At 64.3% G+C, this 67,508-nt stretch overlaps 2 protein-coding genes across 4 annotated transcripts; one reads left to right on the forward strand and one right to left on the reverse strand.

Annotated features, from left to right (window-relative positions):
• Nucleotides 1-8,916: 8,916 nt before the first annotated feature.
• SBNO2 (strawberry notch homolog 2) lies at nt 8,917-60,529 on the forward strand. Of its 2 annotated transcripts, XM_087425857.1 has the most exons (32): nt 8,917-9,020; nt 22,583-22,774; nt 28,016-28,089; nt 28,736-28,847; nt 43,238-43,399; nt 45,835-45,918; nt 46,157-46,253; nt 46,930-47,084; nt 47,198-47,331; nt 47,423-47,513; nt 47,587-47,730; nt 49,923-50,040; nt 50,690-50,795; nt 51,125-51,278; nt 52,199-52,375; nt 52,636-52,733; nt 53,672-53,754; nt 55,108-55,299; nt 55,809-55,978; nt 56,210-56,341; nt 56,737-56,872; nt 56,964-57,076; nt 57,167-57,238; nt 57,330-57,438; nt 57,614-57,688; nt 57,861-58,004; nt 58,179-58,273; nt 58,347-58,439; nt 58,547-58,678; nt 58,844-58,920; nt 59,115-59,305; nt 59,394-60,529. In XM_087425857.1, the coding sequence occupies exons 2-32, from the start codon at nt 22,655-22,657 to the stop codon at nt 59,879-59,881; spliced, it is 4,128 nt and encodes a 1,375-aa protein (XP_087281983.1). In that variant the 5' UTR covers nt 8,917-9,020; nt 22,583-22,654; the 3' UTR covers nt 59,882-60,529. The 2 variants fall into 2 exon arrangements, with proteins under 2 accessions (XP_087281983.1, XP_087281984.1); XM_087425858.1 differs by lacking the exons at nt 8,917-9,020; nt 22,583-22,774; nt 28,016-28,089; nt 28,736-28,847 and adding an exon at nt 37,921-38,311.
• A 1,485-nt stretch (nt 60,530-62,014) lies between these two features.
• Nucleotides 62,015-64,291, reverse strand: GPX4 (glutathione peroxidase 4). 2 transcript variants are annotated; one of them, XM_087425895.1, is made up of 7 exons: nt 64,167-64,291; nt 63,175-63,269; nt 62,947-63,091; nt 62,706-62,857; nt 62,583-62,607; nt 62,332-62,391; nt 62,015-62,259 (listed from the first exon to the last, which is right to left on the reverse strand). In XM_087425895.1, exons 1-7 carry the CDS (start codon nt 64,248-64,250, stop codon nt 62,227-62,229), a joined length of 594 nt encoding a protein of 197 aa, XP_087282021.1. In that variant the 5' UTR covers nt 64,251-64,291; the 3' UTR covers nt 62,015-62,226. The 2 variants fall into 2 exon arrangements, with proteins under 2 accessions (XP_087282021.1, XP_087282022.1); XM_087425896.1 differs by lacking the exon at nt 64,167-64,291 and adding an exon at nt 63,488-63,760 and having other exon boundaries at nt 62,083-62,259.
• Between the last annotated feature and the right edge of the window lie 3,217 nt (nt 64,292-67,508).

Genomic DNA, 67,508 nt, shown 5'->3' on the forward strand with positions numbered 1-67,508 from the left:
AGGTAGCTTCACTCTGTCGCATTCAAGGGCTGAGCGGCAAGTGGGTCCTGCTTCCTCTGCAGAGGCTGAGTGGAGACCAGACCCTAAAGTGGCCCCGTGATCCCACGTCCTGGTGGTCACACCTTTGTGTCATCCACTCCCCTTGAGGGTGGGCAGGATCAACAGACTGTCGCCAAGGTGACAGGTTGTCACTCCACGATCCGGTTACATCATAGACCACTCGTCTTAGCCAGCCAGACCTGCATACAGTCCTGGCGGGTTTGAGGAACTAAACAGCCGAGCTGGAGAAGCCCACGTGCAGTCAAAGGCAGCCTCGAGCCAACAGCCAGCAAGAAACAGGGCCCTTTGACCTCCGACCACACGGAAATAAATCCTGCAACAACCTGAGGGAGCCGAGAGCAGAGCCTTCCCCGGTGGAGCCTCCCAATGAGCCCCCAGCCCTGGCCAACGCTGTCAATGCAGCCTGAGCAGAGGACCTGTATTTGCAACCCTTGGAAGCTGTGAGTTAATAAATGTGTGTGTTGTTCGAAGCCACTGTGCTCTGGGGATTTTGCCATGCAGCAATAGCTAACTGATACAGGCTGGATGTGGTGACGGCCCCAGCCTCAGCCATTCACCCATTGTTCATTACGTTATGTCCAGTGTGTATTTATTGGGCACTACTGTATACCACTCATTCATCCATTGATGCTGCCCCAGAAGCCCGCAGTGGGATGACTGGCCAGCAGGGGTTTCTACTGCCCAGGGCTACTCCCTGCTTCCAACCCAGTCCAGAGGGTCCTCGCCCCATTGGCTGACTCCATACACCCCTGACTCCATACACCCCATTGGCTGACATCACAACGTCTCACCCCATTGGCTAATTCCATATAACCACATGATCCCAGCTTGGCCAATCAGGACTTTCTGTTACCTGGCCACAACCATTGGTTCAACAAGGACATGTGACTGAGGTTGGGCCAATCAAAACCTTCCCTGGGACTTTTGCTGCCTTTCTTGGGGAAAAGGTGCTGGCCTTCTGCTGGGGCTCTTAAGCTCATGGGGGAATTTGGTCTGGGGCCGCTGGCACCATCTTTGTCCCCACAAGAGTGGAGACTGCTGGGGCCGGCCCGGTGGCGCAAGCAGTTAAGTGCGCGCGCTCTGCTGCGGCGGCCTGGGGTTCACCGGTTCGGATCCCAGGTGTGCACTGACACACCGCTTGGCAAGCCATGCTGTGGTGGTGTCCCATATAAAGTGGAGGAGGATGGGCACGGATGTTAGCCCAGGGCCAGTCTTCCTCAACAAAAAAAGAGGAGCATTGGCAGATGTTAGCACAGGGCTGATCTCCTCACAAAAGAAAAAAAAAAAAAAAAGAGAGGGGAGACTGCTGAGGAAAAAAGCCAAGAGAGGATGGCAGAGCCAAAAGATAGAGAGGTGGATGAATCTTTGTGACATGGGGGATACTGGATCCAGCTGAACCCGAAACCAACTGGGCCAGTGGGTCTCAATCAGGGGTGATTCCCCACCCCCAGGGGACACTGGGCAGTGTCTGGGGACATTTGTGGTTGTCACGGCTGGGGGTGCTCCTGGCATCGAGTGGGTGGGGGCCAGGGATGCTGCTCAACCCCCCACAGTGCCGAGGATGGCTGCTCAACACAAATAAACATCTGGCCCCAAATGTCAGCATGCCGACGGGGGAGACCCCTTAGTTAGATGTATCCTTGGACTTTTCAGTTCCACGAGCAAGAAAATTCCCATTATGAAAAAAAAGCCAGTTTCAGTTGCGGTTTCTGTCACTCATAACCAAAAGATTCTAACCCATCCGGGAGATAAGACTCACGCAGGGGGTTTCGGAGATGGGAGCTGCAGGTGGCCGGCCTGGGTGGGCTGCATCCCAGGAGTGAAAGCCCTGCCCAAGAACAATAATGGGGAGGGGGGACGTTACTCCAATTCCTTTTTTTTTTTTTTAAAGATTTTATTTTATTTTATTTTCCCCCCAAAACCCCAGTGGATAGTTGTATGTCGTAGCTGCACATCCTTCTAGTTGCTGTATGTGGGACTCGGCCTCAGGATGAACGGAGAAGCGGTGCCTCGATGCGCACCCGGGATCCGAACTCGGGCCACCAGCATCGCAGCGCGCGCACTTAACCACCAAGCCACAGGGCCGGCCCACCAATTCCTTTTTTAAATAGGCTTAGTTTTAGATTTATGGAATAGTTGCAAAGACAGCCTGGAGACATCCTGCATGCCTGGCACCCATTTTCGCCTATTGTTAACATCTTGTATTCGTGGGGGAAATTTGTCATTGATCATTATTATGAACTCAAGTCCTCAGTTTTTTCCAGATTTCTTTAGTTTTTCCTAACATCCCTTTACTGCCCCAGGATCCCACGTGACATTCAGGCCTCACGTTTCCTGGGGCCGCTCTGGGCTCTGACGCTTCCTCAGACCCTCTTTGTTTTTGATGATCTGGACAAGTTTGAGAAAGGTGGGAGGGTAGTTTGTAGGCTGTCCCTCTTTTGCGGTTTGCCTGGTGTTTTTCTCAGGGTGAGACCAGAGTGATGGGTTTCAGGAGGATCATGGAGATGAGGGGCCCTTCTCACCCTGTCGTATCAAGGGTCCCTCTGTCCACACGGCTGATCACAGTCAGTGGCCACAGAACCTCTTGAGCACGGGGCCCGTGGATCAGAGCCGGAACCCCAACCTGATCATTGGCGTTTGCGACTTTGGTTTAGGGTGCGAGGACAAGCTGGCTGTGACATCTATCACCCTTTGATCACCAGGGTTGATTGTTTTTTCTTCTTTTTTTTGTGTGTGTAATTCACATAACATACAATTAACCGTTTTAAAGTGTACCGCTCAGTGGCGGTCAATGCCTTCACATTGTGGTTCAACCACCACCTCTCTCTAGTTTCAAAACATTTCATCTCTCCCTAAAAACATCAGGTCCTCGTTAGCTGTCACCTCCAACCCCCTCCTCAGCCGCTGACAACCCCGAACCCACTTTCTGTCTGTGGATCTGCCTGTTCTGGACATTTCACATCAATGGAATCACACACCATGTGTCCTTCTGTGTCTGGTTCTCACTGAGCATTGTGTGTTCAAGGTCCATCCACGGTGTGGCTGTGTCAGGGCTTCACTCCTTTTCATGGCTGCGTCATATTCCAGTGTGTGGATGGAGATGTGTTTATCTGCTCACCTGCTGAAGTACATCTGTGTTGTTTGCACTTCTTTGCTATTACAAATTGTGCTGCTATGAATGTATTTGTTTTTTTTTAAACTGTTTTACCCTAAAGTCCTCACCACTTCCTGAGCCCTGCTCCAAACGCTTAACATCTCCTGGTACTCAACAAATTCTCTCAAAAACCCTCCGAGAGAGGTACTATGATTATCCCCATTTTATAGGTGGGCAAACTGAGGCACAGAGAGGTTAAGTCACTTGCCTGGAGTCACACAGCCACTGGGTGGGAGAGCTGGAATTGAACCCAGGAAGTCTTAACCCTCATGCTCTGCAGCTGAAGCTCTGCTCTGTCGGTCATCCTTGCAGCCCTAGGGACATGAGATGACCAGCAGGGGAGGAAAAACGTCCCAAACCAGATCCAATACCCATCCCCAAATTCTCACCTGTTGGAACCCAGCTTCCCATCCGTGCCCTGCAGGTTGTGATGGGGACGCCCAACCTGGGGCTGGAGAGCCTGGCTCCTTGCTAAGCGCAGGGTCTGGAGGGTGGTGGGACCCACACAGTTCTCCAAATGCCCCTGATGCCCCGCGGGAGCCTGGCCCCCTCTCGAGCCGCTGGGACCTGGACGTGAGTCAACCCGGCCCCAGCAGCCCTGGAATTTCCCTTTGGGGCCAGGCAGAGCCAAGGTGGAGGTTCAGGAAGTCCCAGCACAGGTGACATCAGCTCTCGGGCCTGGGGCCGTCTACACCCAGAGGACAGCCGGGGGAAGGGGGGAGGGGCAGGGTCTCGTCCACCTGCTCGGACCCTCAGCTGGCACTCATGTTGCAGGGACCTGCCCGGGAAGGGCCAACGCGTTGGTGCCCTGAACGGCAGGGGCGTCCCACTCTTCGTGGTCTCTTGTGTCCCTGGCGACCCAGGAGGCACCCCAAGAATGCTTCTTACATGAGTGCACAGCCCCAAACAGGGGGGCGGCCTTGTCTCCCTCCGCCTCACCCACCTTGCAGCCCAGCCATCCTCCTCCTTGGGCCCTCTACCCTCCGACGCCCACCCCCGCCCCGTGCTGTGCTCGAAACCCTCCATGGCTCTCCATCGCCCTGGGGACTGGGTGAGGGGGCATCCTGAGGGTCCTCACCTCCACCCCAACTCTTCTCCAGCCACACCTGGCTCACTATGGGCCCTTGACAGAGAGAAATGCAAAGTCTGGCTCCTTCCTCTGGCTTCGGGGCAGCAGCTCAGTCTCCTCTGGCCTCCGTCTTGCCACCAGATGAGCCTTCAGAGATGTGGCCCCTCTGCCCCATCCGGTCCAGCACTGCGGGCAGATCCAGTCCCACCCCCACCGATCCAGCCCCACCCCCACCGTACCACTCCATTGCTCTATAACCATCAATGGCCCCCTACTGCCCCAGGATAAAGGCCTCGTCTTGGCTTTCTGGACCCCCCATTACCACCCCTCCCCCTTCCCAGCCTCACTGCCCTGCCCCTGCACACGCTCCCTGGATGCTTTCCCCGCTCTGGGCCGTTGCACGTGCTGTGCCCTCTCCCTGCCAGTCCTTCTCCTCTGGGGTGGACTGCTGATCTTCCTCCTCCTTCACGCCTGCTCCCCAACCTCAGGGCCCAGCCTGGGGGGTGCTGGCTCTGGTGTCGCCTTTAACTCCCACAGCCCTGGTGTCCCAGCCTCGGTGCAGAGGCTGGAAGACCTGTCTGGGGCGGATCTCAAACCCGTTGGACGGGTTTGCTGGTTGCTGAAGTCGTCCTGGCTCAGAGGCAGCCCTGGCGGGGCCTGGCAGGATCCTGCTCACGGGTCAGGCTGGGCAGGGAGGGAGCCGAGGGAGGCGCAGGGCCCTGGAACCCGCCAGCCAGCGCCGCCTGAGGACACCTCAGGGCAAGTGGCAGGTGGGCCGGGTACAGGGAGGGCGTGGTGGCTGGACAGGGCGGGTCGGCTCGGGGAGGGCAGCTGACGGGTGACAGAGACACAAGGTCAGACAGACTCAGAGACATGGGAACAGAGAGAGACGTGGAGAGAGAGAGACACTGAATCTGACAGACAGAGACACGGAGAGACAGAGAATCTGAGAGACACAGAGAGAGACCAAGAGAGACGGGGAGAAAGGCCAAGGAGGCACAGACATGGCTTGTGTGACCGGGCCAGGCCCTGGGGCTCCTGCCTCAGTTTCCCCTTCTGCACCACAAGGAGGGCCGGACTGGGGCTTGAGGGATAAAGAAGAGGAGGAGGAGAGGGAAGGGGTGGGCAGGCGGGAACCGAGCTGTGGGCCGGGGGCAGCAAGGGGAAGTGTGTGGAAAGGAGAAGTGGCAAGGGACCGGGCGGGAGGGAGGAGGTGCTCCCGAGGCTCGGGAACGCCGGGGCTTTCCAGAATGTGGAGAAACAGGAAGTTGCTCCGTCCCACCCCAGCTCTGTGGGGGCCCGCCAGCCCACCTGCCCCATCTCACCTGGCTCCTCCTCCCTGGGCGCGCCCTCTGCCTGCCTCGGTCTCCCCGACTGCACAGGAGTCCTTCCCAAAGGGGAAACTGAGGCTGGGGGCGGGGGGCCTCCAGGGGGTACTTCCCAGGTGGGGAAACTGAGGGGCAGCCGGAGAATCTCGCCATCGACTCACAGCGAAGCCCCCAGGGCCCCGACCTCAGGGTCTGCCAGCAGTTCTCTGCAGCCTGAAACAATTCAAACCGTGAGCGCTGACCTGGGCCTTCGGGAGCCACGATGGCGCCCACTTAGCAGACAGAACAGAGGCCCAGAGAGAGGCAGCCGCTCACCCAGGCCCCCAAGCCCAACTCTGGGACCCCATTTCTGTCTGCGGCCTCCCCACATCAGGTCGCCTGATGTCACCAATAAAAACACAGGACTTCCCCCGTTGGATGGGAATTTCAGATACATGGAGGCCGCCTCGTTAGCATAAGCATATCCCAAATACTGCCTGGGACATACGGACACTGAAAAATTATTCTTTGTGTCCTTGAAATTCAAACTTCAAAGCCTGTATTCTACCTGGCGACGCTACTCCCAGGAGCCTGGCCAGAGGGCCTGGGGGGACACTCCGGGGGGCACTGCACCAGATGGGGGAGCGGGAGGGCTTGGGGGTGGAAGGTCTTTGACCTCCAACAGAGCCTCACCAGAAAGACCTCTGGCCTTCCGTGAGGCCTGTCCCCACGTCTGACCAGCTGGGCATGCCCCCGGCCCCGGAGGGTTCCTTTTGCAGCCTGAGCCAGGAGAGCTGGGGCCGCCAGGGCCCAGCCGTGCATCAGCACAGCCCCAAACCCCTCCTCTCTGGACCTCCAACCTCAGGCCTCCTCATTATTATTATCACACTGAACTCTTTTTAGGTGACCCCGTGGACTTTTCCCAGGAAAGATTCGGAAGCTCCCTTGGAAACATGCATACTGGCCAGACACTAGGCGCTGTCTGAACAACCTAGGGGGTAGCAACTATTGTTATCACCATCCCCATTTTACAGGTGGTGAAACGGAGGCACAGAGAGGTTAAGTAACCTCCCGGGGGTCACACAGCATGTAACCAGAGCTGCACCGAGCGCCGGGCCTCGAGCTTCAGAACACTGTTCCTTCTGCTCTCCCAGGCTGTCTCTTTTGATTCCCTGGAAATCCCCACATCTGACTAATTCCCTAGACATCCCCAGAGTTGGCAGATTCCTCCACGCTGAGATGGCTGGACCCACCCCGGCCTGGGCAAACTGCCCCCATCTCAGGCAAAATTACCCATCAAGACCTCGTGGTTTCCCGAGGTGGACGTGGCAGAGGTTGAGTCCACGCCTCCCCGAGGCTCTCTCTGTGACCTCGGACTGGCTATTGAACAGGGCTGCGCCTCCGTGTCCCCACCAGCAAAATGCAGGTAATACCCGTCCCCACCTCCGAGGGCCTCGGTGGGAACAGGCCGGCTTCGTGGGTGTCCTACTCGGGACTACACCCTGGCCCCACGTGCTGGGGGCCCCATGCTCAGTTTAACGCTCCGCTGTCGCCGTCTCAAAATTCTTAATACATTTTGAACAAGGGGCCCCGAAAATCGTGTGGCTGGTTCCATGCGGGAGGAAATGGGAAAAGGCAATCGGATGCTCTCTCCTCCCCAGATCTGCTCACTCACCCTTTTAAATCTTAAGTGTCTGTTGCTCAATTTGATTGCTTTTCATGAGTTGTGAAAAGTAGTTTCAAAGTCAAGGTTACAACCCAAATTGCCAAAAACTATGCATACCAAAGCAAGGTCGCTCTGGATAAATCACTTCTCCTCTCTGGGTCTCAGTTTCCCCATCTGCTCTCTTGTGCTTGTGGATTTGGGGACAGGGGGTCCTTGCGCTGAATTTTGTAGGGCAAACAGGTTTTTTTTTTTTTTAATTTACTTTTCCCCCAAAGCCCCAGTAGATAGTTGTATGTCATAGTTGCACATCCCTCTAGCTGCTTAGTTGCTGTATGTGGGATGCGGCCTCAGCATGGCTGGAGAAGCAGTGCATCGGTGCGAGCCTGGGATCCGAACCCAGGCCGCCAGCATCGGAGCGCACGCACTTAACTGCTAAGCCATGGGGCCGGCCCGGCAAACAGGTTTTAAACATACTCGTCTCTCTTACCAGACCAGGCCTTTGAACAGCTTTTACTTTAACCGGGCTGTCCTTCCTATGCTTATTTGTCTGGTAAACTCCTACTTGAACTTCAAAGCCCCAGCTTCAACATCCTCTCCTCCATGCAGCCCTCCATGATGCGAGCTTCATGAGCTGAGACTTTACTCCTCCCTGGGTCCCGGGCCTGATCTTACAGATGAGAGCGTCTGGTCCTGGCTCTGTCTCTCCTAGACTGTGGACTTCCTGAGGGCAGGGCTGAGAATTGAGTCCTCTCCAGGGCCCCAGCTTTGCCCAGCTCAAGGCCAGGCACAGAGCAGCATCTATAAGAGTTCATTGAATGAATAAACAAGCCCGTGGAGAGGTGACCTCTAATTTTAGGGGGTTGGGATGGGTGCAGAGGCCTCTGGCTGGTGGTGAGGTCGGCCCAGGGAAACTGTGGCAGCTTCACTGCTGAAAACTCCGCTGGGGAAGGGGTGGTGTGCCCCACACTGGGTCTGCCTGAACCGCCCCGGCCCACTCCGTGGTGGGTCCAATGGGCTCGAGTCACAGGAAAGCTGCCGTCTGTGCCAGTGCTGAGTCCCGCCCTCTTCCTGGCAATGCAGTTGGCAAATCCCGGCACCGTTTGCATCAGGCCCCTGGAAGCCCTGTTGGGGAAGGAGGTGGCCAGCAGGGGAGCCTGCCTGAGAGGCTCCTGCTCTCTTGGGGTGGCCCCTAGGACTCACCAGACCCCCAACCCCTGTGTGCCAGGCTCTGTTTTCTTAGGGCGGGGAGGCAATAGAGAGAGAGCATGACTGGGTGGGGAGGCAGGGAGTCTCTGAGGAGGGGGCTTTAGAGCCAAGATTGGGGTTTTACAAGAACCCCAGCAGTTTCAAGGTCAGGGGTGAGAGTGCAGCAGGGTCGGGGGGGCACAGCCCGTGCAAAGGCCTGGAGATGGGACTGCTTGGATTCTGTCCTAATGTTGCAGAGGAGGAAACTGGGGCTCGCCAGGGTAAGCCTCCGGCCAAGGTCCCAACAGCACAGGCGGGGGTGGGATTCGAACCCGGGGACAACAGAGTCCGAGCCCCTCGGAAGGCGGGGGCCTCCAGGAGCCCAGGGGCGAAGGCAGGCCTCGGTGGCCCCGCCCCGCCACAGACCCCGCCCACCACAGGCCCCGCCCCCGCGGCATGACCGGAAGTGCGCGGGGCCCCCAAGATGGCGCCTGAAACCCGGAAGTGAGCGCGGCGGCGGCGAAGCGCGGAGAAACTGAGGCGCCGCGGGCTCCGCGCCCGGCCGGACCCGGGTCCGAGGTGAGGCGCGTGCGGCCCGACCCCCGCCCCGACCCCGCCGTCCCCGCCCGGCCCGGCCCGCTCTCCCGGCCCGCGCGGGCCCCGGCTCCCCGCGGCCGCCCGCGCCCCGGGTCGGGGGTTCTGGGGTTCCGGGACCGCGGGCGGGGGGAGCGCGGCGGCGTGTGGCCGCCCTCCGGCGCGACCCCCGACCCCGCCCTCCGGCGCGACCCCCGACCGCTCTCCGCCGTGAACCCTGACCCCGCCCTCCGCCGTGAACCCTGACCCCGCCCTCCGCCGCGACCCCCGACCGCGCTCTCCGCCGTGAACCCAGACTCCGCCTTCCTCCGCGACCGCCGACCCCCTTCTGCGCCGTGAACGCTAACCCCGCCCTCCTCCGCGACCCCCGACCGCGCTCTCCGCCTTGAACCCTGACTCCGCCCTCCTCCGCGACCCCCGACCCCGCTCTGCGCCGTGAACACTAACCCCGCCCTTCTCCGCGACCCCCGACCGCGCTCTCCGCCGTGAAGCCTGACTCTGCTCTCTGCGACCCCCGACCCTGCCCTCCTCGGTGATCTCCGACCCCCCTCTCCGCCGCGACCCCTGACCTGCCCTTCTCGGTGACCCTCCACCCCGCTCATCGGTGATTCCCTGACACCTCCCTTCTTGGTGACTTCTATCCCACGCTCCTTGGTGACCCCCGAACTTTACTTCTTTGGTGATCCTTGACCCCGCACTTCTCGGTGACCCTCCAGCACCTTGTGACCCCCTGGAACCTACTCCTCCGTGATTCCCTGACTCGTCCCTTCTTGTGATCCTCAACACCCTGCCCGTCGCTGACCCCAGCTCCTCCCTTTCTGGGGGGCCCCTCCTCTCCCCCCATCTTGGTGACCCCTGACCCCAGGCTCCCTGGGGATTCCTGTCCCATCCTCCTTAGTGTCCCCTTTCCCAGGACCCGTCCTTTCCTGGCTCCTCGGCCCCTGCAGCATGGCAAGAGGGGCAGACACTCCTGTTCCCTGCCCTCGGGTTGGGTCACTCGGCTTTGGGGTGGGGGCCTTGCTGGTGTCAGCTGACTGGGGGGGACGGCAGAGCTTGTTGGGGTGGGAGTGTCCCCTGGAGCTGGCACTGGGACCACCGAAGGACGGGCTGGGGGCAGTGGTGGGCAGAGACTCCCCTGCCAGAGGTGCAGGAGGATCAGCCTGCGTGGGTGGAGGGGAAGGGAGGCGCCCAGGAGGGTCCCGGCGCCCAGGAGGGTCCTGCCACCCGGTGCTTCTCCCCAGAGCCCCTAGAGGGACTGGCCAGGACCGGAACTGGCTGGGTGGGGGCGCGGGGGCGCCAGGGAGGCCATGGGGTGTCTCCCTGCAAAACGCTCTCGACGTTCTGAGAAGGGAGAAGCATGGAGTCTGTGCGGGGCGTCTGGGGCACCCCCCGGCTCCTGCTTCCCGGAACAGCATGTGCGTTGGTCCCGCCCGCCCTGAATGTCCGTCCTCCCTGCTGTCCATGGCCCGTCGGGCCAGTCGTGCCGTCTGTTTGCACCCGTCCAGGAGGGGGCCCGGCCTGGAAGCCGGCCTTCGATGGAGCGTGCTGGCAGGCTAGGGGGTGGTGAGTGTTTCACCGCGGGGCTGGGGAACTGGTGTTGGACTGGACACCCCCGGGGGACCTGCTGCCAGGTGAAGTGATCAAGCCCGGAGCTGGCACCCTGGGGCTATCTCCGTAGGCGCTTCTGAAAAGTTCAAGGAAATGGGGCCTGGGCCTGGGGGACGCACGTCCCGGAGAGAAGAAAGGCATCTGTCACAGGCAGGAAACTCGAGAGAGGGTCGGAGGGCGGCCTCAGTCAGTAGATGGGAGGCCCGGCAGTCCTGCAGGCACAGGACGTGCCCGTGCACTCTGCTTTTCCCTGCCCTGGATTCCGCTTCTCCGGCTGCGGGGCGCTGTGCTGTCAGGACCCTGTGAGCAGGGGAGTGTCCGAGCCCCGTCTTTGAGGCTGAGACCTGGGGCCCATCTGCCACCGGTCTGCATCCTTTCTTCCCAGCTCTCTGGATTTTCCCAGGGGAGGCCCCAGGGGTGGGTGATGGCTGCCCAGGGCTGTCTGTTCGGTCCCCGTCATGCAGTCCTCTCCAGAGTCCTCGTGAAGAATGCTGAATGTGCACTTGTGCTGCTGGCTGGGTGGGCCGGGGAACGGTGCGTGGGCAGGTGGCCCCAGGGCCCCCCGATGGTGGGGGAAGTGCAGGCAGGCACCCACCAGACCCTGGGGGAGCCCGGCAGGTGCATGACCCCGGCCTGGGGACAACCCAGTGCAGGGACCTGGGGACAGGCGCCTTTGTTTAACTCTGAGCTTCTGACGTGTGCTCACACCTGCCTGGAGCCAGGACCTGCCCTGCCCGGGTGTGTGTCGGGGGGAGACTCGGTGCTTTGGCAGAGGGTGGGGGAGCCCGGGGCCCAGACGAGGGCCAGGTTTCCAGGGGAGCCCGTGGGGGCAGCACAGAAGAGGCGGTTGGCTTTGAAGTCGGGGTGGGCGGGGCCGCAGGTGTGCAGGTGGGCCGTCCAGGGCCACTGGGTGACCTTGGGCCAGTCACCGTCCCCCCGGGGGGGCGGGTGGAACCGAGGCCAGACCTCCACAGCCCACAGGCCTGGCCCCCACTGGGGCATGACCAGCCTGGGCTGGCCCAGCTGGGGTCCAGCAGAGTCTCAGACGCGCATCCAGCGGGGGCCGGGCCGGAAACGCTGACCCAGCACGGGGCTCTGGCGGGTGAGTGAGCTGGGCTGGGAATAAAGAGGCGACTGTGTCCAGTCCCAGAGGCCGCCTCCCCCCTCCTGGGGCGGCCTCCCTGCTGCAGCCGGCACAGCCTGCGGGGGTGGGGAGCTGCCGCTCTCGTGTGGGGGGGCTGGCGGTGGGGAGCCAGCCCCCCGTGGCGCCAGCACAGTCCCAGGGTGTGCGTGTGTCCGTGTGCAGGCGTGACTGTGTACGTGTGCCAGTGCATGTTTCGTGCGTGCAGCAGATGCGCATACATATGTCATGTGTGTGCTTGTGTCGCGTGTACCTATGATTCGCCGTGGGCAGACTTGGAGCGTCTCCAGCCACTTTCCGCAGCCGAGGGCTATGTGGTCAGACGCTGGGCCGGGCAGGCTGCAGGGTGTAGCCGAGAGCACGGTCACCCACACCCGTTCCAGGCCTGCCTGCCCCCTGCTCGCCCGCCACCTCGCCCAGTCTGCCCACGCTTGTCCATGGGGCGCCCAGCAAGTGCAGTCCCCTCTCCCCTGAGTGGAGCCCCAGTCCCTGTTCCTGGGAACTACCACACCCCCTACCCCCCAGCTGCTGGCAGGCCAGTCCCACGTGAGCGACCTGAGCGGGGCTGGGGCGGAAAGCCCGCTTCCTTCATCTGCCGATGATGGTGACAGCCCGCTCCCCTACTGGGAGGTGTGGCTGCCCTGCCCTCGCCCTGCCCTCCGGCGGGTGGCTCAGGTGAGGGCAGGACCCCCGCCTAGGATGCTGGCTCCTTCACCTGCTGCACTGGGCTTGCCGGGCCCCTGGGGAGGCAGAACAAGACCTGCCGCTTGTTTATATCCCACACCGTGAGGGACTTGAACACACGATGCTCAGTGAGAACCAGACACAGAAGGACACACAGTGTGTGAGTCCATTGATGTGAAATGTCCAGAACAGGCACATCCACAGACAGAACGTGGGTTCGTGGTTGTCAGGGGCTGGGGAGGGGCTGGGGGTGACTGCTGATGGGGACAGGGCTTCCTTTAGGGCTGATGGAATGTTCTGGAACTAGATAGAGATGATGGTTTGCACAACCATCACTAAATGGACTAAAACCCACTGCGTTGTACACTGTAGTGGGTGAGGTATATGGTGTGTGAATTGTGTTGCCATAAAACAAAGAAGTGTTAGAAACCCAGAAAGCAGGGCCAGTCCTTGCCCCTCAGCTGCCCGTGTGCCGTGGCCTGGAGTTGAGTGGGCATCTGGGGGTGGCCCCCAGCATGGCCCCGCTGCCAGCTCACGCGTGGGCGCTGGGTGGTTTTGAGGCATCTTCTCCCGGCCCCACAAGGAGGGCAGAGGGGGCACCGTCTCTGAAGTTTATGGGGGGTAAACGAGGCTCTCCTGGGAGCCCCCCACCAGGCCCCCGCTCTGTCCCCAACAGCTGCCGTGGGCAGACGGGAAGCATGTCCTGCAGGACGTGGTCTGGGGGTCTGGACTTCCGGTGCGGGGTGCTCAGCTGTGTGCGGGGTGGAGAGTGGGCAGCCCTGGGGGCCCGGCCTACAGGAGGTGGCGGCTGGGGCCAGCGCTGCCCTGGCCCTCCGGTACATTCCCCTGACTGGCTGGGCCCCCCACGAGGCCAGGTGACAGCGGGGAGGGGAGTGATCCTCTTGAGTGCGGGCCGAGCCGCACCCGCCAGTTCACTCACTGACAGTGACCCTCCCAAGTCAGCCGTGCCCTCCTGCCGTTGTCCACGGCACGGCCGCGGGGAGCCTGCCCACTAGGGGAAGGCGTTGATTTGGCCTCTGCCCAGGTTCCCGCACCCAGAACCCTACAGCGGGAATCACCGCCCGCAGAGGGGAGGGCCCCGGCCGGGCACCCCGGGCACGCGCTGCCCGAGTTTCCAGCGCCTTCCGGAATGTGCTCGCGGCTGCCGACCTCTGGCGCCACCGTGCCCGCCAGTCCATCCGTCTGTCTGTCCGCCCATCTGTCCATCCGGTTGTTCAGAGAGGGCGCCGGCTTTCCCGTCGGGACTGGCCTCTTAGGAGTAAAGCCCCTCGTTCCCAGGCCGCTGCGTTTCAAAAGCACGGGCGCCACATTCCCGAGGACGCATCACCCGCTGTTCCCGGGGAGTCCGCTGCCCGGGGCTCAGAGGCCCTCAACACCGGAAGCTGGGACAGGGCGGGAGGGGTTGGGGGGTCTGTGGCCGGCAGTGAACTCTCATGGCCCCGGCTCATCAAGGGGGTAGCTGGCATCCAGCCCGACCTGCGGCCTGAGGCTCCGGGTCCGGCCCGGGTGGAAAGCATCTTCGCCTGTGAGGTAAACTGAGGAAGGGCCCACCCTGTGGGGGCTGCGGCCCCATGGAGCAGTGGGGCCCTCCCGCCTGCGTCTCCTCCCGGTGCTGTGGCCGTGGCCGTGGCCGTGGCCTGGTCTGCCTGGGGTGGGAGCTCAGCAGGGACCCGTGTGCTTCTGAGGGCTGCTTCAGGGTGTCTGGAATGTTCTCCTCGGCTGGTTTGGGGTGCGGCTCTGCTCTGGATGCTGTGAAGTGGGGGCGTCGGGCTCCCTCCCTCCCCGGCCTGGCCTGGGGTGGTTCTGAGATTGGTGCTGGGGGCGCAGGGCCTGGGAGCCTCTCCTGGTGTCACCAGGGAGCAGGTGAGCTGGCAAGGGGCATTTTGGGGGGTTTTCATCAGATTCCAGAATGACTTTTGGGGGTTTTCATCAGATTCCAGAGCGACTTGGGGGGGGTTTTCATCACATTCTGGCCCTCTGGGAGCTCAGCCCAGTGTTATGGAGGCAGGGCTCAGGGTGAGTGAGCCCCCAGGCAGATGTTGGGGGCCATCAGGGCAGCATTTGGGGGTCCTGGGTGGTAACGGGAGGGCCGGTGGCTCCGCCCCCAGCCTCCTGGGGCCCTGGAGGAAGGCACCCCATGTCGGGAGGATGGGTGTGAGGGGGGGATGCCAGCCTTGAGAAGCCAAGTGCTGCCACCCCCAACCCAGACCTACAGCTTCCCTTGAAAAACCAGCCTGTCTGGAAGCCCTGGGCTGCATTCCTGGCGGTGGAGGCTGTGCTGTGCCAGCCGGCCCCCCAGCCTGGCCACCCTGTGCTGCCGAAAGGCGGCCTCGCTGCAGTCAGGCACGTCCAGGGAGCGGGGCCCCCGTCCCGTCCCCCGGAATCTGTTACTGTGCGCGGGGCCGGGCCGGCCTGGCTGCCCGCTCTGGTCCACTCATGGCTGCGTCCTGCCTCTGTCCTGTCAGCTCAGTAACGGCCCTGGAGATGTCCCGTCCTGGTCCCAGGACCTGTGGACGTGTCACCTCATGTGGCAGAGGGGACTTTGCAGCTGGATTAAGTCAAGGCCCCTGAGATGGAGGATGATCCTGGGTCACCGGGGGACCCTGGGTCATCACAGCGTCCTCTTAAGCAGAGAGCTTCCTCCCTAGAGGCTGCTGGGGTGAGAGACCTGGAGCTTGAGTAGGCCTCGTGCTGCCGCTGGCTTTGAAGATGGGGCAGCGTGCGTGACAGGGACACGGGCAGCCTCTAGAAGCCGAGACCCAGCCCCGGCCGAACACCAGCTCGGAGACAGCCCTCGGCCCTGCCGACCACGTGGACTGAGAAGTGGATCCTCCTGAGGGTCCAGCGGCGAGCCTGGGCCTCATGAGACCTGGCGCCAAGGGCCGGCGAGCTCGCCTGGACTTCTGACCTGTGGAGCCGCGAGGGTCCACGTGGGCTTTTCAAGTGGCCCGGTTTGCGGGTGCTCGTCACGGCAGGAGGAGGAATGGATCCAGGCTCCGCTGATGGGTCTTGGGCTTCGCGCCACTGCGATTTGGGGGCCTCTGTCCTCTTCCCAGAGGTGGGCCCGGGGTCGAGCCCACTGTGGGCGTTTGCGTGGGTCCGTGGAGTAAGGTCGCCGTCCCCCGAGCTCAGCCCGGGGCCAGGAGGGCCTCCTCCTCCTGGGACGCCGGATGCCCTTCGGGCTCAGGTAAAGGTCCCTTGTGATGTTCTTGGCACCGACCTGGACTGGGGGAGCCTGAGGAGGGTGCTGACTGGTCAGGCCTCTCACCTGGGACTAGTGTGACCCGGCTGCGGGCAGCCCCAGCCGCTCTCCCGCTCGGGGCTCTCCGAGGGGCTGGGTAGAGAGACCTGGCATGCTGGCTGGCTTGAGGCACACGCGATACCAAGCAGGGGCGGCCACAAGTGCCAGGAGGGACAGACCACCCTCTGCATGGACCCTGGGCAGGCCAGGGCACGCTAGTTTCAAAAGACCAGAGAGTTGGTGGCCAGTGATATTTTCTTAACATCTGCTCAGGGGTGGAAGACCCTCGGGGTCAGAGGAGACCACAAGCTCGGTGTCTCTAAAGCCTTTTTAACACCACGAATAAACACGAGACCTGGGCAGGCACCTCCCAGGAGAGGAAGCCTGCATGGGAGATGCTCGGCTGCTGCGCGAAGCCATTCCATGCCTGTCGGCCTGGGCAGAGGTTTAAAGGTCTGCCCGGAGCAAGGGTGCTGCAGCTGGACCTCCATCGCTGCCAGTGGGCAGGCGGAATGGTGCCACCGCCTTGGGAAGCATTCGGCTCTCCCCTGGAAGGCTGAACCGCCTCTGGGAGAGAGGGTATCAGGGGTCCGGGACCCCCCTGAGACCCAGGCTCAGTGTCCCCCGCTGTGACCGAGAAGGCTGCCTGTCCTGGGCCCCTTTCCCTGCTGACCAGCGTCCTAAGGGCCGTGCGGCTCTGACGTGTCCTTACGAGCTCAGGTGTGGCTTGCTCCAGCTGTGCTAAGTTGCTTTGTAAAGCTTCCGCCTTACTGTAGGCCATCAGAGCATCCTTCCACCTCCCTGTGTGTGGGGCTGTCACGGCGGCCATGGGGTCTGGTGGCCGGCTGGTCTGTCCTGGATGAGCCAACGGGTCTCTGGGCCCGTGGCCAGCAGATGCATTGGCTGGAGAGCCAGGCAGCCATAGGTGACCCAAATCGATGCCTCCAGAGCCCAGCCCGACATTTGTTTCAAGCAGACGTGGCTCCCCGGGGTGGCGTGTGGGGGCGCTGTGCGTTTGCCCTGTTGCTGACCCCCATGTGGTCCAGCTCTGCTGTTTTCGCTCTTGGGGGTCAGGTTGGGGTGACGGGCTGTGCGGCCCCCTCCCACCAGGGCCTCCTCCATCCACTGTCCACTTACTGGTCCTCCGTTCACCCACATGTCGACCATGCCAGGCTGGGGCCGGGGCGTCAGCTGAGCAACCCCATGGCCCGGCTGTGCGCAGGAGCTGTGGGGTCTCCCTGTCCCGCCGGGTGGGGCGGCCGCTTGGGGCCTCGGCCTGGAGTGTCGTCCCCCCAGTGCCCGGCCCCGTGACGGAGAGGGAGGGGGCTTTGTGTCCCAGCAGGACGGGAGGTTTTTCGAGAGACGCCCCCTCACCATCTGCCGTGAGGCGCAGGAGCCCGGCTGGGGGGGTGCCCCGGGGGCCCGTGGGGTCTTGCAGGCCCTTTCCTACCTTTCCCGCACTGAGAGCAGAACTGGAAATTCAGCTCTGGCTTTCTGCTTTCTTAAATGGGGCTTCCGAGGGGGCCCACCTCCTCCTCCGTGTCTTGGATGGAGTGCTCCTCCCGCCTGCCCCGCCTGGCATCCCAGAGCTGCCGCATCCCAGATGCCTCTGGGGACTCTGTAGAAATCTGAGGGCACATGCTTGGTGCCAGCCTCACCCAGTCGGCGGTGCTCCCAGCCCCCCAGGCGTCACGGGGATCCAGGCCGAGGGTCATGGTGGCTGCAGCTGGGGTTTGCCTCCCCGTCCTGTCGAGTGTCCGGGGCGGCTGTGACAACTGACTACATGCTGGACAGCTTAAACCACAGAGGTGTATCCTCTCCCAGCTCTGGAGGCTGGACGTCCGAGATCACGCGCTCCCTCCGGAGGCTCCAGGGGAGGGTCCATCCTGCCTTGTCCGGCCTCAGGGGACTCCAGGCATCCTGGGCTTGTGGCCGCGTCCCTCCATCTCTGCCTCTGTCGTCACGTGTCCTCTCCCTGTGTCTGTCCAGATGTCCCTCTTATGAAGACAACAGTCTTTGCATCAGGGCCACCCAACCCCGGTGTGACCCCATCTTAACTAATTTCGTCTGCAAAGACCCTGTTTCCAAATGAGGGGCTGTTCACAGGTTCCCATGGGTGCACCTCTGTCCCCACGGTCCCTCCTCCAAATCCCGACCCCCTGTTGCTCACCAGCTGGCCTTCAGTCCCTGCCTGGCCCTTGGGCCCTGGGATCTGACCCTGGCCCCGCTTTGCTGCCTTGTCCCCGTGCGTCCCCCCGAGTACCACCCGGCCTCAGTGTCAGTAGATGAGGAATGGGCCCCCGAGGCTTCCAGGAAGGAAAGAGCCAGCACCTTCCCTCGGATCCCTCCCCTTCCCCCCCTTCCTTCTTGTCCTTGGGGCTGGCACCCCATGGAGGGGGCTGTCGAGGGGCATGTGCTCCCCTGGGGGTCCCAGGAGAGCTGACCTGTGCCCCCGAACTCAGGCAGGACCTCAGTGCGGGGCTGGAGCTCCCAGGACAGGCGGTGGCTCTCACCCCGACGTTGAGCTCCGTCGGCTTGGCCCCCTGGCCCGAGGCTGCCCGTCTCTGCCCCACTGACCCCACCCATCCCGTCTCAGCCGGGCGCCTCTGCCTAGGAGCAGTGGAGCCCCTCCTGGACGCCCTGCTCGTGTCCCTTCCTGGGCCGCCTGCTGGAGGCTGCCCTCAGGCTGGCTGTGACCTGAGGTGAGGAGGCAGCTCCCCACCCCAGCCGTGTGTGGATTCCGCGGACGGTTCTTCCCCCAGACAGTCCAGGGCGGCCAAGTCGGGGCCTGGCCAGGCCTCCGATTCCACCAGGGCCTCTGCCCTAACAGCCAAGCCTTGGGGAGCCCTGGCCGGCCCCTGCTCTGCCCCCAACCCAGGACCCCAGGGCTGTTGATCAGAGCCCAGTGGAGGGGTCGCCGGAGGGGCTGCTGTCTTGTGCCCCGTGGGGGCCAGCAGGTCCCTGCTGCTGGGGGACACTGTTCCTGGACGGGGGGTGTGGCAGCCTCTTCCTGGCCTGGCGGGACACAGGTGAGGTAACGAGTGGCGGGCAGTCCATGCAGCTGCTGGGGTCCGGGCACCACTAGGCAGAGGGTCCGGGCGGCAGCTCAGAGTGTGTTGGGGGCCGAGCCGACAGCTCATTGTGGGCTGACACCAGCAGCCTGTCCTGGGGCACCGGCCCCGGGCTGAGGACCGGCTGGGGCGATGGGCCGAGTGGGCTCATCGGTGGGGTGGCCGTTGTCACCTAGGTTCAGGCTCTCCCAGATCTCGGCCTCATCCCGCGTCCCACCCCTGTTGTTGTCCTGCGTGGGCCACTGATACCTTGATCTCTCTCTCCTGTAATGACTCATCTGAAAACCTGATCTCAGGAGGAAATCCTCTGAACTGAAACCGCGGTGTTTGTGAAGTGCCGGCCCCTCCCCGCGAGAGCGCCCACACTTCTCCAGTCAGGAGACTCACGGCTAAAAATACACAGCGCCCACTGCAGGCGCTGGGCTCTCACCGCCAGGCGGGGTCTGGGTTACGTGCCTCCGGCCCAAGACCACACTCAGTGCCCTCGGGGGTGGACCCCGGGGCAGCTGGAAGCCCCCAGGGCCGTGGTGCTTTCGTGCTCTGGAGCTGGGGGCCAGGGCATGGTCCAGAACGCAGGACCGCGGGGCGGGGCAGCCAGCCAAGGCCGGAAAGCAACAGGATGGGGGGGGGGCTGTGTCTGGGGGGCTGTCCCAGCACCTGGGGGGACGGAAGCAGGAAGCCTGAGGCTGTGGTGGCGCTGCGGCAGAGAGAGGTGACAGGACTGGGGTATCAGAGGAAGGGGGGCACCGTAGGGGTGGGCCCTGGGGGCGTGGGGATGGTGGTGGGCACAGTATCCCCCACTCCTCCCCAGCCGCTGACGACTACTGACCCATGTTCTGTCTGTGGATGTGCCTGTTCTGGACATTTCACATCAGTGGAATCACACACCGTGTGTCCTTCTGTGTCTGGTTCTCTCACTGAGCGTCATGTGTTCAAGGTCCATCCACGGCGTGGCTGTGTCAGGGCCTCACTCCTCTTCATGGCCGCGTCATATTCCAGTGTGTGGGTGGACACGTTGTGTGGATCCGTTTGTCTGTCAGTGGACACTGGGGTTGTTTCCACCTTTTGGCTCTTGTGACTCATGCTGCTGTGAACGTGCGTGCGCAGATTTTGTGTGGATGCATGTTCTCAGTTCTCCTGGATGGACACGTGGGAGCAGATGGCTGGGTCTGTGGAAATTCTGTGTTTAACCGTTTGAGGACCTGCCGACTCTTACAAGTGGCTGCACCATCTTACATTCCCGCGCACGAGGATCCATCTCCTGCCTCCTGCTCCATTGACCCTGGTCTCAGTTCACAGTGCCTGGTGGCCGACTTGCCCACGTTCCTGCCCTCCCCACACCCCCTCCAGGCCCAGGTCTGAATGCCCTGCTTGGTCAGAGAAGCCTCTGGGGTCCCCAAGGCTTCTCTGTTTGTGAAAAGAGAGGATGCACGGGCCCTGGTCACAGCCCCCTGGGTCACAGCCCTCTGGGTGTCGGGCCCCCAGCCAAGTCTGGAGCCTTCCTCTAGGTCACGAAGGCTCTTTCTCTGAAGGACTGCAGGTGACTCCGCGGGGCCTGGCCTCCTGGGGCTGCCACTCAGATCAGGTTCCACAGGGGCTTATGGACACAGCCCGACCTGGGTTCCTGGGACTGGGGTCTCCGGGGCTCTGGGAGAGGGCAGGAGGGGCCGTGCAGGCCAGAGGGATGCAGATGAGGGGTGAATGCAGGGCCAGCCTGCTGCTGCTAGGGGTCCCTCGGGCACAGTGCACCCCGAGGACGGCCCGGAGGGTCCCTGGGGAGCTGCCCACAGCGCCCCCTCGTGCTCGTTGGCCCGTAGGCTCTGGCTGGTGCCTTCCAGGGGAGCAGCCCGGGGCTCCGTGGCAGCAGAGCCAAGAGGTACCACAGAATGGGAAGGGATCTGCTTCCCCTGGGGACGTGGCTGCTGAGAGAGGGAAGCTGTGGCAGGGAGGGGTGCCCCCAGGGTTTAACAGGGCGTCTCGGGCGGGGTCGTTCCTAGGGTTGGCTGCAGAGAAGGGGCGGGTGGTCGAAACCCGGAGACAAGAGCAAGCCAGCCAGCGCCCGGGGTCAGCTCTGTGAGCTTTCCCTGTTGAATAGGGATGGTTCCTGCCCCTTCCTGTCCCAGGTGTCGGGACAGACCCCCCCTCAGTCACTTAGGCAGCCACTGGATTGCAGAGGCCCCAAGCTCTGCTGGGTGCCTGGTGGGCCTTGTCCCTGTCCCCCAGACAACCCATTCTCCAGCTGAGCAAACTGAGGCTCAGAGGAGCTGAGGGGCCCCCGAGTTGTCAGAGGTTATGCAGCTGTTAGGCGGCTGACCAGGTCTGGACCCTGTCTGCCTGACCCTGGAATCTTTATAAGGAACAGCGGAGACCCCAGATCATGGAGTAGCCGTGTGGTCATCGAGGACCCCAGGTCATTCCACTTGCAGCCTCTGAGTCCGTGTCCCGTCGGGTCTCAGCCTGCGCGAGGCTGGAGGGCGCAGGCAGGAGGGGGCCGGGGCCTCCGGGGATCCAGGTCTCTGCGGGCGGCGAGAGGTAGCGTCCTGCCAGCCGGGAAGAGCCAGGAGCCTGAGCGGTCGGCTGGAGGCCTGGAGCAGAGCAGCCACCCCGCAGCCCCCTGCGGCCTTCTCGAAGGGCCCGGACTCGTCTGTGTGCCGCCCTCGGCCGTGGGCCCCTTTCCTGCCGCCTGACCAGGAGCGCAGGGGGAGGCGCCCCTCCCTGCCCCTGCGGGATTGCACAAGCTGCCGCGTGCAGACGGTGATTACTGGAAGTCCCGAGGATTTCTTCACTGAGGCTTGGCCGGGCCGCCTCCCCTTCCTGCCTCCCTCGGTGATTAACGTCCGTGTCCGGCCGCCGCCTGCGAGGAGCCAGGGCCAGCCTGGGGTCGCTGCTCACAGTGGCGGGGGTGGGGCTGGGGGGCTCTGTCACAGGCCACAGGGCAGATGGAAATCGTATGTGGCCGGAGTCAGCCCCTGTGCCTTTCCCCAGGGAACGTTCTCAGTGGGGTCACTGTGTGTCTTTACTCTTAGCCAGGTCTGAAGGCTCTTCCCGGCTCAGCTGGGCCCCGACCACCCCGGAGACCCTTGGGCAAGCCTCGCCTGGCTGCAGAGGGACAGGGTGGCCCGTGTCCCCTGTGGGCGCCCAGCTTGGAGGTGCCAGCCGGGTTGGACTCAGCCTCCCAGCCTCAGACGCGCCTGGTCAGACAGCCAGGCGTGGGCCGTCCAGGGGTCCCTTCGTGGGTGGCAGGAGCTTGTTCTGTGGGCCAGGAGGCCCAGGCGGTGCTGTGAACAGCAGGGAGGGGATGCGGCGGTGGGGCCCAGCCACACTGAAGGGGCTGCCCTCACCCCAGAGCTCCACCCGAGAAGCTCGTCTTAGTTCTGCCCCCGGCACAGCTCCCTGTGGCCAGGAGCCCTACCTGGTGGCGCTTGATGCCCAGCTGGGATCTGTGGTCAGGGGTCCAGGCCCAGTGTCCCCAGGAGGGGCGGCCAGGCAGCGATGGGGCCTCCCCTGTGTGGACTTGGAGCCTAGAGGCTGAGCGGGCTGCCACCCTGGCAGTTGAGGGACCCCCTCCCCAGCATAGCCCCTGGAGAGAGGCTGGGAACCAGAGGCCCCAGCAGCACTGCAGAGTTGAGGACCCTTGGCTCACACCCCCGTTCTTGTGGGCTGGGCGGTCAGGGTGGGCTAGCCCGGCTGCCCCTCAGCCCACTGTCCCTTGTCCCCAAGGAGGGCACCTCACCCGTTGGGGTCAGAGGGCGCCCTCAGGACATTCTGTGTCTTTCTCCAGGTCATGATGCCGCCCCCGCGGAGCAAGAAGCCCAGATAGACGCCCCCGCGGCCCGGGTCGAGGAGCCGCCCGATGCTGGCAGTGGGGCCCGCCATGGACGGGGAGTTCCCTCAGCACGAGCCCCCGCCGACGGGCAGCGTCCTGTACAGCCCGCCGCCTCTGCAGACCCCGCTGTGCGGGTCCAGCGTCCAGGTGAGCCCCGGCGCCCCGGGGTCGGCCTTGGGGTGGGACGTGGCCTCCCCTTCTAGACCTTGAGCGAGTATCAAAGTCCCCAGCTTTGCGGGAGGACCCGGGGGGGGGGGTCACGTCTGCCCCAGAGATCCCCAGACATGAGCCACTAGGTTTCTTTTGGAAAGGCCACAACTGGCCCCGGGGAGACGCTGGGGCCTGGGCTGCCGCCTTCACCTGCAGGACGTCGAGGGCTGGGACTCCTGTGACAGGTCACAGCCGTCCATTTTTTCTTTAATGTTTTTTTCTTTTTCGTTTCGTGGACTTCATTTCTTACACGGTTTTAGGTTTACAGGAATATTGCACACAAAGGTCCCACATCCCCCCAGTGTCCCCATGGTTAACATCTCGGTTAATGAGCGTGTTACGTTGTTACAATGATGAGCCGATATTGATACATTGTCAGTAACTGAAGTCCACGGTTGACACTGGGGTCCCCTCCTGGTGTTGGACGTTTCACAGGTTTGGACAAATGGATAATGACGTGTTCACCGTCACAGTGTCACACAGAGCAGTGTCACTGCCTCAAACATCCTCTGTGCCCCACTATTCACCCCCCTACCCCTGGGACCACGGATCTTTTTCGGGTCTCCATAGTTTCATCTTTTCCAGGACGTCCTGTAGTTGGAATCACAGTGTGTAGCCTTTTCAGACGGGCTTCTTTGAGTTTGTCATGTATATTTAAGGCTCCTGCGTGTCTTTTCGTGGCTTGAAGCCTCATTTCTCTTTAGCGCTGAATAATGTCCCGTTGTCTGGACAGACCGCAGTCTATTTGTCCATCCCCCACTGCAGGGCGTCTTGGCTGCTCCCAAGTTTTGACGACCGCAATAAAGTATCCTAAGTAATAAAACGACCATAGATGCCGGCCGGGCCTCCTCATAGGACAGAGGGTACAAGAGCCCCACGCAGAGAAGGGTCCAGAATTCTCCAGCAAGTCAGGCCTGGAGCCCTCCATTCCTGGGAGAAACTGGGGCTCTTTCCCCTGTAGAAACGAAAACAAACCGTGTTTCGTGGTGGGGAAACTTGAGCTGCCGGGAGGCTGGGCGGAGAGCAGGTGGGGTGCCAGGCGCCAGAGGACAGCTTGGGGTGCAGCAGCGACGGGGGGGGCTGCCGTAAGTCTCTCCTTCAGTAAAGAATTGGCTGCTTCCTCTCCCTTGGTCCTACTGGGATAGGGCCAAGGGGGGAAGGCCGGTGGGGAGAGAGAGCGAGAATCGAGCTTGGGTTTTGGAGGAGCCGGGAAATGGGCCACTGGGGTCAGAGGGAGCTCAGGGTCGAATGCCTGGAACCATCAGGAGGCGCCCCGGCCCATAATTGGAGCTTTGGAGAGGGGCTGGGACAGCGTGCACGGACCCAGAATTCACTCCCTACCCAGATGTGCCCACGTGGTATCCTTATGGGATAGGGCACGGAGCACAGAGTTACAGAGGGGGCGGGGAGCAGAAATGAGTTAGGACTGAAGCTACACTTGCAGCTTCAAAGCCTTGGCTGACGTCCAGTGCCTCCGGCCAGCCTCCTCTCTCCCCATCCTGTTGAAGCCATGTCCACACTTCCCCTGACCCTCAACGTCCCCCGCCTCACTCCGAGCCGCCCCCTGCCCATCTACATGGCCGATGATGCCTTCCCGTCCCCGTGTGCCAGCCAACACGTGGCAATAAGTGGGCTCATTCCTGGGCTCTATTTCGCCCCGTCTCGTCGGTTCAGAGCACAGGCTTGTCATTCTTAATAACGCCACAGGATTCCTTCTTCTCCACATCCCATAATTTGCTTAATTATTTCCCTATTGTCGGGCCTTTGGGGCAATTCCAATTTTTTACGGCTATAAATAGCCATGCTGAGTCTTCCTCCCCCTCACGGATGAGTCCCCAGGGGTGTGCTTCTGAAATAGAACTCCTGGGTCAGAACGAGTGCCTGGCGGGTTTGCAGAGGATGGAGCCGTTCCGCAGGGTATCTGCTCCTGCCACATTCCCTGTTGGTGACCCAGGAAGCCGGCTGACGGCCAGGACAGCCTGTGGGGACCACAGGGGCTCAGAAGCTGGAATTGAGGGAGGGACATTTGGGCTGCAGTAGGGACCCTGGTGCAAGGGAGGTGCAGCATCGAGCCGCGACTTTGGCTCCAGCCCCTCTCCAGCAGGCAGAGCACAGCGGAGCAGACTGCGCTGCTCTCCCAGGCCGGGTGGCCCCTCCCCAGGGTGTGCACCGAGTGTGTTCCTCCCGGCCGCCCCCCATGCCACACCAGGTCCAGCCTGGGAGTGGCCGGCAGACTCTGCAGCCCGTGCAGGCACTGGGCGTGTGCGCGGTCTGTGTGGGCAGCACCCTCCTCACCCAGGACTCCTGGGTCTGGGCTGGACCGAGCTCAGAAGGAGGGCTCCAGGGTGGAAGGCGCGGGGCGTGGAGCTGCCCCCAGGACTTTCAGTGTTGCTAAGGTGGTCAGAATTGCAAATAAAAACATAGACATCTAGTGAAATTTAAATTTCACATGAACACATATAATTTCTTAGTACATGTCCCATGCAATATTTATACTAATAATTGTTTATCAGAAATTCCAATTTCACTAAACATCCTGTGTTTTATTTGGCAACTCTCTTTTATCTGCTGCCCTAGCAGGAGTGTCATCTTTCTACATCAGCTTACACGGGGCAGCTTCGAGCTAGTGTCCCAGGGCCTGCACCTCCCTGGGACCGTGCCAGCCTCTCTGTCTCCAGGTGGAAAATCCCCAGACAGGCTCTGATTGGCTGGCTGGAGTCAGGTGCCCATCTCTGGACCAGTCACGTTCCAGGGGCCTACCCTTTGAAGAGAAGGAACTGCCCCCTGTGGCTGCAAGTGGAAAATCCCTAGGCAGGCTCTGATTGGCTGGCTGGGGTCAGGTGCCCATCTCTGGACCAATCGTTTACTAGGGCCTGCCCTCTAAAGGTGGAGCCAACCTTCTGGCTGCAGGTGGAAAATCCCAAGGAAGGCTCTGATTGGCTGGCCATGCAGTGCCACCCCTGTGGGGTGGGACTGTGGTGTCCTTGATTGGCATCCTCACCAGAGCCGCATGCTGGGGGAGGAGGTTGGGGGGCTGGGTAGACAAAGCCATGAGTGACCCCTGGCATCCTCCCTCCCCAGCCTGAGATCCTTGAAGACCTGGGAGTCCCCTGGCCTGGGAGCTCTTCAGGGGTGGCTCCAGGCCAGTGTGGGTGCAGATGGAGAAGGTTGGTGAGTGAAGGACCCCTCTTTTTTTTTTTTTTTTTTTGTGAGGAAGATCAGCCCTGAGCTAACATCCGTGCCAATCCTCCTTTTTTTTTTTTTGCTGAGGAAGACTGGCCCTGGGTTAACATCTGTGCCCATCTTCCTCCACTTTATATGGGATGCCGCCAAAGTGTGGCCTGACAAGCGGTGCTTTGGTGCACACCTGGGATCCGAACCCGGGCTGCCAGTAGTGAAGCGTGAGCACTTAACTGCTGTGCCACAGGGCCTGCCCTGCAAAGGACCCCCTTGGTCGCTCCCACCCCGGAAACCCCCGGCAGCCCTGAGACCAGCTGTGCCCCTTCTGGGCCCACATTGCACGCCTGCTCCCTGGACTGGCCTGGCTGAAAGTGCTTGTCCATGCCCCAAGACCATTTACTCTAGTTCATCTAGGAGGCCGAGCACGGTCTGGAGTCAGAGTTCTGCTCTGGAATGTTCCGGAAGTGCCCGTGGCCTTGGGAAGTTCATGTTTCTCTCTGGAGCTGGATTTCTCTTAAATGGGGCCGGAGGGGGGATGTGACACTAAGCCAGGGCCCTGGGGAGAAATGGAGGTGCCTGGGAAGACCCCACCCTGCTCCCCCAGTCCATGGTGGTATAGCTTCCTTCCGGAGTCTTCCATGATGGTATGTGAGAGTGTTCGCGCCACCGGCCTTCGTGCTCGGGAGTGGCCCTGTGCTTCCTTTCCCCCCAGCTCTTTATTTTGATAACTTTATTTTGCAGCCTGTGCAAAACTGAAAGAGCAGGCGCGGCCCCTGGGGCCTCCGCCAGTCGATAACGGCTCCCCGCCTGTCTCGCCCCTTCCTCCTCATGCGGTTCTCGGGGGCTGGACCTCTGGACGCTGGCAGGCCCCCGCGGGGGGCCCAGGGGCAGGTCGCAGTGATGGGAAGTCACGGCACGCAGAGGGTACAGGAGGGCGCCGAGGCGGTTCCGGCCATCTGGGCTGGGCCAGCTCTCAGTTAGTGAGTCCTGCGGACAGGGAGGAAGCAGCGGCCTCGCAGGGAGCAGGGCTGGCGTGGGTCGGTGGGGAGGCTGCTGGGCCAGCTGGGACAAGCGGGGACGGTGACCGCAGCCAGCAGGCCTCTCCCCAGGGACGGCCAGGGGCCTCCCTGACGGGGTCCCCTGCAGGCCATGTTGGGGGTGGGGCTGGCTGTGGAACAGCGGCCCATCTAGGGCAGGGGACCCCTGCTGGGCAGGCCCTTGTGTGGAGGTGGGACGCACCCCCCTCATTCTGCAGAGGCACGTGAGTGTCCCTGTCCCACACCCCCAAGCTGGGCCTGTCAGATCCCAGCGCAGGGCCCCTCGTGCCCCCGCTGACCTCAGGCTCCCCCTTCCAGCCTCCCACTGGCACTTCCCAAAGCAGCTTCCCCCGAACCCCCGCCCGTGCCGTGCTCGTGGGCCAGCCAGGCCTGGTCGATGCCGGCAGCCCCCTGAGCCCGTGGGAACTCTGAGAAGGCCGGGATCCCGACCTGCCGGGGAGGGATGGGCCACGAGGGCTTGTCTGGGGCAGGGGCCCGTCCATGGTGCCAGTGAGAGCCCCTTGCCCTGACTGGGGCCATTGCCCCTCTGGCGGGCTGCACGTCTTTCTCATGGGGGCCTCGCCCAGCAGGGACTTGCGCCATCCTGCTTTGCATACGGCTGCGTCCTCCACTTTCTAGAATGGTGGCCTCCAGGCGGCAACCTGGGGTCCTTGTGGAATGCAGGTTCTCGGGCCCCAGGCCTGGAGTGAGAACCTCGGGTGGGCCAGCAGCCTAACCCTGCATGCCCGCTGTCTCTCTGCCCCGTCTCGAGTCCCACATGTGTATTAATGGACACCTTCATCTTCACTGCAACCCTCTCGATCGGTTCTGCCACGCAGACGGGGAAACTGAGGCACAGAGTGGTTTACAGGTGACCCAGCGTGCACTCGGCCTCTTGACCCCAGTGCAGCGGGGCTGGGCCGCGTGTCCCCCCTCCTGACCTCATGCCCCTCTGTTTCAGAACGCCATGCTGCACTGCCCGTGCTGGCACCCCTTCTCGGCCTCGCAATATCCAGCCTTCTCCAGCGAAAGCCAGTAAGTGCCCCGGGCCCGGGTCTGAGTGCATCCTGCTGCGTCCTGCTGGGTGCCCCCCCCCGCCCATGGGGGCCTCGCTCTGCCTTCTTGTTCTGCAGTCACGGGTTAAATGAAAATAGAGGTGACAGCCGGGGGGCTTCAACGTCCTGCCGAGGGGCCCGTGGGCTGGGCCTTGGCCTCACGGCAGCTGAGACTGAGCAGCTGTGATCTGTCTCAGTGAGAACCCACCAGGGGGACAGGCAGAGGTAGTGGGGAGGAGCAGCCAGGGAGGGCTCCACTGCAGGGGTGACATCAGGCGGGGGACAGCCAGCAACTTCAGGGGCAAAAGGAGCCAGGCGGGCACCTTCCTGCAGAGGGCAATGGTGAGCTGGGTTTTCAAGGCTAAGGAGGAGTTTGCCAGGGGGTGCAGGCCCAGAGCCAGGACAAGGAATGGCCTGTGCAAAGGGCCTGGAAGCACGTGCAGCTAGAACCTCGAGGTTTTCCCAGGGCACGTGTCCTGGGACGTGGGTGCGTCTGAGCTGAGTTTCCGAGATGCCAGAGTTCTTCCTGTGGGCGGGAGGCCCCCGCGCCTGTCCTGCACGTGGGGTGGGGAGGCAGCGCCCCTGCCACACCCGACGGCTCACCTTCTTCCCATCTCCCCCTCCAGCCAGTTCATGAACTCCGCCTCCTTCCTCGTGGGCCAGCCCTGTGCGGACACCAGCTACGGCCCCACGGCCGCCACCCCCAGCTTCCTGCCAAAGAGCGCAGACTTTCCTCAGGTAGGAGACCTCAAGGCGGAGCCACCCCTCGGCCCCCGGCCTGCTGGAGAACCCCTGCCACGCCCCAGGGCGGCCGACGGCCTCGGCTGGGCCATGGGCCACATGGGTCTGTCAGGTGCCGTGGGGACGGGGCTTGTTTTTTGGGAATAGCCGGTGTGGCCTTGCCTCTCCAGATCTGTCAGAGGCGACTCCCCGACAGTGGGAGCTGGGTTGGAGGTCACGTAACAAAAGATGGGGAGCGCATCCCCGTCGTGTGTGGATTTCAGGGCCGTATCTCAGAACGCCCGATTCGTCTTTCCCAAACTGCGGCGCCCCCTCCCTGCCCGGCGAGGCCCCTGCGCTTGCTCCGTCCGGCACTGTAGCATCTCCACGAGGGTCCCCGTTCCCCGAGCCCCCAGGCCAGAGCGACACACCGCCAGGTCCAAACACCGTCACAAGCGTTTGTGTCCTGAAATTTAGGCAGCCATTTGAAAACTGTAACCACACAAGGCAAAGCAGAAGATAACATTCTATTTCCTTCTTTTGGGGGGCATGGGGTGGCTCAGCCCCACAGAGAATCAGGCGGACCCTCGCCCTCGCAGCCTTGCCCACAGGGTTCTCGCGTGGCACCCGCGTCGCCTCACGGCAGCCGGCCCTCGAAAACCAAACGCCGCAGAGACGGCTTGTCGGAAGGAGCCCAGGCGCCATCTGGGCTGGGGCCTGAGCTCTGATGCAATTGACCCGGGGCCCGCAGGGGCCAAGCTGTGCTGGGGTTCCCTCGGAAATTTAAATACTGGGAGACCAGCTGGATTCACAGTACCAGGGGTGCCCTGGCACTCAGTTTGGGAACTGTCCAGGTGGGACGGCACCTGGGGCCCATTGGGGAGTGAGGGGGCGCCAGGTGACAGGCTAGGGAGGACACGGCACAAACCGGCCCGTTCAAACCTGCTGGAGTCTTCTGGACCCAGACAAGGTCGCTCAGCCAACTCACGCCGCTGGAGCCCTGCCCCCGTCTCCGTCCCCAGGGCCGCAGCAGGACCGGGCAGAGAACTGGACCGAGGATCTGTACTGCGGGGACCAGTGTGCCCCCAAATCCAGGTCTTCCCAGATCCTCAGAACGGGACCCTATTTGGAAATAGGGTCTGCAGTTGTGATTAAAGACGGAGGTGGGATGATCCTGGCCTAGCCCGGTGAGCTATGAGTCCAGTGGGTCCTTATAAGAGACGGAGAGACAGACACACAGGACAGGCCATGTGACGACGGAGGCAGAGACTGTGCGATGGGTCCGCAAGCCAAGGCCGCCCGGGGCTGGAAGGGGCAGGAAGGACCCTCCCCCGGGGCCTCATCTCGCCCTTGGACGTCTGGGCCGTGGGAGCGTCCGCGTCTGTCCTGGAAGCCGCCCTGTCGGTGACCCTTTGGTGGGCGCCCAGGAAATGATGTGGCTGGGCCTCGCGGAGGAGCACAGGGGCTCGCTTGCCCCTCGGGGCCGCGCAGGACACGTCTGTGTCCCCAAGGCCCCCAGGGAGGGCAGCAGTGGGACAGCGACAAGGGGCCGTGGACGTGGCCCGCCAGGCTTTCCAGGCACATACGTGGTTTCTTCCACCGACCTTGGCTTCTCTTGCCCTGCGAGGTACCCCGTCTCCATGAGAGGAGGGCCCAGCGGGGCTCAGCCTCCCAGGGCACCCGGCTGTCGGCCCAGACCCTCTCCCCGTCCGCTGCGTCTCTGTGCGTTGGCTGGTCCGCAGGGCCCCCGCGGCTGGTGGCCTGGCGCCTGGCTCTGAGCTCCTCCGAGCTCTGGTTAAATTCCTCCCCGCCAGGTACGGGACATGACTCCACGCCCGACTTGTCTCTGGCGCTGTGTCCCCAGCTGGGGCCTCACCTCTGTGCGGACGAGGAAACTGAGGCACGGGGCGTTCAGAGCCCAGGGCCAGTGGAAGCCTTTGGGGGCCCTCCCTGCGGCCACCCACCCACCAGCCCCCTGGCCTGTTCTCGCTCCCCCATCTGTCTCTCTAATGCATTTGGCTCCCACTGCCTCCCCTACTCTGCCAAGAATCGACGTGGCTTCTGGAGCTGAGAGTCCCCTGGGGCACCGCGTCCGCTTCCCGCCACACGATGGGCGAGCGCTGCCCAGAGTTGCCCCTCGTTGGAGGTCGGCCGCCTCCACCCCCAGAGGTTTATGGTGCCTGTGAATGCGGCAGCACCCCCCCTCCGCCCCATCCCCCCTCCAGCACCCTTGCTGGGGGGCAGCCTGGACGCGGCTATCCCTTTTAATGCAGCGGAACCTTCTTCAAACAAAATCTTGCCCCAGTGCCGGGTGTGGGATCAGATGGACGTGAGGCCAAAGTTCCTTAAGGGGGAGCAGGCCTGAGGCCCTGTCGATCAGCCTCCTCCACCTCCCCCGACCTCAGGCCTGCCGGCCGAGCCAGGAAGAAGCCAGACTGAGCCTGGCATTCGAGGCCCTTCATCCCCAGCCCCGCCCACCGGACGCGCCGCAGACACCCTCTGTTCCTGGTTCATGGCATCATCCCTAAGGACGTCCCCGTCCTGGTCCCGGGACCTGAGGACGTGTCACCTCACGTGGCAGAGGGGACTTTGCAGATGGATTAACTTGAGGCCCCTGAGATAGGGGATGACCCTGGATTCCCCGGGGCCCAGTGTCATCACAGAGTCCTCATCAGAGGGAGGAGGAGGGTCAGAGGCAGAGAGAGACGGGAGACGCTGGGCTGCGGGCTATGCAGACGGAGGAAGGGGCCCGGAGCCCAGGACGTGGCGCCTCTACAAGCTGGAAAAGGCAGGAGACGGTTCTCCCTGGAGCCTCCGGGAGGACCAGCCCTGCCCGAACCTGGATTTAGTCCAGGGAGACCTGTGTGGGACCCCTGACCTCCAGGACCATAAGGTAATAAATATGTGCTCTTTTAAGCCATGAAGTTTGTAGTACTTTATCATAGCAGTGACTGGAAACTGATACAGCTGCGAAACCTTCGTGTGGCTCATCACTCACTCTAGAAGTGTTCCCTACTGTTGTATATGTCAGAAGGAATTGGAATGGAAAGTCCAGAGCTGGGCAGGAGGTGAGGAGTGAATATAAACCCGCAGGCCTTAACATACTTCCTGGTAACTAAACTTGAGCCCTGAGTTTCCTGGCAGCCAATGCAAAAAGAGAAAAGAGTTGACCTGTGTGACTCTTGTTGCCTTTCAGGAGAAAGCTTCTCCCCCATTTCCCTTTGGGGCATGGAGCAGTTCCCAGGGGTTGGCATCCCACCCATCTCCCCTGTGTGTGGACCGTGTTCCCAAGCCTGTGGTTGGTCTCAGCCCCGGCTTCACCGTCTGAGGTCTTTGCTCCTTCTCGTGTCACCTGGGCTGAATCATGGAACCCCAGGGGTACTGGGTCACTCCCTTGTTTCTGCACATGAGCTGACCCAAGCACAGGACCACTGGGGGCAGATTGACCACTCCACCATGTGGAGTCCCCCTTTCACAGATACCTGGGAGGGCCCTCCAGCCAGGGGGACTCTGCTCTCAGGAATGGGCTCTGAGGCAGCTCTGCTGGCGGTGACCCTCCCCGATCACGCCTGTGCTGCAGGGTGGTCCTGGCGGTCAGACCAGGCACCCACTGAACCCGCCAGAGCCTGGGACCTGGCTTCCAGTATGGGAGGCCCCGTGCCCCACGAGGTTGTCTGAACATTTAAGCTCTGACGCTCTTTTCCCCATGTTTGAAGATTTTCACGACGAGACGAATTTTCCAAATATTGTAGATTTACAGAAACGTTGCAAAGACAGTAGCGAGAATTCCGGAATGCCCTCACTCGTTCCCCCGGCTTCCCCACACGGCATATGACGTCCTGCATTCCCCTGGCCCGTCCAGTCCGATGCAGAGATTGGCCTGGTACAGCGCCAGCCGCTAAACCAGTGCGCCCGGGTGGGGGCGTGGGATGAGGCTCCGGAGAGGCCCGTCAGGTGTCGTCCTGGGAGGGACGTGCGGGGCTGTGCGGGCCTCATGGTGGGGACGTGATGGCCTTTACTGCCCATGGCTGGGTGTCGTCTGCGGGGACCGTCTCCGCGGCGTCTTTCCGGGGGAGCCTGTCGCCCTCGTCGGCTTCGCTTGTGGGTTGGTGGCGTCTGTAGGAGAGCCGTCCCTCCCCTTCGTCGTGCCGTCATTTGTGTGTCAGCGGGGACTCGGGGGCTCTCGCTGTTTACTGCCCCGTCCCGCGGGGTTCCCTGAGGCCGTCCCTGCCCCCATGGAGCACTTCCTCCCCCGCAGGCCCCCCACGTCTTCCCTGCCACGGCCCTCGTGTCACCCGCTTCCCGAGGAGGGCCCTCCTCTCCCTCCGACTTCCCCTTGACATGGAGCCACTGGGGCTCCCACGTCCCCGGTGGGTGACCTAAACAGCTCCAGGGGCCCCTCGTGGGGTCTCCTGCCCCGGGTGTGCCGTGCGTTGGGGGGTGTGGACGTGCAGTTTTTCTTTCATTCTTTTTTTTTTTTTTCTTGTGAGGAAGATCAGCCCTGTGCTAACATCTGCCAATCCTCCTCTTTTTGCTGAGGAAGACTGGCCCTGGGCTAACATCCATGCCCATTTTCCTCCACTTTATATGGGACGCCGCCACAGCATGGCTTGCCAAGCGGTGTGTTGGTGCGCGCCCAGGATCTGAACCGGTGAACCCCGGGCCGAGGCAGCGGAGCGCACGCACTTAACTGCTTGTGCCACCAGGCCAGCCCCTCGTTCTTTGTTTTTTAATTGAGATATGATGCACATATATGATTCAGTGGCTTTTAGTGAATTCACAGGGTTGTGCAACCGTCACTTCTGTCTAGTTCCAGAATGTTCCATCACCTCAGAATAAACCTCGTCCCCATCAGCAATCACTCCCCCTCCCCCTCCCCCGCCCCTGACAACCACAAACCCGCTGTCTGTCTGTGGATGTGCCTGTTCTGGACATTTCACATCAATGGGATCACACACCGTGTGTCCTTCTGTGTCTGGTTCTCTCACTAAGCGTCGTGTGTTAAAGGTCCGTCCACGGTGTGGCTGTGTCAGGGCGTCACTCCTCTTCATGGCTGCATCATATTCCAGTATGTGGGTGTGCGCGTCATGAGGATCCGTTGACCCATTGATGGGCATTTAGGTTGTTTCCACTTTTTGGCAATTGTGAATCACGCTGCCGTGAACATCCGTGTACAGGCTTTTGTGTGAACGTATGTTCCAGACGTGGCTGAATCTGATGGGGGGATATTTGGGGACGTGTCGAGGTCAGGGTTGGGGGTGAGGGACTCAGTAATCCAGACCCCCGCTCGTGCCTCCCACCCTCGCTGCCCCCGCCCCTCCACACCCTCCTCTGGGTTCCCCCTCTCTGGGGTCTTGGCTGGCCACCCTGCCCTCCCTCCCTGCCCCCCAGTGCCCATCCCCCTGCCGCCCTGCACACTTGTTCCTCGGGAGCAGGTGCTGCCCTGACCGCTCCTCCCACTTGGACCCCTAGCTTCTCGGCCGGGCTCTGGGGAAGGTTCTCTCCCACCTCGGACCCCCCTCACGCAGTCAGCAGGGTGGACGTCCACCCTGAGTGTCCCCTCCAGGCGTCTCGGGTGGCCGCGCGTCCACCCATAAGGACACTTTCCGTCTGCCAGCCCAGGGCTTCTGGGAAGCCAGGATGAGGTCACGGCTCAGGAAAGTGCTTTGCAAACTCTCGCAGCTCCCCCCGGCCCCCCTGGCAGGGGCGGCGGCATCGACTGCTCTGCAGATGGATCCATGGCAATCGGAGGGCTCGCCCGCCCTCCAGCAGGTTCCCAGTAGTTACTGGCATTGGCAAGAGCGAGCGTGACATTCTTCTACAGGAAGCCCCTTGGTTTGCACGGGGCCATGGCCAAAAAAAGCCCCGCTCCGTGGTCTGTGTCAAGAAACCCCACTGCTTCGTGGTCTGCGCTAAGGGCCACGGACAAGAAGGAACACCCGCTGTGTGGTTTGCGCTGAGGGCCGCAGCCAGAAAACCCCCACTCTGTGGTCTGCGCTGAGGGCCACGGCCACGAGCCCCCCCACTCCCTGGTCTGTGTGAAGGGCCACGGCCAAGAAACCCCCCTGCTCCGTGGTCTGTGTCAAGGGCCTTGTCCAGTAGGAGCAGGGTGTGGGCATCTCGGGAGGGTCTCTGCAGGGAAGTTGAGGCACCAGGAACCAGGGACAAGAAGGTGGGGTGGTTTGGAGGCCGCCAGCTGCCCCGCAGCCAGATTCTCAGAGAGGGGACCCTGCCGTAAGCCTGGGTCAGGGTCCGGCCTCGGGAGAGGGCTCCGGCCCTCCTGACCGTGGTCAGGGGCGGCGTGCTGGCTCAGGCCGGTGGGCCCACCCTGGGCAGCCGGCCCCACAATGGTGGGCTCACAGAGCCGAGCTCCCTGGGGGCCGTGTGAGCGTCCCGGGGCCCCCACAGCACCACACACCGGGTGGCTTAAAACCACAGAGAGTTATCCCTCATGGTTGTGAGGCCAGAAGTCTGAGGTCAAGGTGTCACAGGGCTGCGCTCCCTCCGGAGGCCCGGGGAGGGCCCTTCCTTCTTCTTCCAGCTCCGGGGCTCCCGGCGTCCTGGGCTTGTGGCCACATCACCCCCATCCCTCCCCTGTTGTCACACGGCCTCCTGTCTGTGTCCAAATGTCCCTCTTCTTATAAGGACACCAGCGATCGCAGTAGGGCTGCCCCACTCCAGTAAGACGTCATCTTAATGCACCACATCTGCAAAACCCCATTTCCAAACGAGGTGCCAGGGGTCCGGCCTTGAATGTGTTACTTTGGGGGACACAGTTCAGGCTTTAACCGGAACGTTCTAGCAGCAAGGTGCGCCCGAGGGGCTGTGCAGTGCCCTCCCTGCCTGTGTGCCCAGTGCGCTGCCCACCCCTCCCCCGGCCTCAGTTTCCTTTGCTGTAACTCGGGGATGGACAGGCTGGCTCTGCCGGCCCGGCCAGCGTGTGCGTGGAGGATGGGTCATGGGATGCGGGAGAGACAGGCCGAGGCAGGTGGGGAAGGCAGCGCTGAGAGCCCAGAGCAGACCCCGGGGGCTCAGGAAACCTGGGGCAGCTGGGCCGCGCGGGGTGAGCAAGGTGGCCGGGTGCCCGGTGGTGAGGACCCCTGTGCGGGGACCCCTCCTTGTCCTCAGACCCCAGCCACGCACCAGCCTCCCTGTCTCCTCAGGGCCACCTTGCCAGTCGGCCAACCCTCTGGTGATGATATACGGGGGACAGACAGTCAAAGTTTAGAAACTTTGCTGGCAACTTGACAAATTTTATGCTACTTAAATCTAATGATAAAAAGTTTGTGCTTTGTATGTCTTTGCGTTTCAGTTTTCTAGTAATTCTTTTTAAAATTGAGACTGAATTTGCATACCTTAGAATTCAGCCTTTTAGATTTTTTTTTTATTTTATTTTTCCCCCCAAAGCCCCAGCAGATAGTTGTATGTCATAGCTGCACGTCCTTCTAGTTGCGGCATGTGGGACTCGGCCTCAGGATGGACGGAGAAGTGGTGCCTCGATGCGCACCCGGGATCCGAACCCGGGCCGCCAGCATTGCAGCGCGCGCACTTAACCACCAAGCCACAGGGCCGGCCCAAAAATTCAGCCTTTTAGATTATATTCAGGGTTGTGCAACTATCACCTTTATGTAATTCTAGAACATTCCATCTCCCCAAAAAGAAACCCCGTCCCCATCAGCAGTCACTCACCTATCCCCGACCCCAGCCCCTGACGACCACGAACCCACTTTCTGTCTGCGGGACTGCCTGTTCTGGACATTTCACATAGGTGGAATCACACACCGTGTGTCCTTCTGTGTCTCATTCTCTCACTGAGCATCGTGTGTTCAAGGTTCATCCACGGTGTGGCTGTGTCAGGGCTTCACTCCTCTTCATGGCCGCATCATATTCCAGTGTGTGGATGGACGCGCTGTGTGGGTCCATTCATCTGTGGATAGACACTCGGGTTGTGTCCCCTTTTGGCCGTTGCGAGTCGTGCCTCTGTGGACACGTGTGCAGGTCTCTGTGGACATGTGTGCAGGTCTGTGTGGACACGTGTGCAGGTCTGTGGACACGTGCATTTCCCTCGGGCACGGGCCTGGGAGTGGAGTTGCAGGGTCATGTGGTGACTTTAGCTTCCTGAGGACCTGCTGACTGTCCCCAGAGAGGCTGCCTGCTCCCCGTCCCCACTGTGGTGTGGGGCCCTGAGTCCCCACCTCCTCACTCCTCTGACCCTGGTGACCGGGTCTGAGCCCGGCTGCTCGGCCGGTGTGGACTGGGGTCGGGCTGGATTCCGTGTGTGTCTCCCTGTTGCTCACGTGCTGTCTGTCACGGACGTACCGGCCCAGCCCCAGCGGCGTGTTCAGCAGCTGTTTGCTCCATTGTCGGGGTTCTGTGGGTGGGGACAGGGTGGGATCTGCCACAGTGGCCTCATTGTGTCTGCAGCGTCGGACCCTGTGACCATGCATTCTCCCTGGCCCGACATGTGCCGCATGTGCCCACAACTGCCGAGCAGGCGGCCGGGGGCTCCCCTGCCAGCCCCTCCTCTCAGCTGTGTGAGGGCTCCCCAACACCAGAACCGTCCTTGAAGGCGGGTGTTCTTTGAACAGCAGTCATTTCCCGAGGGCTGGGGTGTCTGTGCCACACCCACCAGCCCTGCCTGTGATCCACCCTCTGTGCTGGGCTGAGGGCTGTGGGGCAGGCTGGGAGGGGAGAATGGGGACTTCAGGGACGCAGGCCCCTTGGCGAGGCTCCAGGAGAAGGACGAGGTTAGGGGCCTGGGTCCCCGGGAGGAGGCCCTCCAGGTGGCTGCACAGCATGGGCAAAGGTCCTGGGCTGAGCATGGGAGGCTGGTGATGGCCTTGGGTCCAGGTTGAGGAGCTGCGGGCTGGGCCTGGGGGCCATGAGAGGCAGAGAGGTGGGCCTCTGTTTCCTCCCTGTGACGCAGGGGCCTGTGCCCCTTAGAGTCACGGCTGTGGGCACTCGGGGAGCAGCAGTGGGTCCCTGCCAGGCCAGCTGGCGAGGGGGCGGGTGAAGCAGAACCCAGCGTACCCGCAGTCTGGGGAAACCGAGGCCAGGGCCGGGAGGAGCCTGCCTGGGCATCCCGCCCCCACCCCGAGCGTCCACAGGGGCCTGGCCACAGCAGACTGGGCGCCCGGGGCCGGGTGCCTGGGGCCGGCAGGGTGCGCCCCACGGGCGGGCGGGCCCCGCGTTGTTGACAGCCATCTGTGGCTAGATTCCGCCCCGTACAGTAATTCTCCGCGCTCTGCCAGTAATCGCCCTGACTTACCAGGCAGGCATCATTTCCTGAAAGTCAGCCGGCCTGAGGGGAAGTCGGCGTGGTGACTAAACCAACATGTAAATGCAGCCGGGCTGAGAGCGAGCGCTTCCGCCGGCTGCCCGCGGTCATGCGGGAGCCGCTCCCGCCGCCAGCCAGGGGCCCCCGCGGCGGCCGCGCCATGTCCCAGCTGCGCTTCTGGCTGCAGTTCGCAGCTCTCAACAAGGTAACGTGCGGGCTGCTCCAGCTCCGGCTCCTGGGCCAGGGAGGGCGCGCTGGCGGGCGGGACCCCGGCCCCCTCCCACCCACACCACCTACGGAAATGCCAGGACCCGCCGGGCTGGGGAGCCCCCTGCCCTGCGCCCCGCTCCTCTCCAGCCTGCTTTTTGGCAGCAAGAGTGATGTGGGGACTCGGGGCTTGTGGGACGGCCTGGGAGGGCGGCCTCAAAACGAAAGTGCTTGTTGTGGCGGGAGGGGCCCGCCACGCACGCCCCCCCCCCCACCGCCACGTCCCTGCCCCGTGACCGGGAGCATCTGAACTTGAGTGTCTCGTGGGCTCCCTGTGTCCTCGGAGTCTCGTGCGAGCCCAGGTGGGCGCGTTTGAGGTTGGCTCTGGTTGGACAGGTGGGAACAGGTCCCCTTCCCTCCGCGGGCTCCCCACGGATCCAGGCGGGCGTCCACCCGCTGCCTGCCCTGGGCAAGAGAGAGAGAACCTGTCTGTCAGGGTTTCTGGGGTCGGCTTCCCAGGCTGGGACATGGCACTGTGCAGGTAAAGCCCCTACGGGGGAGGCCCAGAGCCAGCTCCAAGGCAGGGGACCGTCCATCCCGCTGGGCTGAGGCCTCGGGGGCTCTGCTTGCTTAGCTCTATGGGGTCCTGCCAGCTCCTCGCCTGGCCCAGGGAGCCCCGAAACGCTGGGGATATGATCACAGTGGCAGGTGACACCATGCCCTCCTGGTCCCCCAGAACTGTCGGGTGACCAGCCAGCTCCGTCCCCACTCGGGGGCTGCATGGAAGGAGCCGGGTGTGGGCCTGTGGTCCTGGGAGGAGGTGCTCAGGGTGGGGGCCCAGGGAGGGCGATTCTGAGCCGGGGGCATCTTGGAGGGCTGCTGGTGGCTGCAGGGTGTCAGATCGCCACACTGGCGGCCCACTCCCACAGGGGGTGAGCTGGGACGGGCCCCTCGGAGCCCCACCTCCCCATGACACCTGGGACCCTGTGCAGCCCCGCCTCCTCTCAATTCTGATTCTGATGGCCGGTGGTCGGGGCGTCTGGTGGGGGTTGGCATCCGTGGCCGGGGAGAGAGCTCCTGCCTGTTACATGGACTGTTTCAGAGCAGTTTTAGATTCACAGGAAAGTCGTGAGGATCGTTCCGAGTCCCCTGTGCTCACCCCTCACATTAGTGCCGACGTCCTCACAGCTGCTGGGGTTGGGGGCCGGGGTGGGGGGTGCATTTTATGAACCAGAGTCCGCACTTTCCTCCGATTCCTCAGTGCACCTGGTGTCCTCTGTCCCAGGACCCCATTCAGACGTCATGGCTCCTTGGCCCCTCTGGGCGGGGATGGTCTCTGCCACGGTCCTCGGGTCCTCGTGAGGGCGCCCGGGGCCATCGTGAGCAGGACCAGGCAGGAGCCGGCAGGACACACCTCTGCTGGGGCTCGTCTCCTGTTTTCTCAGGATCGCGCTGAGAGTGATGGGTTATCGGGGGGAAGACCTCTGAGGAGACGTGGCCTGTCATCGCGCCACATCAGGGTCCCTGCTGTCCACGCGGCTTCTCCCTGCTGACGGGGATCCTGACCTCCTGGTGGAGGGGGGCTGCTCGGGCCCTGCATTGGAGGGTCCCTGCCCCTCCACACTGTCCTCGGGAAGGGCTGCTGTGCGCAGCCCTCGCAGAGCGGTGGTGTCCCCCTGCGCGCACCGCCTTTTGCCGGCCCTTCTCCCCTCATCAGGGCTGGCCTGCCCACAGTGACCGTGTGGCCCTTGGGAAGCAGGGCCGTTGACTTGATGGCCCTGGGGCTGTCGTCACTCTGACTGGGCTTGGGTAGTGCCCGCCCAGAAGGCCACACCAGATGTGGCCCCAGAGAGATTCTACAAACACACGCGGCCACCTCCCCTGTACCCAGACCACTCCCCGGCCCGCCTGCAGGGGTCTCTGGGGGTCTCTGCCCTGTCACTTCACGGGGACCGGGTGGCCAGCTTCTGCAGTCCAGCCTTCCCTGGCATCGTCTGCCGTACTCGGGCCGGCCTACCTTGGACCCCAGCTGCCCGGGGATGGGGTGGAGCCCAGAAGAGGTCCCGGAGGGCAGAGAGCAAGCCTCGGGGTCAGCAGGGCCGGACCCGCCCACCACTGCCTCAGTTTCCCCCCCAGATGGCTGCTCTGGCCTGTAGAGTCACCAGGCTCTCGTGAGGGTGCCAGGCGCCCCAGGGAGCATTGAGGTGCCCCTTCCGCTCCTGGGCTGGGGTTGCCTCTTGCCTCTGTCCCGGAGCTTGGAGTCGGGGCTTCATCAACCTTCCCAGGCCCCTGTGCCCGAGCCTGTCCTGCCCGCCAACATCTGCCTCCCCATTGGGCAGCCGCAGGCCCCGCCTCCTCACCTGGACTTGCCCGGGACACCGCCAGGTCCTACTGGCTGGAGATGGTGGTGGGGAGGGTGGGGTCTGCCCCCTGGGGGTCCAGGCGGATGCATCCCTCCACTGGGGCAGAGGCGAGGAGAGGCCTGGTGGTCAGAGCTCTCTCCTTGCACGCTGTGGAAGCGAGTGGCCGTCCCCTCAACTCCCCATGTGCCGTTGGCCATGGGGGGGTCTTTCCCACATGGCCTCTGACCCCCGGTCAGCACTAGGACCGATCCCATCCCGCAGATGGGCAGACTGAGGCCCCCCCGTCCCGCTATCCCCAGGGAGGCTGCTGGGTGGACCCTGGCCCCATCCCCGGGTGCGCTGGCGTCTGAGCACGGAGCCTTAGGAAGCCAGATGGTGTCACCTGGAGAGGCCCCACCCCAGGGAGTAGGGATCTGATTCTGACAGAGATCGATGGGAGGGGGGCCCCAGGAACATGGGGACATGGGGCAGGCCTGGCGCAGGCCGACCCTGGGGGCCTGTTCTCAGTGACCTGCCTTCTGCCCCCAGAAGCCAGCTCAGCTGTGGCCTCGAAGCCCGAGCTGGGCACATCGGGGCGGGCTTAGGGCCCAGGCGTCCCCTTCCTCCCCAGAGTCCCCTGATCTGAGACCCCTGCCGGTCAGCCCCCGCCATCCTCCCGGCCTTTCCCTGCTGGCTAGTGGGACACGTGCACCCGGCATTGCAGCTGCCCGGCCACGACTGCGAACAGCCCCAACAGGCAGAGACGTGTAAACAGTGCTCGGGATCTGGGGGTTCCCGAGGGCGGCTCTCCCCGGCTTCTCCGTGTAGCCTCGGCCATCCCCACCGGCCCCCACCCTGCTCGGGAAATGTGCCACCGAGTGACCTGAAATGTGTCAGGGCCACATGTCAGCTGACCCTGCCCTCTGCAGCCACGGTGGGCAGGCCAGGAGGGCCTGGGGGCCCCCTCCCTCTGGGGGGGTCCCTCCCTGTGGGGGTCGGCTGAGGGCTGCTCCCCCACCCCCTGATCTGGTCCTGGAGGGGCTCAGGGAGGCGGACGGGCCTGCGCCCTCCCCAGCTCCGGGGCGCTCAGGGTCCCTGTCTGCAAAGCGGGCACCCCAACCCAGTGGGGCGCTGTGGGGTCTCTGGTGGGGGGCTCACTCCCCACTGGTCCAGGAACCCTGAGGGGCTGGTCCCCGCCTGTCCCCATGTCTAGCGCAGAATGGGCACACACAGGCCCGCTGTGCCTGTGACCAGAAGGGAGGGCAGCTCGGGGACCCCCTGGCTTTGCTCCTGCATCCTGACATCCCTCCACTAGGCCACTTCCTCCACTGGAAGGGCCAAGGGTGGCATGGGGCGCCTGGCACCTTCTCCTGGTGCTGCCTATGTGGGGGCTCCCTTGTCACTCCTGCTCGCTTCTTTCCTTTATTTATTAAACACCTTTATTGACATACAGTTTACATACCGTACAGCTCACCCATTTAAAGCACATACTTCAGTGTTCTGGGTACATTCACAGAGTCGTGCATCCACCACCTCTGTCCAATTCCAGAACATTCCATCACCGCAAAAGAACCCCATCCCCATCAGCAGTCACTTCCTATCCCTCTTCCCCAGCCCCTGGCAACCAGGAACCCACTTTCTGTCTGGATGTCCTGTTCTGGACATTTCACATCAATGGAATCACACACCACGTGTCCCTCTGTGTCTGGTTCTCTCACTGAGCATCGTGTGTTCAAGGTCCATCCGCGGTGTGGCTGTGTCAGGGCTTCACTCCTTTTCATGGCTGCATCATATTCCAGTGTGTGGGTGCACCCCTGCACCTGTCCCTGTGTGGGTGGACCCCGTGCACCTGTCCGTGTGTGGGTGGATGCCTGATGCACCTGTCCCTGTGTGGATGGATGCCTGGTGCACCTGCCCGTGCGTGGGTGGACGCCAAGCACCTGTCCCTGTTGTGGTGGATGCCCTGCACCCCTGTTCCCGTGTGGGTGGATGCCGTGCCCCTGCCCGTGCGTGGGTGGTTGCCTGGTGCACCTGCCCTGTGTGGGTGGACACTCTCCATGCACCTGCCCGTGCGTGGGTGGTTGCCCGGTGCACCTGCCCTGTGTGGGTGGACACACTCCATGCACCTGCCCGTGCGTGGGTGGACGCCCCGTGCGCCTGTCCCCGTGCGTGGGTGGACGCCGTGCGCCTGCCCGTGCAATGGTGGACACCCTGTGCACCTGTCTGTGTGTGGGTCGACACCCCTGTGCACCTGTCCGCGCGTGGGTGGATGCCATGCACCTGCCCGTGCGTGACTGGAGCCCGGTGCCCTGTCCATGTGTGGGTGGACCCCGTGCACCTGCCCGTGCGTGGCTGGAGCCCGGTGCCCCGTCCATGTGTGGGTGGACCCCGTGCACCTGCCCGTGCGTGACTGGACTCCCCGTGTCCCGTCCATGTGTGGGTGGACCTCCTGCACCTGTTTGCGCGTGGGTGGACGCCCCGTGCACCTGTCCACATGTGGGTGGATGCCCCGTGCACCTGTCCACATGTGGGTGGACGCTCTGTGCACCTGTCCGGTGGCCCCTCACCAGCCTGTCTTGCAGGACTCCTCGTTCCTTGACGACCTCTCCAATGCCTCCATCTTCTCCTCGTCCGTGGACTCCCTCTCAGACATCGCCGACACCCCTGACTTCCTGCCCGCTGACAGCCTCAGCCAGGTGCCCACCATCTGGGACGTGAGCACCGGCCCCTCTGCCCACGACAAGGTCAGTGCCCCTCGGTTTCTGTGCCGTCAGCTGTCCGCAGCCCTGTCCCTGGGCTGGGGCAGGTCTGGGCTGTTCACAGATGCAGACCAGGTTGTGGGTCGAGGGTCCTCATGAAAGGTCTTCTCAGTGCCGCGGGTGGCTGGACCTCCATGCCCTGCCGTGTGTGGGGCCCTGGCTGTCCCCTGCTCTGCTGGGTCTACCAGGAGGTGAGGGAAAAGCCATTTCCAATGTTGGTTCTCCTTCTGGTGATTCTGCTCCCAGAGGACACTGGGCGATGTCTGAGGACATTTGAGGGGTGCTGGTGTCAAGTGGGTGGGGCCCAGGATGCTGCTCACACCCCGCAGCGCAAGGACAGCCGTCACAGAGAATGACCCGGCTCTGAACATCCACAGGCTGAGGGGCGATCCTGGGCTAGAGGAGCATGAGGTTACGTGATGGGACGGAGCTGGTGGGCAGGGAGGGGTCCCCCGGAGAGGCAGTTTCGGGCTGAGGGCTGGAGGAGGAGGCATCAGCCGGGTCAGAGGCAGAAGCAAGTCCGATGGGCTCCGGGGTCAGCGGTGGGCTGAGTGCCTGGCCGGGTGGGAGCCCAGAGGGTGAGGTTGGCAGAATCGGGCCCCGGGTCAAGGCGGGGTTGGACCTGTTTCTCAGCGCAACGGGCAGCTCGTGGCCAGCTTTCTGCAGCGGCTAAAGCCCTGGGGTTGGCGTCCGTGCAGCTCCTCCTGCAGGACGTGAACGGCGGAGGTACTGGGGTGAGGGGGGTCCCAGGTGCGCCATGCCGACATTCCAGTGTCTTCCCAGGACTGCGCAGTGGGGGTATCTGGTGAGGGCAGCAGGGCTCACACCATCCAGGCCTTTCCCACTGCTGGGAGAGGGGGGTGATCTCTTCCATCCAGCAGCTGGACGTAGCCCACACACTAGTGGACGCTGATGGGCACACCCTGCCCGGTCACCTTGAGGGACCACAGGAAGCCCACAGGAAGGGTCTGTGACTGGACAGCAGGACACACGGGCCTGGGAGGTGTGGAGCTGGCGGGGGTGGGAGGTGCCAGGGGCAGCCTGTGCGGTCCCCGCCCTTGGCAGCCTCAGTGGGCGACCCAGGCCCATCCCCGTGCCCGGGCGCAGGGGCGCAGCGGGACAGGGCGCTGCCTGCCTCCAGGGCCCCCCCCACTAGCTCCAGTTCCTCGTGGTGAACGAGAGGCCCGTGCGGCAGGAGGGCATCTGAAACCCAACGCTGCCCGCCTGCCGGCTGCCAGGAACCCTGACTCAGCCTTCCAGGAACCCGGCCTCTTTGTTTGTTTGTTTTTGTTAATTTAAAAACAAAAAGGGAGAGGGAACTGAGTGCAGGTTGCTGGCCTCCCGGTACCTCGCTTCCCTTTTATTTTCTCTCTGAGACAACTGGCGTGTTCTTCACCTTAGAAACAGCGGGAGTCGTGGGAGTTGAGTTGGTCGTCACGTCACCGACCCCCCCCGGGGACCTTGTTGCCCCGAGACCGTCCCTGACACATGTGCTCGGGCGCGGCCCTCACGATCCTCGGTCTTGGGACGGTGGGGTCCATGTGCGGACAGGGTCTGGAAGGGATTTCTCCATTGCTATTGTGGGTCTCACGGTGGGGTTTTTTAAGATGGCCCCACGTGTTACTTTCACGATTTTTATTCATGAGGAGCAAGTATGTTTTGGAATTGCACAGGCCCTGGGGGGCAGGTTGAGGGCCAGGATGTGACTCGGTCTGCTGAGGTTTGGGTCTCGTGTCCCGGCCCGTCTATGGGCTCTGGATGCCGTGTCGATTCTGAGACCCCCGGTAGGCCTCGTCCCCCATGGCTGAGGGACTCCGCCTAGGCACCTGGCTCTGGCCGCCCCGTTTCCATCCCCCTAGACGAGACTCTCGGGCTATCAGTCTCCCCAGGGCCAGACTGTGGTCTGGGACATGTCCCTGCTCTGGTCATCTGTGCGACAGGGGGTTCCAGCCAATTCACCCTGCAGAGGAGCCACCACCCCTGGGGGCTCCTATGCACTGGGGGCAGGAGGAAACACAGGGACTGCCCCTCGGCCCTGTATGCTGCATGAATCGGGCCGCATGTCAGCGCGGGACGAGGCGTGGTCACCACCCTGTCAGGCTCACAGGGCCCAGGCCCACCTGCCTGCCCCTGAGACAGTCCTGCTGGCTCTCGTCCCACCCCCGAGGGACCCAACATGCTCCCCAGTGCATGAAACCTGGCACACAGTGGGTCTCGCCACCAGTCTCTGAGGAGGCCTGTCCTGGGCCTGGACCTTGAAGGGAAGGGGCCTGTCATTCATCAGAACCGGCCAGCCCTGGACGAGGGCAAGAGGACGGCATGGAGAGCCCCCCGGAGGCTGGGCCGGGTCCATCGAGGTGCTTCTTCCTCCCGTCTGGCCTCTGGACTGACGGCCTGTCTCCCCTCCCTCTCCCCTCCAGCTGTTCCTGCCCAGTGGGTCATTTACGGGCTTCCAGGACCCTGTGCCCTCCCTCCCCAGCACCCCACTCCTCATCAGCTACCAGGTGAGCTGGGCCCCTTCCCCAGCCCTGCCTGCTCCTCCTGGGGACTAGGGACGGCCACTCACACTCAGGCACTTGCCCTGTCCTGGGTCCTGGGCTGCCCGTTTCACAGATGGGGAGACTGAGACCCCACCACCCCCGTCACTGGGCTGGCTGGTGGGCCAGGCCCCTGCCCCTTGGCGGGAGGGTGGCTGTGCTGGGGGGGACAGGACCGTCCCCGGCATGACGGCTCGGCCTTCAGTCTCAGAGTCAGCCCGAGGAGGAGGATGAGGCCGAGGAGGACGAGGCGGAGGAGCTGGGCCACACGGAGACCTACGCTGACTATGTGCCCTCCAAGTGTGAGTGTGCCCTGTGGGAGGAGCCCCCAGTGCCCACCACCTGACCACACTGCCCCACTGGGCCTGGGGCGCTGGGTTCCAGGTCGCAAGCAGGGAAGGCAGGCATGGGAGCTGTGGGCAGGCAGGGGGTGGTTCTGCAATCCTGGCGGTAATCCACGCCTGGAACAAACCAGAGTGTGTGAAAGTAAGGCCGCCCCCTGTCCCCCAGCGAGGATTTCAGGGGTCTGCCTCCATCCTTTGTGCCAAGCGCGGATGGGCCCCCTCCCCCTTCTGAGGGCAGCCCCGCCGGAGCTGACCCTGAGACCCCGGCCACGCCCCCTACGCGCCCCTGGTCTGCCCCTCCACCACGCCCCCGTCTGCCCCTGGCCACACCCCCAACCGGGCCTGGACCACGCCCCTGATCCACCTGCGGCTACGCTCCCGCTCGCTCTCGGCCTGCCCGTGACCTGCCCTGGGCCACGCCCCCAATCTGGCCCTGGCCACACCCACGACCTGCCCTGGGCCACGCCCCCAATCTGGCCCTGGCCACACCCACGACCTGCCCTGGGCCACGCCCCCAACCTGGCCCTGGCCACACCCACGACCTGCCCTGGGCCACGCCTCTGAGCCAACTCTGGCTACGCCCTCGGCCTGACCCGGCCCTGCCCCTGACCTGTCCCTGGCCACGCTCCTCCAGCCAAGATCGGGAAGCAGCACCCGGACCGCGTGGTGGAGACCAGCACGTTGTCCAGCGTCCCGCCGCCGGACATCACCTACACCCTCGCCCTGCCCGCCTCGGACAGCGGGACCCTGTCCGCCCTGCAGCTGGAGGCCATCACCTACGCGTGCCAGGTGACCCCGGCGTCTCCCACCCTGTCTGCGTCCCGCGTGGGGGGTCCCGCTTGGGGAGGCCGCGGCAGGAGGGCGCCCCGCCGGCCTGACCCCGTCCCTCCCCGTCCCCGCAGCAACACGAGGTCCTGCTCCCGGGCGGGCAGCGCGCCGGCTTCCTCATCGGCGACGGCGCGGGCGTGGGCAAGGGCCGCACGGTGGCCGGCATCATCCTGGAGAACTACCTGCGCGGCAGGAAGAAGTCCCTGTGGTGGGTCCCCCGCGGGCCTGGCCGGGGTGGGGCGGGGCGGGGTGGGGCTGCCGGGCGAGGGCGGGAACGGCCCTGACGCCCCGCCCTGCAGGTTCAGCGTCTCCAACGACCTCAAGTACGACGCGGAGCGCGACCTGCGCGACATCGAGGCCCCCTGCATTGCGGTGCACGCGCTCAGCAAGGTGGGTGTGCGCCCCGCCGCCGCGCCCCCGCCCCGGGGTCCCCCGCGCGCGCCCACGCCCGCCTCTCTCGCAGATCAAGTACGGCGACAACACTACCTCAGAGGGCGTCCTGTTTGCCACCTACTCCGCCCTGATCGGGGAGAGCCAGGCCGGCGGCCAGCACCGCACGCGCATCCGCCAGATCCTCGAGTGGTGTGGGGAGGCCTTCGACGGCGTGGTATCCTTGCCCGCGGGCGGGAGGGGGCCAGGGGAGGGGCTACAGGGGCGGGAGAGAGGAGAGCAAGGGGCGAGGTGGGGTGGGGTGGAAGGACAGGGCCGGGTCGAGGGAAGGGGCTACAGGACCGGGAGGGAGGAGGGGAATGGGCAGGGGGAGGAGGCGGCAAAGTGGGGTGGGCTGGAAGGACGGGGCGGGTTTGAAGGGAAGGGGCCACAGGGGCGGGGGCCTGGTGAGAGGGGAGGGGAAGGGGAGAGGAGGGAGGTGGGGCTGGAGGGGGCTGGTGGGATAAGGGGTCGGGAGGGGTCAGGGAGGGGTCAGGGAGGCATCTCTCTCCGGTTGCATCATGATGGGATCTGGCGGGGCGGAAGGAGCCCGGAGGGCCTGAGACCCCACCCCCTCACGCGGGAGGAATTCTCGGCAGAGGAATGTTCTCGTTGCGAGGTTCACCCTCAGTGACCGCTGTCCTCTGCCCCTGGCGGTCTGGCTGGGCCTCCTGGCTCCAGCAGGCAGACCGTGACCACAGGCTAGGGTGGTGGTTGCTGTGACACCGCGGGCAGGAGGTGTGGGGGCGTGGAGCACTTTCCCCCCTCAGTTGGTCTGGACTCCTGGGGTGGGCAGGCCAGGCCAGGAGGCCCAGAGGATGGCTCTGCAGGAGGCAAGGCTGCCTGGGCTTGGCCAGTGGGTGTCAGGTCCCAGGCCCTTCCTGGCTGTGGCAAGAAGACCCCTGATTGGGGGGCTGGTTCCACCCTTCCCATTTTCTCCCCTGGAACTTAGATCACTTCTGTTCTCCTCCTGCCGAACTGTGGGAAAGTGAAGCGTAGGAGAATAAGCCAGAGTTGACCGCATCTCCGCTAACTTGTCTAATTGCACACCGAGTGCAGACACGTTTTTTCTCTAACACCCTTCCAGCAGACCCCTCAGTCTCACCCAGCCGCCCCCCCCCGCCCCGCCCCACAGTGGGCACCAGGGGCCCTACCGCTCCCCGCCGGGATGTCTGCAGAGGGTGCCCGTTTATCTGTCACCAGACCCTGCCTCTTGCTGCTGAGGCGGCCTCTGTTCCCACGGTGGAGCCTGGGGCGGCCGTGCAGGATATTTGTCCTCCTGAGCCCCGGGCTGTCCCGTGTGTGCCATTTCACCCCAATTTCCTCTTCCCCGCCTGAGCCCTCGGGTTTGCTCGTCCCCGAGTGTCACACTGCTCTGCCCTTACACAGCCATTTTCTGGTCTTGGGGACATTCCCGTGGTTTCCAGTCTCTCTGCCTTATAAACAGGAGTGAGCGGGTGTGTCCAGGGAGACCCCTTCTCACTGTCTCCTCCAGGCTGTTCCCAGAAGTGGGGGGACCGGCCCCCACGCTCTCCAGAAGTGCCCTTCGCTCCTGGTCCCAATCATGGGTCAGAAGGGGGACGCGGGCCTGGGTGTCCTTTCTGTGCACAAGGGCGTGTTCACAGGTTTACTGTTAGACACTCGCCTCAGTACAGAACAGCTCCTGCGGGCCACATGGAGAACTGGGGTCACGGTGCGCCTTGGGCACCTGACTGACACTCGGCAACGCAGCGTGTAGAAATGACGACAGTGTTAACATTCCACCCTGAGGGGCTGTGTGCTCGGCTCCAGGCTCCCGTTCTTCTCTTGTATTTTCGCAGGTCCTCCGTCAGCCCTTTACACACGCACATCACGTGTATGTGCACACGTGTGTGTAGACACACTTTGTTTTCAAGTGGGTTCATGATAGGCATCCTTGTCTGTAACTTGCTTTTTCCCCCTTAAAACGTCAAGAACTTTCTGTATCTTTCAGTTTGTTTTTCCGCGTCGTTTTTAAATTGAGATCAGTGCAGACTCGTGTTCAGTTGTGAATGTGATACGAGCCCAGCTCCTGGTGGGCACAGTCACAGCCCACCGCTCATTCAGAGGCCCCCCCTCCCTGATGCTGGTGGGTGCGTGTCTGTGCTTCAGCCTCGTCTTCGAGGTCTTCACAAGGCCGTCACACACACGTCAGCATCGTGTGTGGCCCAGAGGCTGTTCTCACCTGCCCTCATGACCTTGCACACCCAAGGCCCCCACCCCGTGGCCACACCCCCCCCCAGGCATCTTGCCGAGTTCCCCCAACCAGGAACGGGCAGCCTGGGGGGGCGTCAGGCCAGGGCCTGTGGGTAGCCTGCCTTCCAGAACAGTCCTTGACCCACACCACCCCAGATCGTGTTTGACGAGTGTCACAAAGCCAAGAACGCCAGCTCCACCAAAATGGGCAAGGCCGTGCTGGACCTGCAGAACAAGCTGCCCCTGGCCAGGGTGGTCTATGCCAGCGCCACAGGTGAGGGGCCCGTGGGGGGCGGGGGTGGGGCTGGTCTTTGAGGACAGCTGCCAGGGACAGGGAGGGTGCCCAATCGCATGTGCCATCATCAATTAGCGATGTCTGCTCTGGTGCAGCCCTGGAGGATGTCCAGTATGTCAGGGGCAGGGAGGGGAACCTGATTGCACTTACCGTCATCAATTAGCGATGTCTGCTCTGGTGCAGCCGTTGCGGGGGTGTCCATTGTGTCGGGCAGGGAGGGGAGCCTCATTGTACGTGCGATCATCGATTAGCATTGTCTGCTCTAGTGCAGCCCTGGGGCGTGTCCAGTATGTCAGGGGCAGGGAGGGTGCCTGATCGCATGTGCCATGATCAATTAGTGATTTCTGCTGTGGTCCAGCCGTTGGGTGGCATCCAATATGCCATCCGTGGCTTTGCTTGTCTGCACCCCATACAACCTGGCCTGAAGGCAGAGGTCACTCTCCCCAGGCAGACGCCAACCCCCATCAGGGGCTCCCCTCTGCCCGCTGGCTCCAGCTCCTCGGCACCCCACCTGTGGGCACTTTTCTGAGAGCCTCAGCCCCGTTCCTGGCCCTCGGGCCATTTCTGGCCATGTTCAAGGCCCCCCCGACCTCGCTGGGTTGGAGGAGCTGACGGCACCTCCCCCCAGGTGCCTCCGAGCCCCGGAACATGATCTACATGAGCCGCCTGGGCATCTGGGGTGAGGGCACGCCCTTCCGGACCTTTGAGGAGTTTCTGCATGCCATCGAGAAGAGGTGAGCACCCTTCCCTGCCCGTGACGGAGGCAGCAGGGGACCCCCTGGGGGCCCTGCTCATCACACACTGGGGCCTGGTGTCCGTGTGCCCCCTCCACACCCCAGCTCACACTCCTCTGGCCCCCAGAGGGATCGTAAAATGAGAATCTGCCGCAGCAAACAGAGCCCAGGGCCTCTGCACGTGCCGTGTCCTTGTACCCAGCCCCTCCTCCCCGCCGGGGCTCAGCCCCAGGTGTCAGCCCTCCCCAGAGTCAGTTCATCGCTAGGTGGGACCCCATATGTGGTGGACAAGTCCCGGCCCGCGCTCAGGGCCCTGTCCCTGTCCGCAGGGGCGTGGGCGCCATGGAGATCGTGGCCATGGACATGAAGGTCAGCGGCATGTACATCGCCCGCCAGCTCAGCTTCTCTGGCGTCACCTTCCGCATTGAGGAGATCCCGCTGGCCCCGGCCTTCGAGCACGTCTACAACCACGCGGCCCTGCTGGTGAGCAGACGGGGGGGTCTCCGCCACGTGGACACTCTGTGCGTTGCTCCTCGTCCTTAAAGACGCCACAGGGGCTTGTCAAGTCACGGAGGGGGGCAGCAGCCGGCCCGCCTGCTGGTGTTTGGCGGGAGCCCAGTGCCTCGGTTCTGTTCAGGTCAGGGATCCTTAAGTGACTAATGACGTGGGCGTAGGACCGGCCGCCTCCCCTTCCCACCATCTGCAAGCACTTTCCCCCAGGTCGTGACCCAGAGCGCATGGCCGTTTTCAGTGTCCACGTCTCTGTGGCCTGTGGCTTGGCCCCCGTCTCCTTCAGCGTCCCCTCCATGTGGATGGGTTTCCGTGTTCTGTCAGATCCCACCCACACGGGATGAGCCCTGAGCAGCAGCCCTGCCTGTGTTCTAGATGGTTCTTTCAGGTCAAACCAACACAGGGCCTCCCCCTGAGCACTGTGGACATTCGGGCCAGGTCACTCTCTGTGGGGGGCCGTCCTGGGCGCTGTGGGGGTTGAGCAGCATCGCTGGCCCCACCCACTCGATGCCAGGAGCTTCCCCAGTGGGACAACGCCAGATGTCCCCAGACGTCACCCAGTGTCCCCTGGGGGCAGAGTTGCCCCGTTGAGACCCCTGGTCTAAACTGTCGGAGACGAGTGTCTGCTGGCGGGAGGCGGTCACTGCAGCTGCCCTGCCCCTTGTGACTGCTCCCTCCACCGTGGCCTCGCCTGCGTCACACGTTTTGGTTTTTTAACATGGCTGACTCCTGGGCTATTGGCGGCGCCTCTCTTGTTCTTCTTACGACCCCCACCCCTGGCCCCAAATTCCAGGAGGCTGGGGGCCAGTGGGCCTGGGTCCCGGGTCCCGGGTCCCGGGCGGGGATGGGCAGCGGCCGGGCGGCGGCGAGCTGAGTGGGCCGTGTTGTTGCAGTGGGCCGAGGCCCTGAGCGTGTTCCAGCAGGCGGCCGACTGGATCGGCCTGGAATCCCGCAAGTCGCTGTGGGGTCAGTTCTGGTCGGCCCACCAGCGCTTCTTCAAGTACCTGTGCGTGGCCGCCAAGGTGCGCCGGCTGGTGGAGCTGGCCCGCGAGGAGCTGGCCCGGGACAAGGTGAGCGGGCGGAGGCGGGCCGGGCAGAGAACAGCGAGGGGGGCCGGGGCCGGCAGTCGGCTGCCATGCGGAGTCCCGGGTGGATCTGGGGGTGCTGGGGGCCGGGCAACGAGTGGGACACAAGGGGAGGGAGGGGGGGAAACTGAGGCAGACTACGGCTGCAGGGGGCTGGGTTTGGGTGGCCTGGGGCTTCCCTCTGGGCCACGCTTCAGGGCTGGTGGGGGGTCCCAGGGCCCAGCTCACCCCCTCGCCCCCCGCAGTGCGTGGTGATCGGGCTGCAGTCCACGGGTGAGGCTCGGACCCGGGAGGTGCTGGACGAGAAGGACGGGCAACTCGACTGCTTCGTCTCCGCTGCTGAGTGAGTGGCGCCCAGGGGTGGGCGGGGCGGCCGCGCCCGGGACCCCCTTGCTGTGTGACCTGAGAAGGTGCCCCTGCTCGCTGGGCCTCCCTGGGGGCCTACTTGTGGCCTGGTGCTGCCCCGAGACCCCCCAGCCCCGGGAGCAGGTGGGCAGGCAGGAGACGCCACCCTCGACCCCCCGTGCTTTAGGCCCAGCTCCAGATTTAAAGCCCGAAAGATTAACCACGGGCGGCCACAGGGCTCAGAGGGTCCCGGGGTTTCAGAACAAGGCTTCTGGCTGCCCCCCCACGTAGGGACAGCGCTGTTGTCAAGGAGGAGTCCGCTGATTTCAGAGACTGGCGTTTGGGGTCCCCAAAGCCCCTGGCCTCTCTTCCCAGGGCTAGGAAGGCGCTCCAGCCCAGCTTGGGCCAGGGTCCCAGCACGGCCCCTTGCCAGCTCCTCCTCATCCCAGCTCCCCCCCAGCCTGGCGTCATCTCCTTTTTCCAGGGAGCCCCAACCCCTCCTCAAACCCACCCCACCTGCCCCGATGCTGGGAGCCGCCATCTGCGGCTGCCCCTCATCCCTCCGAGACGGTCAGCCTGTGTGGGCAGAGCCGAGGGCCCTTTGACGGCGGGAGCCCCACCCAGACCCCGGCCCCAAGCCCAGTCCATCACAGCTAATCTGCACCCCCTGCAGCCACAGGCCCACTGCGTGCGGGTGGGCACCCCACCCTGCTGTCCTCACAGCTCCTTTCCACCCCCCTCCCCCCTTCTCTGAGCCCTGAAGTGAGGCCCTCGGCCCAGGCCCAGCCCCTCCCTCTGACCCACCGCAGGGCCCCTGGTGCTGGGTGCCCCCCACCCCAGAGCAAACTGTACACAGGACCCAGTGGCCTTCCGGGTCTCCTGGCCGGACAGCAGGACCTGTCTTCATAGTGAATAAACTCAGCTTTTCACTTTCAGGGGTGTCTTCCTGTCTCTGATTCAGAAGCACTTTCCTTCAACCAAAAGAAAGCGAGAGAGAGGAGCCGGCAGCAAGAGAAAACGTAAGCACCCCGCCCGCGGCTTTGGCTTGTGGCCCTCCTGGGCCTCCCACTTGTCCTCGCTCCGTCCTGCTGCTGCCCTCCAGTCTCTCCTTTTTGTGCATCGTCCGTGGGTTGGCTGGTCACTCCGCTGCCCCCTCTGCTGCTCTCTGCAGAGCCACACGGGATTCTGTCACTAAGCAGGCCTAACCGCTGACCCCCACCCTACTCCTCCAGAGCAGCCCAAGGGGGTGGGATGCTGCCCCTTTCCCAGCATCCCCCTGCAAAGGAAGAACGAAACCACAGTCGGCTTGTGGGGGAGGGCGTCCAGGGTCTGATGGGTGCAGAGGGCGGGCGGGGAGCAGAGGTTCTCTAGAGAGAAACCTGCGGGCAGCAGTCTCCCGGCCGCGCTGCCCGCCCAGGAGATGTGGGTCCGGCAGAGCCAGAGACCTTCCTCTGCTGCCAAGTTAGAAAAAAGCCCGGTGCTGCAGGAGCGGGCGCCGCTAGCTCGTCCCCACGCGGCCACACTCTGCGGCCTTCAGCCTCACCCCAGAAGGCAGGGCCACGGGATCCTGGCACACAGCCTCGCGCTGCCCCAGTGGAAGCGAGCCCGCGGCTAAAACCACGCCGGCCGTGTGGACTAGGACGGGGCCCTTTAAAGAGCATCCTGGGGGGCCGGCCCCATGGCTTAACAGTTAAGTGTGCGTGCTCCGCTGCTGGCGGCCCGGGTTCGGATCCCGGGTGCGCACTGACACACCGCTTCTCCGGCCATGCTGAGGCCGCGTCCCACGTACAGCAACTAGAAGGATGTGCAGCTATGACATACAACTATCTACTGGGGCTTCGGGGAAAAAAAATAAAATTATTAAAAAAAAAAAAAAAAGAGCATCCTGGGACGAGGAAGTGGTCCTCATCACACCTGTTGGTGTGGGCAGCCGCCGTTCTTTCAGGCGAAGGCCGAGTGTCAGCTCAGTGAGCCGAAGTGAAGCTCAGAGAGGCCAGGCACCTCACTGAGGTCACACAGCCAGGCCTGGGGGCAGAGCCGACCCCACCGCCTAGTCCCTCCCTTCCACCTCCCAGACCAGCCTTCAGGGTGTCCTGGACTACTGTCCCCTCAGGGCCCAGGCACATCCTCTGGCCAACCACCCAGGGCCACCTCTTGAGGATGGGCGTGCGGCCTCCCCAGGCACCACCCGAGGACGCATCACCATGTCAGGAAGTCGGGGATGTTAAATCTGCCCTGACATCGAGCCCTGGCCAACAGCGTGACCCAGGAGAGCAGCCGAAAGCGTAGGGATTCACCCGAGCGGGCCCCCCAGCCCAGGCCCCGGCGACGGGGGAGAGGCTGGCCTGCTGACCTTGGCTCCTCCCCCGCAGGGCGGCCACGGGGCCGTGGGGCCAAGGCGCCCCGGCTGGTGTGCGAGGTGGCGGGCGTGATCCGCATCAGCGACGACAGCAGCACTGAGTCGGACGCCGGCCTGGACAGCGACTTCCACTCCTCCCCCGAGTCCCTGGTGGACGACGACGTGGTCATCGTGGATGCCATCGGGCTCCCGGCTGACGACCGCGGTGAGGCCCAGGCCCGGTGTTCCCCACCTCACGGATGGGGAGACTGTGGCTCGGAGAGGGGAGGTCGGGGCCACGTGGCTGCTCAGAGGCAGGGCCGGTTCACACGGGCAGTCTGGGCGAGGGAGAATGTTCTGGAACCCCAGCCGAGCCTCCTTCCCTCACCAGCCCTGCAGCTGGGGGCACTTGGGCCCTGAGCTTCCGTTTGTCCTCCCTGCTCCCCAGCCCCACATGGTGTCGGGGGTCCTCACTGCCCCTGGGTGGCTGGTGAGGTCGCTGGGCTTGGGCCCAGACGTGGGGGCTCTACGCAGGGAGGCTCCATCCCATACCTCAGCTGGTCTCGGGGAGCCAGCACAGAAAAGCGATGTGACAGGGTCCACGGTGCCCCCAGGGCCGCCTGTGCACCCAGCTGTCCCCACTCCCACTCGTCCTCGAGGGCCCCGGGCTGAGTCCCACCACAGGGGGCTGTGGGCAGGTGGCCTGGCTGGTGCCCTGACCCTTGGGCCCCGCAGGCTCGCTGTGCCCCCCGCAGCGGGACCTGCACGGCCCTGGTGTCCTGGAGCACGTGGAGCGGCTGAAGCAGGACCTGCTGGCCAAGGTGCGGGCGCTGGGCCGCGAGCTGCCGCTCAACACCCTGGACGAGCTCGTCGACCAGCTGGGGGGCCCTGAGCGCGTGGCTGAGGTGAGCCCGGGGCGCCCCCTGGTGGCCACCACGAGTCCCTGCCCAGCTCTGCTGCTGTGTGATAAAAGCCTAGGATGTAGTGCAAAGGCATGCGCTTTGCCCCCACACACACACCCCCGGGAGGCCCAGGGTCCCAGGTTGGGAGACGGGGAAACTGAGGCACCCAGGGACCAGCCCCTGGGCGGCCACACCGGCTGACAGCCTGTCGCCTTGCCCCCGCCACGGCCACAGATGACCGGCAGGAAGGGCCGCGTGGTGTCCAGGCCGGACGGGACCGTGGCCTTCGAGTCTCGGGCGGAGCAGGGCCTCTCCATCGACCACGTGAACCTCAGGGAGAAGGAGCGTTTCATGAGCGGGGAGAAGGTGGGGAACGCAGGGAGGGGAGGGCCACTGTGGGGTCTCCGGGGCACCCGTGTGCTGTGGGAGGAGCCCGAGAGGGCCCAGGTGACGGGGGAGGCACGGGGGTCTGAGGGGCTGGCTCAGGGACCACGGCCACCCCAGCCCCTGCTGTGTCCGTGTGCATCTCTCACGCGTGTGCGCGCGTCACGTGTGCCTGAGCAGGGCGCTCCCTCCAGGGGTGAGCGGGGTGGTCCTGACTCCATTCCAAGCCCACAGTGCCCCCGACAGGCAGGCACCGAGACTCGGTGCGGGTCACCCGTAAACGAGTCCAGGTGGCCCCGGGCGTGGGGTGCGAGGGGCAAGAAGCCGCGGGTGGGCTGCCCCCCCCGCCGCCAACTTGGCCCGTCCGCGTCCCCCAGCTCGTGGCCATCATCTCGGAGGCCTCCAGCTCCGGCGTCTCCCTCCAAGCCGACCGCCGGGTCCAGAACCAGCGGCGCCGGGTCCACATGACGCTCGAGCTGCCCTGGAGCGCGGACCGCGCCATCCAGCAGTTCGGTGAGCGCCGGCCCCGCCCCCGGGCTGACCGCCCCGCCCCGCCCGGCTGGCCCCGCCCCGGATGGTCCCTGAACGTCCCCTCTGCCCTCAGGCCGCACCCACCGGTCCAACCAGGTCTCGGCGCCCGAGTACGTGTTCCTCATCTCCGAGCTGGCCGGGGAGCGCAGGTTTGCCTCCATCGTCGCCAAGCGGCTGGAGAGCCTGGTGAGCGGGCGGGCGGGCGGGGACCCTCGGGCGGGGGCGGTTCCTCGGGGAGGGGCCGGGGCGCGCGTGACGGCCTTCCCGTCCCGGCAGGGGGCTCTGACCCACGGGGACCGCCGCGCCACCGAGTCCCGAGACCTGAGCAAGTACAACTTTGAGAACAAGGTACCTGGGGCGTGGAGGGGCGGGGCCCGGAAAGCAGGGGTCCCGGGGCCGCAGCGCAGCCCCTGACCCGGCTCTCCTCGCTTCCACTCAGTACGGCGCCCGGGCCCTCAACTGTGTCCTCACCACCATCCTGAGCCAGACGGAGAACAAGGTGCCGCTGCCCCGGGGCTACCCCGGAGGGGACGCCGCCTTCTTCCGCGGTGAGCGGGGGCACGCGGGCCCCCTGGGGGGCGGGGCTGGTGCGCCCCGAGCAGGTTGGGGCGCTGGGACTGGTGCACTGGATGTGTGTCCAAGGACTCCTCCCACCAAGGGGCCCCCGCGGGCTGGGGAGGGACCGGCGCCCGAGGACCCCGCGTAAGGCCTCCCTTTCCGCAGACATGAAGCAGGGCCTGCTCTCGGTCGGCATTGTCGGGCGCGAGTCCAGGTCCGGCGGCCTGGACGTGGAGAGGGGTGAGTCCCGCGCGCGCTCTCCGCGTGGGCGCGTCCCCACACCCCCCAGGCGGGTCCCCCACCCTCCCCGGACTGGCGTCCCCACACCCCCCAGGAGGGTCGCCCATTCTCCGGGGCGTGGGCGGGCGGGCGCTCCTGACGCAGCCTGAGGCCCCCGCCCGCGGCCCTGCAGACTGCTCCATCACCAAGTTCCTGAACCGCATCCTGGGGCTGGAGGTGCACAAGCAGAACGCGCTGTTCCAGTATTTCTCCGACACCTTCGACCACCTCATCGAGGTGGACAAGAAGGAGGGCAAATACGACATGGGCATCTTGGGTGAGCGCGGGCTTGCGAGCGACCCCCACCGCGCTCCCGGGGGTGGGGGGGGGAGGCCCTAGAGCTGGGCATTGAGGCCCCCCAAAGGCCAGGGGCATGCTGACACCCGTGGAGGCGCGGGCCCCAGGCTGGACCGCTCACCCCGTTCACCGCGTCCGACGGCCCTCTCCCCAGACCTGGCTCCGGGCATCGACGAGATCTACGAGGAGAGCCAGCAGGTGTTCCTGGCCCCCGGGCACCCGCAGGACGGGCAGGTGGTCTTCTACAAGGTGAGCGGCCTGGCCCCGCGCCCTCCCCCTTGCCGCGCCCCGGCCCGGCCCTAACGCGCGCGTGCCGTCCTAGATCAGCGTGGACCGCGGCCTCAGGTGGGACGAGGCCTACGCCAGGTCGCTGGAGCTGACGGGCGCCCACGACGGCTTCTACCTCTCCCACAAGGTGGGCGGGACCCCGGGCGGTGCGGGGTGGGGGGGGAGGGGGCGTCCTCGGGGACCCCACCGCGGACGTGCGGCGCCCGCCGCCGCCTCACACGCGCCTCCCCCCAGGTTCGCGGCAACAAGCCGAGCTGCCTCCTGGCCGAGCAGAACCGCGGGAAGCTCTTCACCGTCTACAAGCCCAACATCGGGCGGCAGAGCCAGCCAGAGACCCTCGACGGGCTCTGCCGGAAGTTCCACCGGGTAGGCCGGGGCGGGGGCCGGTCCCCAGACGCGCGGCTCGGGGCCCCGTTATTCAGGTTCCTGGCCGGCGCCCCGTGCAGCCGGCAGGTGCAGGCTGAGCAGGCCCGGGGCGCCCCGGGCCTCAGTGTCCCCGCCTGCGCTGGGCTCACGTGGCCGTGTCCGCAGGTGGCGGCGGAGGAGGCCCGCGAGCACTGGGAGAGCAGCTACAGCTTCTCGCTGACGCACTGCAGCCACACGTTGTGGTGAGGGTCGGATTTGGACGGGGGGCGCACTGCACAGCCCCGCCCCGCTCTCGGGGGGACGGTCCCCGACACAGCGCCGGGCGGGAGGGGGCGCGGGGGGCGTCTGGGGCGTCCCGGGACCCCGAGGAGGTGGAGCGTCTCCCTGGGCCGCTCTGAGCGCCCCGTCTGTGTCCGTGTGTCCGCCCGCCGCGCAGGAACCGGCCGTGCCGGCTGGTGCAGGAGGGCAAGGACTGCGTGCAGGGCCTGCGGCTGCGCCACCACTACATGCTGTGCGGGGCCCTGCTGCGCGTGTGGGGCCGCATCGCCGCCGTCATGGCCGACGTCACGAGCAGCAGCTACCTGCAGATCGTGCGCCTCAAGACCAAGGACAAGAAGAAGCAAGTCGGTGAGCGACGCGGGCGCGCCCCGGGGCGGGGCGGCGTGGGGGCGGGGCGGGCGGCCGGCCCTGACCGCGGCCCCCCCGCCCCCCGCAGGCATCAAGATCCCCGAGGGCTGCGTGCGCCGCGTGCTGCAGGAGCTGCGGCTCATGGACGCCGACGTGAAGCGCAGGAACGCGCAGGGCCGCGGCTTCCCGCCGCCGCCGCCGCGCACGCCCGCCCTGGGCCCGCTCTCGCTGTCCGTGGGCCCCGGCGAGGTGCTGGACCTCACCTACAGCCCGCCGGCGCCGGCCTTCCCGCCGCCCTCGCCCTTCGCCTTCCCGCCGCCCCCGGACGCCCGGCCCGGCCCGCCCGGCCTGCTGCTGGGCGCCCCCGACGCGCCGCCCGACCCCGCGGCGCTCGTGCACCAGGGCTGCGACATCAACTTCAAGGAGGTCCTGGAGGACATGCTGCGCTCGCTCAACGCCGTGCCGCCCGCCGAGCCCCCCGGTCCGCTGGGCGCCGGCGCGGGGGTGGCGGGGGGCGGGGCGGGCCCCGAGCGGCAGAGCGTCATCCACTTCAGCCCCCACTTCCCCAACTCCTAGGCCCGGACGAAACCTATTTATCTGTAGTACTGCGTCTACACAGGCGCTGCCTTCTCCCACCGAGGCGGGGGTGATCGGGGGTGAGCAGGGCCCAGGCTTCCTGCCGACTACTGAGAGAAGGGGGGCGGGGGCGCCCTCCTCCAGCCTCCAGGCCTCACTGCAGTGCCTTCCCGGCCGTGCCTGCCTGGGCAGACCCCCCGGAAGCTGCCGGCCCTGTGGGGCGCCCCCTGCCTGGTGAGGCGGCGGTGCGTGCAGGTCCCACTCAGGACGATGCGGGGCCCGCGGGTGGGGGCCGCCCTGTCTGTGCCTCTCTCCTCTCCTGCCCTCCAGGCCTGGGCGGGGGCACCAGGCCCCGACTCCTGAAATCCACAAAACTGGGTGCCCCAAGAGCTGGAAACTCAGGAAACCCCAGGTGCTCAGGGCCCCGCCTCTCTGGGGGGCTCCGTGGGGCAGACCCCCGTTAATATATGCAATTCCCTTTTCTTGTTCTTTGCTCCCTAAATTATTGCCCGGCCGCCTCTCCCAGACCCCGGAATCTGCTCTGGGAGTCCACGGGATGGGCGGCCCCCAGTTTCTATCTGTATTTATAATTATGTCAGGTGTATATATGTAAAGAGATCTTTTTTAAATATATGTGCCTTTTCACTACTTCCCCACGTCTGCTCCTCCGGCCTGCAGGAACAGTGCGGGGTACAGCAGCGGGTCTGCTCCAGGAGGGTCTTCAGGGGGCACCTGCTGCGGCCCCGCCCTGGAGAGTGAGGTGGGGTGGCTGCCGCCTGCAGAGGGGGCCCACTCCTTAGGCCACAGCCACACCTTGCTGTCTGCACCCGCTGTGTCCGGCTGTGTGTGTGTGTGTCTGGGGCCAGGCTGGGGGAGACAGACCCCACCCCCAGAGCCATTGTCCTCTGCAGTCCTGGCACCTTCTGGCAGGCCAGCTGCCTCTGGACTGGCCGTGCCAGGCCCCTGCTGTCTTGGACCAGACACTGGTTGCCTCCTGCCAGCTAGAGACAGGAGCCCCACCTGGGACCCCACTGTGCGGAGACCAGTTCCTCAGACCCCGGTGTGCAGGGCTGTGGCTCTGCCTCGGTTTCCTCCCCAAGTTCCTCAGGGGTGTTGGTACTGGCAGGCAGGGCAGCCCAGGGACAGGAGGCCCCCAGAGCTGGGCCGGGTCTGGAAGGCAGGAGTGGGCGCCAGGCCCTTCCTGGAAGCCGTGGGGAGGACGCCTGGCCTCTGGCCCGGAATTTGCAGAACGCTGCCCCATCCAGGAGGCAGACAAGTGGGCAGAAGCCAGTGGAAGCAGCCCCCAGCACCTGGGGTCTCAAACCGGGTTATTCCCATCTCCCAGCTTCTCTGTCTGCAGGTCCCCACCCCCTGCTGCTGGTCTTCCATGGGGGCACTGCAAGTGGGGGGAGGTTTGGCCTCTCTCCAGCTGTGCCCACCCCTTCCCCACAATAGCTCTCTCAAGCTGCCAGCAGGCAGGCTGCGCCCACCGCCTCCCGGGCCCCCCAGGCTGTCAAGTGGTGCTGGGCTGCAGGGCCCCCCAGGGGGGGACTGTGCACAACACCCCCTTCTGCCAAATGAGGCCCCGTAGGCAAGCCAGGGTGCCCCGGCTCAGCGTCCACACCACAACTCTGTTGAGGAGACCCTGCCTTGCGCGGCTCTGTGCCCAGACCAGGTTGGCCCGATGCCCGGCCCCAGGTGTATTGGGCCCCCCGTGGGGAGGGCCATAAGGCCCGGGTGCCCTGACCCTCCCATCTCAGTGCACTGGGGAAGGCTGAGGCCCCAGGCCGCCCGAGCAACTGCCTCCTAACCCATAAGGCCCGGGTGCCCTGACCCTCCCATCTCAGTGCACTGGGGAAGGCTGAGGCCCCAGGCCGCCCGAGCAACTGCCTCCTAACGGGTTAACTGTCGCGCCAGAACAGCCAGTTAAGAGGTATTATCTCCTCCAAAATCAGCTCTGCTTGTGCTCCAAGCTGTGCTTAGCAGGCAAGGGGGCTGGGGAGCCAGGGGCAGCCCTCTGAACCTCAGAACCCAGAAGAGACTCCTCCCTCACGCCCCCTCAAGCCTGGGGAGCAGACACCTACCCTGAGCCCCTCCCCCACGCCCCCCGTGGGAGACAGAAGCAGCCAGCAGACCAATCTGTATGTTTTATTCCCACAAGACGGGTGGGGGCGCCGAGCCGCAGCCGAGCCCGGCCGAGGGACCTTCCTCCGGCGGGGGTGCACGCCGGGTTCTCGGGCCGGCCCCACCAGCGCGCTGGTTTTCAGGCCGACCGTCATGGGTGCCGGGTGGAAGGCTCTGAGGGGCGCGGGCGGTGGGCTCGGGCGGGGGACGCGCTTGTGGAGCTAAAGGTAGCAGGGCAGGTCCTTCTCTATCACCTGCGGGAAAGAGGGATCAGGGGGGCCCCCTCCTGTGGTCCGCCCCCGCGGGCTCCCTGCAGAGGCACCTACCAGGGGCTCCTCCATGGGGCCGTAGCGCTTCACCACGCAGCCGTTCTTGTCGATCAGGAACTGCGGAGACGCACGTCAGGGCGGGAGGCAACCACGAGGACCCTAGCAAGGGAGCTGTGGCAAGCAGCCCCCCACCTGCTGCCCCCTTTGGCCCGGGCCCGGGGCCCCTTGGGCGAGCCGCAGCTGGTGCCCGAATAAACAGCGGCCAGCCCTGGACCTAGTCCCTGCTATGCTTCCCCCAGCTCTCTCACCTTGGTGAAGTTCCACTTGATGGCGCTGCAGAAAAAGAGCGAGGTCACGACAAATCCCACGGCACCTGCGAATCCCCACAGCCTCCCGGGGCCATCCTCCCCCCACTCCCGCCGTCCACTCACTTTCCCAGCATGCCCCTCCCCTTAGGCTGAGCCTTCATCCACTTCCACAGCGGGTGCGCGTCGTCCCCGTTCACGCAGATCTTGCTGAACATATCGAATTTGACGTTGTAGCCCGCGGCGAACTCTTTGATCTCCGCGTTAGACCCTGGCTCCTGGGGCGCGCGGGGGTGCGGGGATGAGTGGAGAGGCACTCTGACCCTCTCCCCACGCCCCACCCAGGGACACCAGGCCCGCCACGCACCTGCCTCCCGAACTGGTTGCAGGGGAAGGCCAGGATGCGTAAACCGCACTCAGCGTATCGGGCGTGCAGGTCGACGAGCTGAGTGTAGTTTACGGCCGTTTTGCCTCATTGGGAGGCCACGTTGGTGACGATGCACACGAAGCCCCTGGAGGCGGGATGGGGCGGTCAGGCGAGGCCAGGGGAACCCGCCTTCTCCCCGCCTCCCCCACTAGGCCGGCGGGTGCCCACCGATACTTGTCCAGGTTAACCATGTGCCCGTCGATGTCCTTGGCTGAGAACTCGTGCATGGAGCGCGCACAGCGCCAGTCGTCGCGGGCTGCACACTGCAAGTCGAGGGCGCGCTGAGCGGCCGGCCAACGTCAGGGCGCGCGCGGGGCCCCCGACCACCCGGCCCACTCGCCCAGCCCGGGGCCCAATGGGAAGAAGGAATCCTGGGCGGATCCGCGCCGAAAAAATCAGGGCCCTGAGGTAAGAAAAGCGAGGGCTCCTCCTCCTCGAAGGCGCCCGCCCCCTGCGCCGCAGGGCGCACTCGACCGGAGACGCTGCGGCCCATCCCGCGGCGGGGGTGGGGGCCCGCGCGCACCGGGTCCCGCGAGTCGGCGCTGCAGTCCCTCTCCGCGGCCGGGAACTGCATGGGCCGCGGGCCCCCGGGACAGGGCTCCCTTCGCCGCCGGGGGCGCGCCCTCCTGCGCCGGCACGTCCGAGCCTGCTGCCTCCGGGGCGCTCGGCGCCGCCGCCTGCCGGGCAACCAGCGCCGCTGCCTGCGGCGACCCGGGGAGGCGGCGGCTCCGCGGGCCATGCCCGCCTGGCTCCGGCCGCGCTGTGCCCACCGAGGGCCGCGCCGGGGGACAAGGGCCGTAGCCAGGGCGCCGGACCGCCGTCTGTGACGCACCGCGCAGGCCCGGGGCGGGGGAGGGGCGGGCGCCCGCGCGCGTGACCCCGGTTTCCAGCCCGTCGGGGACCCCGCTCACCGGGCCCAGGGCCAAGGGCGCCCCTCGACGCCGCGACGCAGCGGCCTGGGACACCCACCCGGGGTCCCGACCACGACCCCGCCCCGCCCCCTGCCCAGCCCCCGCCCAGGACCCGCGGGGCCCTCGGCCCGCGCGCGCCCCCGCCCCGATGGCCCCCCACGGCTTCCCCGCCGGACGCCCCCCGCCCCGGTCACCGCGGCCGCGCGCCCGCCCCAACGGCCCTCGGGCCGGCCGCGGCGCCGAGCTCACCATGGCGCCGGCCAGGCCGGGCGCCGCCAGGACCCCGCACAGCAGCGCCGGCTTCAGCAGGCGGCTCAGGCGGCTCAAGCTCATCGCGGCGGCGGCGGGGGCGCTCGGACGCAGCGGCTCCTCCCCTCGCCGAGCCGGCCAATGGACGCGCGCCGGCGCGCCTCGCCTCCCCGCCCTCGGCCACGCCCACCAGAGCCCTCATTGGTCGGCCCCTCCTGCGCTGCGGGCACGTGGTGGCGCCAGCCAATGGGAACTCGGGGTGAGGGGCGGTCGGGGGCGGGGCCGGGGCGGGGCTGCGGCTTCGTTGCTGTGGGAGACTGCGCATGCTCGCCGCAGGGCAGGAGGGCGGGCGGCCGCGTCTACGCAGTCGGCGTGTGGGTGCGTAGCGGCCAGTTATCCGGGTGGCTGACCGCGGCGCCGCGGGATGCGCGATAACTTGAAATACCACTTGACACCGGGGGTGGAAGTGGCTCGAACTCGCAGAACAATCGCCCCAGCTCATTGAAAACTGCGGGTTTTCTTTTTAATGTAAATAAAATCAAACTGGGAGTGGGGACGCCCGCCCCTCGGAGCTGCAGTGTCGCTGCGGGGGTGCCCCGCGAGGCCCGGGGGTCACCCCGGCGAGACCCCGGACGGAGGCTCCTGCCGCAGTGTCCGCCCTTGGTGCGCAGCGGCCGGTGCGGCACCGTCCCGGGCACCGTGGCTTCAGCTGCTGCGCCAGGTGACAGGTGCGCCCTGGGGTCATTGAAACCGTCACCGTGTAACCGGGCACCTCGGGGCCCCGCCCCGGGGAGGTGGCACGAGGCACGCACAGGTGTGTGCTTACAACGAAACACACCCACGGGATCTCTTTCCATGTCTAAGCTTACGTAGCACAGGTGCGCACAGGGCCGCGTAGGGCCCCACGTTTCGGCTAGAAACTTGCTTATTTTCAGTCCAGGCTCAGAGCAGGGCAGAAAAAAGGGCCACCTCATTCCTGGGAACTGAGTCATGGGATCCGCAGCAGGCCGGGCCACCCCCGCCCCTCCGAGCCGTGACTGGACGTTGACCTGTGGACAGGCCCGCGGTTTCTGCTTCTGCGCTGCCGTCCACGTTTCCCGTTCTCCCTCGAACACTTCTGCAGAGGCCTTGGGGGCAGGACTCTCCTCGGGCTGGGGTCATTTGGGGGAGCCAATGAGCCCCCTCCCTCTGCCCTGGAGCCAGGCCTGCCAGAGGGCAGGGCAGGCACAGGATCCAGGATCCCCAGGGCCGGGTTGCTCCAATCCCCATCTTGCACAATAGTCTTCATGTGGCTCCTTCCCTCCAGCCTGGCCACCAGAGGCCAAGTTCTCAGGGTCGCCTCTTGGCAGGGAGCCCGCCCATTGTCTCAGCTGGGCCACCTCCCTTCTCAGGGAGCCCCCCTGCATTTCCTGCCCCTGGCAGCACTGGCCAGTCCATCTGGCCCTTGGGAAGACGCAGCTGTCTGCTGTTTGCTCCACTTGTGACCTACACCTTTATTATGAAGATGGCCACGGTCAGGGTTATATATTTCAGGCTTGCCAGAAAAACAGCTGCGGGGGGAGGGGGAGTGATGGCCCAAGCGTGGCACCCCATTCCTGACTCTGCCAGTTACGATAAGAGCAGAGGAGGAGAGGAGGAGCCCGCGGGGCGGGGCCGCGGGTCTCCGGTCAGGGAAGCGCCCTCAGGCTCTGCTAAGAGTATGTGCCTGGGGCTTCACAGCCATTCCCACAGTGCCCTCTTTCAAAGATAGGGAAATGGAGTTTTGGGGCCAGTTCCTGTGTGTCCCCAGTGAGGAAGCTGAGGTGCCCACCGGCCAGAGGCCTTTCCAGAGTGTCCACCAGCTCCAAGAAGGGGCTGGACTGGGCCTGTCCTGTAGCCTGGCTTCTGTAGAAAAAAATTTTCTTTAATGGAGACAAAATCCACATAAAATTCACCATTTTAAACGCTTTACAGTGTACATTTTAGTGGTTTTTAATATATTTATGTTGTGCAACCATCACCACTAATTCCAGAATATTCTCATCACCTCAAAAGAAACCCTGTCCCCATCAACAGTTACCCCCCATCCTCCCTGGCCCCTGACAACCCTGAACCCACTCTCTGTCTGTGGATGTGCCTGTTCTGGACATTTCACATCAATAGGATCACACACCGTGTGTCCTTTTGTGTCTGGTTCTCTCACTGAGCATCGTGTGTTCAAGGTCCGTCCACGGTGTGGCTGTGTCAGGGCCTCACTCCTCTTCATGGCTGCGTCATATTCCAGCATGTGGATGGAGCATATTTTGGTATTTTGTTTATTCATTCACCTGTCGATGGCCACTTGGGTTGTTTCCTCCTTTAGGCTTGTAACGCTGTACAAGTTTTTGTGTGGGCATGTTTTCATTTCTCCGGGGAGTGCACCTGGGAGCAGAATTGCTGGGTCACAGGGCAACTCGGTGTTTAACTGTTTGAGGAGCTGCCAGACTGCTTTCCGCCAGTCAGCTGGGCCATTTTACCTTCCCACCCACGAGTGTGTGGAGGGTAGCCTGATTTCTGGGCCTCAGGCTCCACCAGGGCCGCATGGTGAGGGGTGCGACGGAGCAGGATGCCACTCTGTGTCCTGGTGCTGAGGCCACAGGGTCACTGGCAGGACTCAGAATCATTGGCGTTGTGGTTGGGCTCTGCCAGCATCTGGGGGTCCCGAGGCCCAGCTGCTCCCCATGAGCCCTTTCTCCTCTGTCTTCCCTGCTCTGAGGAACAGCAAGACTACCTAACGTCCACACATCCAGCCCACGGCTGCCCGCACCTGGGCCCTCCGCCTGTCACCGTTCAGGCCGCCCCCTCCTTGAAGGCCCAGCCTCGATGGCCCTGTCGAGGCTCCAGCGGGTCTGCCCCCTCCCCCTGCCCAGATCTGCCCATCATTCCAGCAACCTCAATGCCCTTTCTCCGTCTTAAAACCCAGTCCTGATCCTCTCCTCCGTCTTCCGCCCCTCTGCTCCCCTGGGCATCTACATCCACATCTCCAATTCCTTTGCTCCTGTAACCCCCCCGGGCAGGCCCCCTCCTTGGATCTGCCCTCCTCATGGTCACCAACTTGGCACTCCGCTTGGCACAAGCGTCCCCATCCTCAGGCCTGCTCGACTTGGAAGTGGGTGCTCTGCTCGTCCAGGTTCTACAATGCAGTGGGGGAGGGAGACACCCTCTGCCGCCGCTGTTTCCTTCCCTCTGCCCCTCCCGGCCCCTGAACTTCAGTGAGGCTCGGCCATCCGCTCTGCTTGGTGACCTCCTCCAGGCTCTGGGCTCCCATGTCCACCGACCTCACCCTGAATTCCAGACTCATATCTCACCCCCTCCCCACCTTCT

The sequence above is a fragment of the Ceratotherium simum genome, chromosome 39 (assembly GCF_057802395.1).
Source record: "Ceratotherium simum simum isolate JZ-2026a chromosome 39, ASM5780239v1, whole genome shotgun sequence".
In the NCBI taxonomy this organism is placed as follows: Eukaryota; Metazoa; Chordata; class Mammalia; order Perissodactyla; family Rhinocerotidae; genus Ceratotherium; species Ceratotherium simum.

Coding starts and splice junctions, on each gene's coding strand:
- SBNO2 (XM_087425857.1), top strand. CDS start 22,655: ATGCTGGCAGTGGGGCCCGCCATGGACGGGGAGTTCCCTCAGCACGAG. Junction 28,090..28,735: donor GCCTTCTCCAGCGAAAGCCA/GTAAGTGCCCCG, acceptor CTCCCCCTCCAG/CCAGTTCATGAACTCCGCCT. Junction 59,306..59,393: donor GGACAAGAAGAAGCAAGTCG/GTGAGCGACGCG, acceptor CGCCCCCCGCAG/GCATCAAGATCCCCGAGGGC.